Genomic DNA, 60,333 nt, shown 5'->3' on the forward strand with positions numbered 1-60,333 from the left:
GGTTTGATACCACTGGTACTATGGTTGGTTTACTGAGTTTAGACCTCTGTCAAGCTTTTGATAATGTGCGACATTCCTATTTATTTCATGTTATGCAACATATAGGGTTACCTCAGAAATTCATTCAACAAGTCCAAACCCTGTTTTTACATGCAGCTTCTAGACTTCAAATCAATGGTTTCTTGACACCAGAATTCCCAATTCGTAAGTCCATACGCTAAGGAGACCCCTTGTCGTCGGTTTTGTTTAGTATATATCTCCTGCCTCTTATTACGGAACTCGATCGCCAGCTTACTGGAATTCCAATGAACGGCACTAAACTTGCATTGCGATCTTATGCAGATGACATTAGTGTCATTATCCGTTCAAAAGAGGATTATCAGCAAGTTATGCAGGTTATGGCTCATTTTAGAACATCTGCTGCAGCTAGTGTAAATATGCATAAATGTAAATTTTTAAAGTTTGGTGTTACAACTCCGACTTATCTGCCGACTACTATATCTGTTGTGTCGCAAGTCTCTATATTAGGTATAGTCTACCAGCCAAATGTTTCCTCAATGATTATTTCTAATTGGAAGAGAGAGGTCACTAATATAAAGTTACTTTGTCAGGATATTCGTTTTCGACCATTTAATTTGGAACAACGAATCTGGATTTGTCATAGCTATATTTATGCAAAATTATGGCATGTTGCCCAAATTCTGCCTGCTCCGAAGGATAGTCTTCGTCAAATTCAATCTTTGAGTCTTTGGTATATTTGACAAGGGCAAATCTTTCGTGTGCCTTATTCAATATTATGTAAAAGGAAGGAGAGTGGAGGTCTTAATTTGATCAATATCCGTTTAAAGTGTTATGTTCTGTATTCCACAAATTGGTATTGCAAACTGTATCAGGAATCTCCTTCCTTCACTAACGAGTGGGCCTTATTCTGGTATGAAAGAGTCGGTATACTTGCACCGTTAAATATAGGTAACTTACTCCCATCGGTCTATTATTTAAAAGAACTCTTATTGGAGGGCAGTTAATTACAACGAGATCCGGCTCTTTCTTCTCGAGAGCTTGCAAAAAATTTGTACAATACAAGGTTACTTTCTGACCATACTACAGTCTCTCGTGTCGAAAGAATAAGTCCCACCTCTTGCTGGACGCAAATTTGGAAAAATATAAATAGTCCTGTCATACCACAATATATACGCATTGAGTGGTATAAAGTCGTACATGATCTTCTTGTTACACCTGCTCGGTTAGTACGCATTAACTTACTTGCAAACAACGTATGTCACTCTTGTGGACAAGAAGATGATTCTCAACATCGTCTCACGACGTGTTCTAAGGTTTTACCAATATGGCATTTATTATGGGCCATGTTAGGATATATGCCACTGTGGAATTCAAGCATTCCCAGATACTTTATTACGCCTTCCTGATTTTTGCTATATGCCGCAGCCTAAACAAAATTCGATTATCTGGTTGTGTGCTTATACGGTGTACTATCTGGTTACTCATGTAGATTATTCAGTATACCAATACAAATTGTTTATGTACGGTGCGCATGTCAAATGTCAAAATGTTCCTTCTTATTATGGATTTTTTGCTAATTATTTGAAGTTTTTGTTTCCCCCTCATAACTTGGGGCGGTTTTTTGATCAGTAGTTCTGTTGTATAATATGTAGTTTTTGTTAAATTGCATAAATGTATTGTTAAGCTGTCAATAAATCAGTAAAAAAAAAAGTGGGCTAGCGCTGTATGCTAGTAATAAAACTCACTTTTGGCGCGAGTTCAAACCCGGTCCGAGGGAAGTTTTTTTTACATTTTTATAACACTTATTAAATTAAAATAATATGAAAATAATACTTAAAAAGTGATTTATTTACTTTTTTGCAGATAAGTAGTTGTAGTACTTATGCCCTTGTACTCCACGATATAGGGCTCGTTTTGTTCCTTTTGTGCTTCATGATATAAACTTTGTGACCAACTTAAAACAACTGGCTAGGATAGCGCGTAAAACAGCTGGCTAGAGTAGCGCGCGGAAAAACGTACTTCCGGGAGTATTACTCTCCCGAGCGGGTCGTCCTTCTATGGGTGTTAGCGGCGTTTTAGCCCCTTGTTTGAAATTGCTCCAGGCGTTTCGGAGTTACGATGAAACATACGCATATTTTTATATATGTCGTTTGATGGAACACAGTTCACTTTTCCAACTGAGATTTTTTTATATACATTGTTTGCAACCTGTTACCTGAGCAACTACTGCATAAAAGTTAATTTTCACTGACACAAATTTGACTTATTAAATAAAATATGAAATGTATTACTACAAACTCTAATATTTTGCTTTTCCTATGTTTCTTCATGTTTTCCAATTAAAAAGACATTTACATATTAAATTACTTCAAGTCATGTGATGTTCTGTCAATTATTGTGACTGACAATTTCCTTTAAGTTTATACATTTGGTTAAATGAAATTTAGCCCGTGCATCAAGCCTCAATTGCAATAAAATGACTGGTAACTGGTTTAAGTTTATCAAACAGGGATGGAGGAAGTCCTTAGAGATTTACTGACTAATTACATAATCACCGATTAAAACAATGACTTCCTTATTAAAAGAAAGAAAACAATACGAAATATCAAATTTGTCAAATGAGTAGGATGTCAGATGGCGATACTGACAAGTTGGTGTCGACTATTTGATGGGGATGTCCATCAAAAACTTACTTTGTCGAGCATCGAACAAGGGACCCCACACAGCAGAGCTTACCTGATGGGAACAACATGGTTATGTATATTTCAGATCCTTCTTTCCTCTGTATCTCTTGTGTTTCTGGGTGTCGGCCCGTAAAACTTTGGATTTCTCATTTTTTTCACTCCTCGATTGCACATTGTTTCATTGGACAATGCTACTATCAATATAAGATGTTCCCTTGTGAGTCTCAAAGCAAATGTTTCATTAATAACTCTACCATATAGCATAAGACATCAGTAATGAAAAAGTCCACGAAGGGTAGTTTACTTTTGGGATTGAGTTTTCTTCGGAGAAAATTTCCAGAAAATATAATTTTACTCATCAATATTTTAGTAGTAACTGCAGCATACCATGATTTAGTTTCAGAAATTGTAGCGAGAAAACTTACTGTTGTGGACTGCACATTTTAATAAAATTTGTTTGCGAAGACTAGCTGAACCTGTGCTCTATACACAACGCATCATTCACATATGAGTACGAATCTCCTTGTCATTCCTCACAACATGTGTACATGTCCCTTTACAGACACAAGTGAAAGACATCTTGATAAAAATCGGCAAGGGTATCATAAAGGGGAGATTTTTTCAATATCTCTCACCGTTTGCAAGATTTGAACCTACTTCCGGTTGTAGTTTCTAACTCATGTATGATCAATGTTTTCTTTCTTCTTGCATGCAGTATGTAATAAGGAAATACATTACACATACAATTAATTATAATGTCAGTGACATATGATGTTCATTGGGCAAAACACTCCAAACACTAAAGATTCATCTTAGACTGGAGAAATGGTTATCCTTCGTTTTCCATTATCATTTGGACATCAAACAAACGCCGGAGAGATATAGTAACCCCATATACAAAAATGTGGTGTTGGAATTATAACTCGTAGGATATGATGTTTTAATTGAAGTGCTTAGAGGATAAAGGTGTTATGTAACAAATTGAAAATAACGGGAATATTAACTTTCACAACTTTGTCCGTTAACATACCGCCTTCATCGTTTCTAAATAACTGCACTCAGACGAAGACTCACTAAATTTTGTGTTACATAGAATGATTAGCATATAACACGAGCACAAACCACTAGAATTCAACGTTTTAAAAAATATGTAACATAACACCTCTACCTTCTAAGCGCTTCAATTTGAAAATTTCAATACTTCAATGTGCCCCTAAAAATGTAATAAATAAATAACGGGCATTTGTTAAATATTCAAATAGAACTGAACAATCTACATAAAATTTGCAATCGATTAGTGAAAACGGCATCATTTTAGAGCTTGCTGTTTCCCATATATCACATTGTCAAAGAATTGTCCACAAATATATAACCATTTCTTGACCACAAATATATAAACCTAGCAATTAATATGTACTGTAGATATCTCTCCGTGTGGTTATATTAAGAAATTTACAAGAATAAGAAACAGTCAAAAACAATACATTCACATTAGTGAAGATTTTGATGACATAATAATAATAATAATAATAATAATAATAATAATAATAATAATAATAATAATAATAATAATAATAATAATAATAATAATCGTTCTTCTCGCAAAGAGAATTCTAGATCGCAATATTATTTTTCAACACTACTTCATTAACAAGAAGGCATACAAGATATTTTACCCACCTGACTGCTTTACACAATCAGCTTCAGGCGCTCCCTGGGATTCTACGTCACCTGGAGATTTTTTCTGAAAGAACGTATTCAACGAATTATTTTTGGAAACTTTCACACATAAGAAAAATAATATTAGTTATTTCTCACACTTCATATTTCATAAAAAATACTTGTATTACGTCATTGATTTGATATCCTCTTCGATAGGAATCAAGAGAAAGCTTTAAACTAAAACCAGTGAGAAAGGCGAGAAGAATGGTTCGAATATTTCGGGTACAAAACCTCGCTGCCAAAGCCTCGAGGGCCACAGTCTCTCGTGGCCACAATCTAGTCTGGCCAAAATCTTGCATGACCAGATAGCCTCACGTGACCAAAACATCGTTGCCCAAAATCTCAAGGAACAAAATTACGCTTCACGAAAACCTCACTAACCAAGATCTTGTGGAGTGAAATTTCGCCATTCCGATTTCTTCGGTGCAAAATGTCCAAAATATTGCTGTATCTGGATACACTAAAATAGTATTCTAACATGTTACATGTATAGTATAAAATATATTACTAACGATATTTTACTACAGCTTCATAACGAACAGGAACTATTGTCAATTCAAGCATATTTAGCATACAAAACTTTGAATTTCTGCAACTAGAAATACATTTAAGTAAAGGGCAGTAAACTGAATGTCCATTTAAAATGGTTTAGCCATGACACGGGAAACGACACGTGGCCATGACACAGAATACGACAATTTAAATACGTAGAAAAATAACTATGGAAATTACTCCCTTCACCCATGAAAGCTGAATTCTCAAAAACGCTGGAGAACGTTTCCAGTTATTCCTAATGAGAAACTTATATACAGAGTTGAAATGTTCATGAACTTGGCAGGCCACCTATGGCAGATCACAATTTCGATTTCATATATTGTTAGTGCTTCGGTAGTGCTTGTTAGTGCCGCAAACCCCATCGTTAGTGCTACAAAAATAACGTCTCAATTTTTAAGAGTCACCATTGGCCTGCTAACTTCATGCCTACATATCTAAATCAATCTATATAAATGAAATTTCCGGTTCGAGCAGCGTTAGTAATTGTTAGTGCCATAAACAATAAAGTTAGTTCTTCTATATATACAGTTTTTAGGATAATAAAATGGGTCTGTTTTATGAAGCTGGCAGGCCATCTATACCAGACTACGATTTCGACCTCATATGTCGTTAGTGCCTCGTTAGTGCTCGTTAGTACCGCATATCACATCGTTAGTGCTCTAAAGACAACGAATATATATTTTTAAAAAATCATTTTCCCCACCTAATTTCATGTCAACACACCGCACAGAAATTACAGCAGACCACAATCTCGATTTCACCCATCGTTATTACATCGTTAGTGCGCATATTCCATCGTTAGTGCTCCATAAATAACGCCTACATTTTGAAGAAACCCTTATTGGCCTGCTAACTCATGCCAGCAGACCAGAGACAAAACTCACTCCAGACCATAATTTCGATTACTCCAGTCATTAGTGTTTCGTTAATGCTCATTAGTGAAACATATCCCATCGCTAGTACTCTACAGATAACGGAGACATCTTTTTAAAGAAAGCCTTTATTGGCTTGCTAACATTGTGATCGCAGGCCACGGACGAAATCTACGAGATACATTAGTCGGTAATACTTGTTACTGTCGAATATCATATGTTTAGTGTTCCATAGATAATGGCTAGATAATGGCTAATGACTTATACGGGGTGTTTAAAAACAACACCGACAACGTTTGGGAGGTGATTCCTGACAACAAAATAAGAGAAAAAGTATAGACCAATCTGGGTGCACAAATGCTTCCTTTCGGAGTTATAGGCTGCCGAAAACATGAAGAAATGAATTTTAAAGGTCCATAGCTCCATAACTATGGGACCTACCGTAGTCGGGTCAAGACTTCACTTAGGAACTAGTATGTGCCCTATCCAAATATTAAAGTTTCAGAATCCTGCGGTACCTCCACAACAATTTTTATGGAGGTAGTTGGAGAGTACTTCATATTATATGTCCGTAGCCGAACTTCCTCTGTAAAAAAATGTTGTGGAAGCATCTCAGGATTGTAAAACACGCATTTTTGGATAGGCCTTATAATAAGTAAAGTCTTGACCCAGATTATATGCCCATGGCCAAACTCCCTCTAAAAAATTGTTACATGAGTACCTTCAGATTTTGAAATACGGATTTTTGGATAGCGTTCATATTAGTTGCTAAGTAAAGTCGACCCGACTACGGTAGGCCCCATAGTTTTGGAGCTATGGACCTTTAAAATTCATTTTTTCATGTTTTCGGCAGCCTATAACTCCGAAAGGAAGCATTTGTGCACCCACGATGGTCTATACTTTTTGTCTTACCTTGGTGTCAGGAATCACCTCCCAAGCGTTGTCGGTGTTGTTTGTGAAACACCCTGTATATCTTTAAACATTGATAATGCTCTATTGTTCATACAATAACTTTAAAAGGTGTATTGCTTTAAATCTTAGACTTGGGTGAACTATTGTTGCCAACAAGATTCCTAGAAATTTCTCGTCTCGTCTCCATTATCTTCTAGAAAAAGAGACAAGAGTTCTTATGGTTTCTGTCTCGTCTCGACCTGAAATTTAACGTGTATTTCTCGTCTCGAGTGAGACGAGATGAGAAAGATGTCAATTCTGGATTTTAAATATTTAGTTCTAGTTTCGTTTTCGAGACGATATGAGAGAATTTGTCCTTTCGTGCGCAACATTATTCGCTAACGAACTCGCTGACTCTATGTTCTGCGGAACCCGGAGGTTCAGTGCCGCGTTTACGAAAATCTCCATTGATTTCTGTTCTTAGCCAACTGAAGCCAGTTGCTACTTCATATTCCAATTTCTGCGAGATTCATCTTAATACTGTCCTCCCATCTGCACTTAGGTCTTCCTAATGGTCGTTTTCTGATTGGATTTCCACTTAAAATTTTGAAAGCATTGCTACTTTCTTCCATTCTGGCTACATGACCTGTCTATATGAGCCTCCTAGACGTGATGACCTTAACAATATTTGGTAAAGCATATAAATTATGTGATTCCTCGTTATGAAGTTTCCGCCATTCCCCATTCCCGTTAGTCTTGGGTTCGAATATTCGTCCCAGGATTTTATTCTCAAATACTTTCAGTCTATGTTCTACCCTCAGAGTAAGCGACCATGTTTCGCAACCAGGAGCTCCTTCGTGGCTAAGCGGTTAGCGTACGCGCCTTTGGCGTGGGAGACCCGGGTTCGATTCCCGGTGGGAGCTCATGTGGTTCGGATTCCACGTTAATCAGTAGGTCCACGTCTCATATAGCCTCGGTGTTCAACGGGATGTTAAACTCAAAATCAACTCAACTCATGTTTCGCAACCATATAGCCCAACAGTCATGATTATCGTTTTACACATTTTAAGATTCACATTCGTGGACAGAATTCGCGATGATATTAATTAAAATACTTAATTTAAATTTAAATCTAACGTAACTGAGAATGTTTAAATCAAATCTGTTTTGATCATTCTAGTATCATGCGTTTCAAAGTTTAGTATTATCTCAGTTATTTCGACAACGGTGTAAAGTAATTTAGATATAAGGCAACTTTAGAACAGTAACTATCACGGTTAGTATTATATTTAATTGGCTGTTTCATTATGCGTCTCTACGTTGGGGTGTGTTTATATCAGTCGGTAAATAACCTAACTTTTAGAACACTATGAACAGGTTAAATGATAATGTAGTCAGTGGCGGGTCTAAAAGGTAAAAACTGGGGGAGGGGCAGATAGAACTGAGAATATGATAGGTATATCAAGGGTTTACTATAAACCTGCAAAAATATATAAATAATAGCTTAAATTATTTACTTTTCCGTGGGCACAGGCTAGACCTGCCACTAAATGTAGTACATTATTGAAGAATAATCTTTAATTATTATTTACCGCGTCATTTTCCGACTCTTGAGGGTCGTTTTGACGTTCCATAGATGTAGGCTCATCCATTTCTACAGATTTTCTACCTTCCTTAATAGGTGGCGCTTCCCCTCCTTCTTCCTTCACTGTGCGACTCCGCTTCATCTATTTTTTAAAATAACCAAGGATATTTTGCTATCACAAATTATGCCTTTCATTAATACAAGTATAGAGGTAGCCATATTTTACTTCCACACAAGGTTCTGAGTTCAATTCAAGGTGAGGAAGAATCGAATATACTATTGTGGTTTAGTTTCTATTTTAAACTGTAGGTTTTCTACCATTTAGCCTAGTTGCTGCTAGTTTGTAAATACAAAACAAACAAAGAAAGAAAATTTTCAGTAAGTATCGTGCCTTTTAGTTGGGACACAGGTATTTTCCCCATAAAAACCCAATATTTTTACTTTCTAGAATTTACTTGTTTAAGTATCACGTTTCCGCTCCTGTATTGGATTCTACAATTTTAAAAATGTATTTACAATATTCATTATTTGGAAATAGTATGTTCAGTTCCGGGCTAGCTATCTTTATTGATTTTCGAACTGTCATTTTGTTCATTGCAAGTAATGATTATTGATTATTCAACAGGAAAGGAAATGTGCAAATTGTTGGACATAACGGGTTTTCTTGTTCGAACAAATCTTTGAAATCAAATCTTTAAGTTAAACGTTCTAAACGGCGTGCCAAACATCTTGGCGTTTGAAGGCGGGGCTCCAAGTTCCCTTTAAATGCTGCTAGCAAATGAGAGGCCAACGGTATTGCCACGTTTATTTTGTACTCATCCTCTGCCACCTGATCGCGCTATAGTTCGTCTGCCGAGCCATAGCCACAGCCCTTAGCACTCGGCAACGTCGCGTCAGAGCTTGAATTTTATTCGCTTAGCTGAAATGCCAAGATGTTTGTCACAGGCTTTAGTTATGCCTGTTAGGCTAATGGAGACGGATTATTAATGCAAGCGAGTGATGATGGAAGAATTTGTGGAATGAAAATGCGGGAGGGAACAGGAGTACCCTGAGAAACGCCATGAACACGATGTTGTCCGCCACAAGCTTGTTTGGCCGAGGATGAACCAGGGACCCCATGAGATACCGTACCTCCCTCTAGTTCGAACAAATTGTCTATAGATCTATTAGAGTAAATGTTTTAGAGAGACTACGACGAAAATGTTTTACTGAAAATTCAATAGTGTTAGCAATACTGTTCTAAAAACATAGCAGACAGACGTAGTGAAAAAATATCATTTAGAATCACTAAACTAAAAGTGCAGGTTAAAAACTTCACATCTTTTGGTCCTAAAGACACACTTATGGTGTTCAGAACACACAGACCCCAAATGTGTATGTTTGCAACACTGCTTAAAATTATTGTAATTACAACTACAAAATACTATCGCTGTAATGTTATACGTTGATGCAAAAGAAAACAACTATCATTTTAAAGATTTCTTACAAATTTGTCTCTTTGAGCAGTGTTGCAAACTCTGTCAATGATTATCGCATTTCCGAAACGGATTGAGATATTAAATTTCTGTAAACGGCATTATGATTATTTTGACTGTTGGAAACCAAATTACCTTCGCACTTTTTCGAAATAAAGCCTTAAAAATAAATCAATTTTTTTTCAATTTCTTGTTACTTTCTTCCTATTTATCCCAAGTGCATCATATCATGATCATAGTATCCAACACTAAATCACTTTATATATGCGCCGCCTCGTTCACCTCAGTTGTTTTATTACTGATGTAGAGCCCTGCGATATTTGGTTAGCTGTGATACTGTAGCATCCTTAGTTGGCAACACTGAATAAAAACTGATATTTTAAGGTTTAGCTTTAGAAAAAAAAGAAAAAGAAAAAAGAAAAAGAAAAAAGAAACTTTATATTCAGCTGCCAACATTGTTAATCTGGTGTATATTGTCGAGCGACTTTAAGTGATTCACCCTGTATAGTGTGCCTGATTTGCTTTTTAAATCAAGAAACAAGTACAACAGCACACTTCTAATTACCTCAAACTACATTATTTAAGAAACACACATGATATAGTATATTTGAAAATTTACTCTTAACATTGACGTAACTGAGGGGAGCCGGTCGCCGGATTGGTTGCGCAAAATTGGGCAAATATTTATTTTCACTGTTTCTAGTTCACTAATTTGTAGAAATTTTAGCAAACTAAACATCATAAAAGTAATGCCTCAGAAATTTAGGACAACAACGACTCACCAACCTTAGAATCATATCCATAGAGCATAAGTTAGCTTTAAAGCTATCTTTAGAGGACATTGTAATAAAAAACCTTTGCAGCCAAAAGAGCTTTTTGTGTTTTTATTTAGCTTACATCGATTTAAGAGATTTGCAAAATGTCCGAGTATAATAATCGAGACAACAGTTTGACTGTCATAATTAAATATTCTATTATAAAACAATAGGCTGTTGATTCATTCTACGCATATGCACAACCCGATATAATTCCAGCAGTTATTATGATAAGACTATGAGAATATGTCAAGCATGCTACTCTCAGATTATTTGGCAATCAAATACTAATTAGTTTGGTGTTTTATCTTGCACTAAAAATTAAATTATATACTGCAATTTTGAAATCAAGCGTTACTACTTAAAAAAATGGTATAGACGAACTACTGTGTGATGCCAATATCAGGTGTAGTGGGGGAGCGTTTTTGGTTTGATTGGTCAAGGGGGGCTAAGGCGAGTTCTTGCCCCAGGCGACAACTAGCCTAGTTGTGTCTCTGACTCTTGATAGGTTCGTACTCCCACACATTTTTATAATTAGGCCCACATGCTGCAAAGTTATTAAATATAAAAATACTGCTTACCTTAGGAGCATTTTCATCTCGTTGTTCTTTGAGAGTGCTGGTTGAATCAAGTTTATCTCCAAGTCTCTTTTGAATCCCTGGGGAGGAGATAGTAGGCATCGGATTTGTCTCCATTTTGCATTCCTGCGATTCAGAAAGGGGCTGCGGTTCTTGAGTATCAGCGGTAGGGCTTCCCGACGCCACTGGCTCCTTCTCCTGCCCTTCTGCTGACTCTTCATGAGTATCAATTTCCTACAATAAGAATATATTGTCAAATACCAATCTTAAATTCATATTCTTAAATAGTAAAACAAAGAGATTCTAGGTCTATCCAAATCGTTATTGGTACCTCAATAATTTCATAAAACTACCATTTGAATTCGGAATAAAACAATAAAGCTTTAAATTCGTTCGGTAAACAGTAACTTCGCTGTTCTGCAGATATGCTCAGCAGTAAGAAGTCTTCGTTACAACTGACAGGAATAAATCACACGAATTTTAATAAATGAGGAAGGAAACCTGAAAGAAAATAAATACAAACCTATTACTCTTTTTAATTGTGTTTTGGTGTTCCACGTTCATAAAATTGCACTTCATCTTCCTTGAAATTTGAGAGGAGAAAGGGTATAGCTGGATAAGGGGATGAAAAGTGCCCTTACACGTTTTGCTGTGATACTTATACTAAAGGTACTTCATATCCAAAGTCAACTTTGGCCGGAGAGTCAACTTCAAATTTCTTCGAATTTCGAAGTTATTGTTGCAAATTTGAAAATCAACTTTCTTTTTCATATTTCGGGAACGACATGAGTTACGAGGATGAATCAAAACATGAATATACTTTGCTTGAAGAGTCTTACAGAAAACATGGAACAATGTATTTAGCCCTTTCGTGGAAAATATTCGAATTCAAATCTTTTTGTTTTATGTTTGAGTGACCACTTTCTATTTTCCACCATAGTAGCACCACTAATCCATCTATAATATATTTTGACAATGGTTTGATACTCACGGTGCAATTTGGTGTAAAATGCGGAAAACCAAACTGAGACATGCCTGAAAGATATGTAATCCGTATTACGCCATTTTATTTTATTTGGCTGGCACGAATATTCTCAGAAGTCAAAAATAAGAGTTATATTACCATGCAGAGCCACCCATGACGAGTCAGAAACTCAAAATCGACGATCTTTCACTTCTGACAATATTCGTATCGGGTAAAACATTTATGACATAATGTGGGTTGCCTATTTTGCAAGGCAAAACAAAACGTCCCGACTTTGGTTTCCCTCTTTTCACCGAGTTACACCTAGGGTATCAAACCATGGTCACAATCAGAGCCGGATTTAGGGTGGGTGCAAAGGTGCACGTACCCCCCCCTCTTCGTTGTAAGTATACACTAGCTAAAGCGAGAAGTTAGCAGTGAATGTTGCATAATCAATAGTTTAAGTCAATTTTCTGAAGGTTGAAGGAAAAGAATTCATCGAGAGCACACACTTAGCATTTCCAAAGGAATTCCTCATTCACATCACAGATCCCTAAAGGCATTTTAAAAAATGAAATTTAGTTCAAATGTACTGGTAGTTATTGGTGCACCCCTCCCAGAGAATCCTGGATCCGGCCCTGGTCACAATATACGTATTATAGGTGGGTTGGTACTGCTTCTATGGTGGAAAATAGAAAGTGGTCACTCAAACATAAAACAAGAATATTTGAGTTAATAATTTCGACATGTTTTTCAATAGAAATTTGAAGAGCAAAATACTGTAGAGATATTGGATTTCCCTCATATTATCAATACTAAGTATATAAACAAATCAAGATTTAAAAACGATTTTATTTTTTATTTTTTTTACTTTTTTTCTCTATTTTCTGTGGATGATGAGAGACAGACACAACTTGGAATAATAAGACAGTCAGCAAACATTTCAAAATTCTCTTTAGTAGACGATTCCTCATTCTTCATTCTTGGTAAATTTATGTAACTTATGTAATCTGATGTAACCAAAGCGTTCTGTAACTGTTGACAAATTATTAAATAAGTCGAGAATTCCATTTACCTTGCACTTTCCTGAATCCTTACACGTGCGTACTTTGAATGATTTTCCGTAATTTCGACGGTCATCTTCCTACTTTGGTTGATATAAAAACGTCCCAGGACCCGGAAGATGGGAGTAGCACTCGAGAAGCGGTGAAGTAAACGAGGAGCGGTAAAGTTCACTTGGAGCGAGTGTGAGCAACGGCAGGAGAGACCTATACCAAGTTCCACGCCAATTCGACACAGAAGCCGAGACATGGAGACCACCCGTCGACGACCAGGAACGGAGGTACGAAATACACATCCAAGGTCCTAAACGCCCAAACAACCTTCCTTTTCTTTCTTCCTAAACATACTCTCGACTCTCTCCTTTTTTTAAATATTTGTTTTTATTTATTTCTACCCACATGCCCTACAAACCAAATACGCTCGTCGTCTTCTCAAATACCTCTCAATTCTACCAGTGAGCTATATTTCCCAAGTTAACGATTATAATTTCTTTTCTTTTTCTTCAAAACGACGAGGAAAGCATTCCTACCGATTGCACAAGCGTAAGAATACATTATTTCCTCTTTCTTGTAAGATCCTTCGAGCAAAGTATATGACTATTTTCTTTCATCCACATAACTCAAGTCACTTCAGAGATATCAACAATTTTTGATTTTCCAAATTTTCAACAATAACTTCGAAATTCGAAACGATTTGAAGTTGATTTTCTGGCCAAAGTTATCTTTCAATCTGAGGTACCTTTGGTATAAATATCACAACAACTCATGTAAGGACACTTTTCTCTTCCTGATACCCTTTTGTTGAGTGATATAAACATTACCATCTTACCAGTATCACTAATTGATACACATTTTGAAATAATTACGTAAAAATTTGCGTTAAAGAGTTTTTCAGTCTCCTTGTAAATTGCGAAGGTAACGTTTTAGCGCAAAATCTTTTTTTTATGTTCTCTAATACTAGAACACCAGTCTTGCCAATTGCTGATCTTAATTTCTGTGGATTAAGTGTTTCGAAAAATATATGAAGGAATTACTGTTCACGGCCAGTACGGTGTAAAATTTCCATCTCAACTTTCAAACCGCTGTGTTTCCTTACCCTCTGTGACCTAATGTTCCCCGAAGATTAGGTGTTGATAACAGCTGTAATCCTTATTCAAGTGCCATTTACATTATTATTGCTGCTAACACGGTTATAAATCTTGGAAAAGTGTTAAAATTGATTTCCAAACTATTGTAATGTTCATACTCTAAAAGTCAACTTTGGAATTAAAAAAATAACAGTTGAGAATGCTCCAAGACCATTGCCAGAAAAAAAAACTTAAAAAGAATGGAGAAATGAAGCGGGAAGGATAACTGTGATTGTTCCTACATGTCAAAGCAAATCGTTTTATCTGTACTTTCTTCTGTTTCTCGCAAAAAAATAAGCAAAATATCACCTCTCTATGACTTACAGCTCCTTAAATCTCCCGAAATTCGAACTTTTACGCTAATATCTGGGGAACGGTGGCCAGTAGGCCAGTGGCCACAGGTTAATATTTGACACTAAAATTATCGCCATCCTCAGGTATTGATCAACACCAATATAATCTCTCTATAACTTACGTTCCCGAAATATGGGTTCTTAAATCTCCCGAAATCGAGACTATTTTTTTGGCCAATATGTCGGGAACGGTAAGTCGTAGAGAGATGATGTTGGTGGTGATCAATACCTAAGAAGATGGTAAACATCTTGGTACAGATATTAACTGGTGGCCAGTGGCCACCGGTTACTATTTGGCACCACAATGTTCACCATCCTCTTAGGCATTGTTCAACACCAATGTCATCTCTCAATAACATATGGTTCCTGAGATATGGCTCTTTAAATCTCCGGAAATCGGCTATTTTTTGGCCAATATCTCGAGAACGGCAAGAGTGACGCAAAAAATTCCATCACTTTCTTAGATAGTTTTTGATGCTCAATCAAATGGAGGGTTTAAAATTGAAAAAAATCACAAATAACAGACAGACAGACATAGATAATTCAGTAACGAACATTTTAAGTTCGTTGAAAATGACATAATAAAACATTTCAAGCAGATAAAGTAAACAAATGTTTAGAATGACACCATACTTCCACGACGCATAAATCGTTCGGACAACACTTAAGTGTATTTCAGAGTTAGTGTGGTCCACACTAAATATCCACAATTTAAGGACCTTCACTACAGCGAAATTAAATTACAGCTAATTTTACACATTTTTCTTTAATATCTTCAAAACAAATAAAAATATTTGAAAAAAAAACTTAGTGCTTTAGACAATATTATTTTGCATGTTATTTCGTTATCATAACTCATCTATCTGCTTTCGATTTGCAACTGTCGATAAATATAGCATCTTTTGCGGGTTCTGTAAATAGTGACACCAAAAGAAGATAGGTGAGTTGTGGTATCACATGCAAAGTTGTCTAGTGCACTACGTTTCTGCTTTTCGAATATTTTTATTTGTTTTGAAGATATTACAGAAAAACTGTAATTTTAGTGGTAGTTTAATTTCGCTGTAGTGAGACCCTTAACACAGAATTTTCACCCTGTAGAGAAAAAGCACAAACCATGATTAGTGGTAATAGAATAGTACATCTGTTATATTTTTGTCTCTACATTCAGTTTCTTATTAAAAATTACCAGAAGTCCAAATATCCAATATGTAAGATACAAGATTGAACACCGTAAATTCGCAATTCTTTCATAAATTGTCGAACGAACTGAAATATTTGTTTGTAAATATAAAATTCCCAATTCAATAAAAAAAGAGCCATCCTTCATTTGCTTTTGAAGCAAAACTTTATTAAAATTGTTTTGCGAAATTCTCACCAAGTCCAAAACCAAAATTTGATTATCCATCACTCGGGAATCAAAAACCTGTAGTACAGTAATTCACAAGATTGCAAAGCAGGTGAAGATCCATCGCCATTCCAAGTTTGACCGAGATTAGATGAGTGCGGTTATTTTAGTTGAATGTCCAAACCGTAAATTTGATGGCCCATATCTCAGAAACCTTACGCCTACACACAATATTTCACGAGATTGTATAACAAATCAAGGTCTCAATTATGCCAAGTTTGATCCAGATTGGATGAGTTAATTGAACTCCTGTCTTTCTTTCTTTAATTTGTTCTGGGCGAAAGTAACTAACTAACTAACTCTATGGCCTATGGAACCCGGAGGTTCAATGCCGCGTTCACAAAAGCTCTCCACTGACTTCTATCCTTAGCTAATTGGATCCAGTTTCTACTTTGTATTCCTATCTCTGCGAAATCCATTTTAATATTGTCCTCCCATCTGCGCCTAGGTCTTCCTAATGGTCGTTTTCCGATTGGTCTTCCAGTCAAGACTTTGAAAGCGTTTCTACTTTCTTCCTTCCATTCTAGCTACATGACCCGCCCACCTAAGCCTCCTAGACTTGACGACCCTAACAATGTTGGGTGAACCATATAAATTATGTGTTTCCTCGTTATGATGTTTCCGTCATTCCCCATTCCCGTTCCTTTTGCGTCCGAATATTCGTCTCAGGATCTTGTTCTCAAATATAAGTTCCAAATTTGATTTCTCATAACCTGTGAACCAAAACCCTGCCAACCATAAGATATTCCACTCTTATATAACAAATCACGGTCTACACCCGCAGCAACTACTATTCTGACCAAACGAGTCCAGCTGAAGTTGTACAGTCTCAATAAAAGTTATTTCCGTTTGGTGAAATTTATTTTTTTAAATAACGCTATTATGACTGGAACTTACAGAAAATTATTCTTTTTAATTTACTGAAAACTCAAATTGTCCTTGCATTCTGAAGTTATTTATACGAAACTAATTTCATCAAACAAACAAAAAAAAGTTTTGGTGCTGACGGTACGTCATGCATTGTCATGAAAAATCACTGAAGAACGAAAATAAATAAGGAATTTCTAATATTCTCAAACTAATTCCTTTAGGACACAATATGATATATCAGAAAGCTGCATCTTAAAAACTACTTGTGCTTCCACACATTTTTATAATTCCAGGCTGTAAATTTTTAAAATGCAAAACTAGTGCTTACCTTAGGAGCATTTTTATCTACTTGTTCTGTTGTAGGAGTGCCAGCAATATCAATCTCCTCCATAACATCCTTCTGAGACCCTGAGGCAGATATTTCTGGCACTGAATTTGTCTCCATTTCGCACTGCTGAGATTCAGGTAAGGCCTGCGTCTCTTGAGCACCGCTGATAGGGCTCGCCAACGCCACTGTCTCCTTCTTCTTCTGCTCTATTGGTGACTCTTCACGAGTATCCATTTCCTACAACAAGGAAATATTGTCAAATTCCAATTTTACTTGCATATTTTTAAGTACTAAAACAAAAAAAAAAAAAAAAAAAAAGATTCTAGATCTAACCAAAACCATCATTATAATCCTCAAAATCCTCTCGGTAAACAGTAACTGCTGTTCTGTGTGATGAAATCACGAACTATGAATGAAAAAAAAAAATAATCATTTATTTTAGTCATGAAAAATAAAATGTCAATTCTGTGGGTGAAGCTGAACTAAGATTTTTGTAATATTTTAATTTTAGTACACATCCATAACATTATTTCGAAAATTGCAAGGACGGGACTTGTAATATTTCTTAAATTGTTGGAAGTAGACGAAAGATGTTTGTAAATAGCGAAAAAAGCATCGGTGATGGTAAAACATTGTGTTTGTCAGTAGAAAAAGCTAATTAACATTTCAGATAAAACCAGCTGAGAATGCTCCAAGAGGAATGGCAGAACGAACTTAAATGCAATAGAGAGATGGAGGGGAAGGATAGCTGTGATTGTTCCTACATGTAAAACCTTTTCTCCGCAAAATATAATCTCTTTATGACTTACGGTTCCCGAGAGATGGCTCCTTAAATCTCCCAAAATTCTAACTTTTTTGGTCAACATTTGGAGAACGGTGGCCAATTGACCAGTGGACACCGGTTACTATTTGGAACCAAAATATTCATCATCCTCTTAGGTATTGATCAACACCAATATCATTTCTCTACAGCTCATGGTTCCCGAGATATGGCTTCTTAAATCTCCGGAATTCGGACATTTTTTTGCCAATATCTCGGGAACGGTTGATTCTCTACCAAATGGAGGGTTCAAAATTTTAAACAATCGTAAATAACAGGCAGACAAACAGACATAGAGAACTTAATAACAAACTTTTTTAAGTTCGTTGATCAGTAAACATTGAAAGCAAATACCTTGTAGTAAATTAGACTTCAAAAATAGTTTTTTGTTTCATTGTTAGGATAATAACAATATTTTTCAGAAAATGTCATTTGGGTTTTTCTAAGATTTGGTAAACTTTAAAATATAATATAATGGCCTTCAGAAAATTAGAAAAAAAAATAGTTGATACAAAGAAGGACAATAACTCATATAAATTTCGGGTTCAAACCCTGCTCCCACCAAGTGAACTTTGTGGTGGACAAACACCGTGTGCGTGGGGTTTTCTCGGGGTTCTCCCGTTTCCTCCCACTTTCTTCATTCCACCATTTCATTCATTACTCATTATCACCGTCTCCTTTAGCCTAACCGGCATAAACGTGGGACGTAGAACTCAAAATTTCATTTCATTTCCACTCATATAAAAAGACCAGGTTTTCAACGGAAAGATCATCCTACACCTAACCTTCAAGATCGAGTCGCAATGGAGAAGTTTCTAAAAAGTTACCACGAATACAAAAAATTCAAATACAGAAAGAGAGACCAGTGTCCGGTAGAAGCTAAACAACATCTGCAATATGACAATAGAAAGCTTAAATTATCTATTTGTATATCACATGCATTTGGGGAGTCTCTAAGTGACAGGCAAATTGAATTCTTAAATATTTAGCCTACTTCTGTTGTAATTGGCCTAGCATTAAGCGAGTTTATAAATTATCTGCATGCAGTTAAGCTTACATACTGTGTCAGGTGTCAACTCAACACTAGTAAATGTTTACAGTTGAATGATTACATTGTTACAAAAAGGTTACTTACTATAGTACCGTACTACCTTTCTATACGTACCAATTTCTCTGTAAACCATTTGGTTCATCAACATTCATGACAATAAGAGATTGTAACCACCATTAATTTCATTTAATAATTACTGTTCATTTTTAGTTATTCAAATGACTGAATTAGATCTTTATTTCTTTAATATTTTAATTTCTTTTGCGGTATGCAACATCTGCAGCCGTCCTTAGCTGTAAGTTTACGTTAAAACTAAGCGGAAGTTAAATAACACGGGAATTAAATAAATGAGGAAAGAAACCTTAAAGGAAAAAAAATACAAACTTGTTTGCAGACAATATTTTTAAAGAAATAGTGGCCATTTACTAAAGTGCCCAACATAAAAAAGTTTTTCCCGAACAGTTGTTGATTTTCCATGATCGTTTGAATGTTGTATGAAATTGTATACTTCGCTGTCTCAAATTCCAGTTTCCCCTCTGTGCCTCTTGATAGGGGACTCTGTAGAGCAACCAAAATCTTCCATTGCTAATATTTTCCTATCTAATTTTTGGCATTTTCCCTTTATCTCGAGATATTTGTGATTTATAACCATTTGACACTTCATCTCAGTGCAGAGGACCCAACAATTAGATTGTAATTATTTTGTAAACGATAACTCACCCGAAATTTTCCCCTACAAATGTTGTTTGCTTTTGCTTAGTCTTTTCAACAATCTTTAAAAAAATATATGCCGTGATATTTAAAATTTTCGGGTGATCCCACAGTATGATAAACAGTCATTTGGGGCAAGTGAAGCACTCCATTCGATGCTCCATTGGTCATTTTTCTCGCTTCCTATTTCATACATTTAACTCCAACTATCCGTAGAGGGTACCGTGGCTCAGTGGTAGAGTCCTTTTCTATTATGCCGGGGTTCCTGGTTCGATCTCGGCCAAGGAAGTTTGGGATAGACAACATTGTGTTCGTGGGTTTTCTCTGAGCACTTTCGTTTCCTCCAACTTCCCATTTCACCAATTCTTTCATCATCATTCACTTGCCTAAAGGGCATAACCATGGTACGTTAAACTTACAGATTTCTAACCGTCTGTATTACTACTGGATGTTTGGTCTGACGCCTGGTATAATTTTACCAAGTTCTGTAGCAAATCAAAGTCTACCACCATGCCAAATTTCATCCAGATCGAATGAGTTTGGCTGAAGCTCGTTTTCGAGAAATAAAAACCGAAACCTCAAATTTCATCAACCATTAGTGGGAAGTATAAACCTACACAGCAAAATAGTGTAGAAGATTGTAGAGCACGTCATGGTATATCACCAAGTCAAATTTGATGTAGTTCAGATTAGTACGGTTGATTCTCAACGAGGGGGGCGCGGTGGCTCAGTGGTAGAGCGTTCACCTCTGGTGCTTGTGGTCCCGGGTTCGATCCCAGCCCCCGCCAAGTGAACTTTGTAGTGGACAAACATCGTGCTCGTGGGTTTTCTCGGGGTACTCCCGTTTCCTCCCACTTTCTTCATTCCACCATTTCACTCATCTCTCATTATCACCGTCTCCTTTAGCCTAACCGGCATAAAGTGGGACGTAAAACTCAAAGATTTCATTTCATTTTTTTGATTCTCAACGTTATATATATAAATAATAATAATAATAATGAGTTTCTCAAGAAAAATGAAAGAAAGTAACTAATTTGTAAACTTCAAATTGGATGTTGTACGAGGACCATGCAGCTTATTGAATTTCTTTTGCTAACTGGGGGCTCCGCCCCCAGATCCCCACGTTTGCTAGGTCAACGACCTTGCATGTCTTACGTATTAGTCTTTGGATCAACAGTGAATTTCGTGCATTTGCTCTTCATATTTCCCGAATTTGCCCAGCTTGGGATTCGCCCCTACACAACCGGTTTGGGTACAAAACCTCGCAGCCAGAACCTCGCGGCGACAACCTCGCGGACCAAAACCTCGCCTGGCCAAAACCTCGTCTTCCAAAACCTCGCGCCCCAAAATATCGCCATACCCTAAATCTCGCCTGACCAAAATGTAAATGTTCCAAAAGATGATAAGGATGACGGTATAAAAGACGCTGTTTCAGAAGAAGTATCACGGGTATTTGACCAAGTCCCGCGATACCATATGAAAATTCTATTTCTGTATTAGAGGATTTCAATGTGAAGGTAGGGCGACAGGATGTTTTTAAACTGGTTATAGGGAAAGAAAGTCTGCATAAGGAAAGTAATGACAACTAACGGGGTTAGTTTCGTGAACTTTGGAACATCCAAAAACTTAAAATTTTAACAAAAATCTAATAATATTTATGAAAGTATGAATAATATATGAGTTTTTAGGACGTCCCTAGATTATGTCCTATAGGTTAAAGGAGACGTAGATGACCAGGATGAAGGAAATGATCGAATACAGAAAGTAGGAGGAAACTGGAATAACCCGAGAAAGCCCACACACACAATGTTTTGTATCTTCTTCTTCTTCTTCTTCTTCCTCTTCTTCTTCTTCTTCTTCTTATTATTATTATTTGTAATGTGGAATTGCATATTAAGAAACTCGTTGGATAAATTTTAAAGAAAAGTTTCATTCGCGGCGAAGTATTGGCCACGCGATGTTTTGGGTGGCGAGGTTTTGGCCAGGCGAGATTTTGGGCGGCGAGATTTTGTCCCGCGAGGTTTTGGGCGGCGAGGTTTTGGCCGGCGAGATTTTGGACGGCGATGTTTCGGCCGCGAGATTTCTTCCGTATCCCTACACAACCACCTTTGCTCGGTCTTGCACCTCTTAAACCCACAATTCTACCGAATTTCAAGTTTCTTTTGCTATTTCAACTACCTAAAAGATAAGATTTTGTATCCAAAGAAAACGCCCATTTAAATAACATGGGAATTTCTTCATCTCCCTTTAGAACCCTTAAAAATTAAAAATTTTCACTTTTGGCACTTTTTCCTGTAGATTAGTCCCGGAAGGCTACAATCATGCCAAATTTCGTCATTCTAATGCTGCCATGCCCAAACACTTTGGGACGTAGGAGACGTCCTATATGAATAGCATGGGAGTGATTTTTGTTCCCCATACAACTACTCTAAATTTGGAAATTTTTATTTCTATTGATTTGCTTAGGTAATGCTAATAAAAACGTACAAGCATACATAATTTTAAGTTTTTATTCTAATTCCAAGTACCTAAAACATGAGATTATATGTCCAAAAAGACCCTTTTAAATAACATGGGGAAATTCTTCATCCTCTCTTTAGGCCCCTAAAAATCAAAAATATTTACTTTTGGCAGTTTTTCTGTCTGTTAGTCCCGGAAAGCTACAATCATGCCAAATATCAACTTTGCACGTCTACCGGAGATACCCCTTTAATTTATGTTAGTTCATGTAATTTTATATATAGTTAGGATATGACCTCCGTAAGTTTTTCATTACTACAATATCACGACAGTAGCATGGTTAATAAGGTATAGCATAAAAGTATAACTTGACTGTTAACTTTTGATTTATTTTTAGCTAAAATAATGTTCATGTATGATATAAGACCTATATCGGCCGATAAATGCTATGTGGTTGCGAAATATGGTCGCTTACTCTGAGAAAAGAACACAGACTGAAAGTATTTAAGAATAAAATCCTGAGATGATTATTCGAACCCAAGAGAAACGGGAATGGGGTATAGCGGAAGCTTCATAACGAGGAACTACATAATTCGTACCTTTTACCAAACATTGTTACGATCATCAAGTCTAGGTACCATATGCATTGGATGGATCATAGAGTTGATCGCTTTTCTGTGCTTACAGGAGTATTATCCTTTAGCAGTCGCGCATCCAGTCATTCTTGTTGGGGAGGTCGAAACGTTGGAAGGAAGTGTCAAATACTACAAGCTGTTACGTCTATGTAGTATTGAACGGATAATATTCTGCACCCGAAAAGATTATAACTAATTGTAAAATACTTCCACCTATATTTTCAGAAAAATAAATATAGAAATAGATTGTTTTTATAAGAGAAAGAGTACAGATGAAGTACAAGATCAAATTTTCTTGCTACATCAATAATTTCCCTTTCAAGCAAGTATAGTTTTAATCAGAAAGTGTACAAATGTCTGTTGAGTTAAGAAGTTTCGGGGGACCTAGATCCGGTGTACCCCCGTGGGTGCCTCTCTCTCCTATAGCAGCTGATTTACTTATATTATTTCTCGTCCTAACAAAATATGACACATTCGAAGAAGTTTACGAACCAGATTATTATTTAAAAAAGAAAAAAATCCCCTTTTTGTGGGGCCCGGATCCGTTGTACCCACCCTCGTGGCTGCGCCCGTGTTTCCTTATGTCTATATGGTTAATGATCCCCTTTGCAAGTAAACTAAATGAAACATGGCCATCTACATGAAAAACGATGTTCCCTCACAGGTGCACACCCAGAATATTTTGTTGCGAGGGGTTCAAAGATGGTGGTTCCAACACTACAAGACACTACGCTTATGTAGTATTGAATTAGTCAAAAGACGATAAGTAATTATTAAGTACTGCTAACTATATTTTCGGGTAAAAATAGAGAACCAGACTGTTCTCTACGACAATAAAAAATACAAATTAAGTGTAGGATCAATTCTTTATGCTACATGAAGATTTTTTCTGCTAAACAAGTAAAATATTATATTATTGAGGAAGGGTATAAATGTATTAAATTAACGAAGTACTTTTTGTGGGGTCCGGATCCGGTGTACCCACCCTCGTGTCTGCGCCCGTGTTCTCTTATGTCTATATGGTTAATGAGCTGAAGACCCGATCTCAATATCCAGTGTGAACTAATGCGGTTTATATCCTTATGTCTCACAGTGTACGTTTGAGTTCACGTCATACAGCATGAGTGCTCGAAATGGACGAGAACTGTTTTGTGGCTAAGAGATTAGCGCGCGCGTCTCTGCCGTGGGAGATCTGGTTTCGATTCCTGTAGGTCTTCACGTGATTCGGATCCCATGTTTAGCTGTAGGCCCACGTATCACATAAGTCTCGTTGCTGATTGGAACGTTAACTCAACAAAATCAAATCAAAATGGACGAACTCCAAGTCAACTAACCAAAATATTAGAGTATCTGCTTGATTATAGTCCGGTAAGCTTAGAACTAAAGTGAAAACTTTATTTTTAAATCTTGTGGTCATTCATTAATTATACTGAATTAAAACAAATTATTAGGTAACCTTTCTCTTTCAACATATTTTAAAAGTGGAACATCCTATTGGCTAAGTGATTAGCGTACGCGCCTTTGGCGTGCGATACCCCCGTTCGATTCCCAGCGGGAGTTCATGTGGTTCGGATTCCATGTTAATCAGTAATTCCCATCTCATATAGCCTTACTGCTGAAAGGGATATTAAACTCAAAATCAACTCAATTCATATTTTAAAAGTAACAGAAATACAGTGTAAATTAGGTTGTACAGATTTCACAACGGACCCAAGAGGAACGGGAATGGGGAATGGCGGAAACTTCATAACGAGGAACTACATAATTTATACGGTTTACCGAACATTGTTAGGGTCGTCAAGTCTAGGAGGCTGAGGTGGGCAGGTCATGTAGCAAGAATGGAAGAAAGTAGGAACGCTTTCAAAGTCTTGACTGGAAGACCAATCTGAAAACGACCATTAGGAAGACCTAGGCGCAGATGGGAGGACAATATTAAGATGGATCTCGCAGAGATAGGAATACAAAGTAGAAACTGGATCCAATTGGCTAAGGATAGAAGTCAGTGGAGAGCTTTTGTGAACGCGGCACTGAACCTCCGGGTTCCATAGGCCATAGAGTTAGTTAGTTAATTAGTTAGTTAGATTTCACAACTAAAATATATAGAAATATCGACAGTGAAAGTGCAGAAGCTCGTAACTCATCAAAACTAAACTTTTCAGGAGAGAAATAAAACCGTTCTGGTTTTAAACGCAACTTATATACGATACGAGGTTTCAAAAGTGATTTTTTTTTTTTACGTTTTTTGTTGGGTTTTTGTTTACGAACTTCTGCACACATGTAGATTCAGACGTGGAAAATTGAATGCAAACAAAATCTAAAATTCCATAAAAAGTGAAGATACGCGGTTTTTCACTTTAAACAGAATCAACCCTAGAAATACCATTGCGGAGGGTGGGGGGTTTGCCTGTCCATTCAAATTTTCAAGTTTTTAAACGATAAAATGTTTTCTAAGCGCTCTTGATTTTTTACGTTGTCCATTTGAATGTAGTGTTCACTTTTGTTCGTTTCATATTATATGTTTTATTTTTATTAAAAAAAAAATATTAATTGACTGTGGGAGTTTTCACCTCCCCCGCATTCTAGACGTAATACATTTTTGTTTTCGTCAAAATTTCTTTCATTCCAACACCTACATTTTTTAAAGTGTGATTTCTGTCTCTTGTTTGAATACCCAAGCTTAAAAGAGAATTATAAAATTTTATCCTAAAAGTGGACGTAAATACATACTTACTCCGCCAAGATAAAAGCGACGTTCAGATTGTAAGATAATACATGCCCATGCCTTAATAATGTAAGCAATGTCTTATATGTAACCATTTACGATCAGGGTCGGCCCTAGGCAATTTATCGCCCCGTGCAATGGCATTATTTGCCGCCCCCTTTCCCCAGAAAGAACAAATCTTGAAAGCTACGATTTTAAGTATGCTACACCATCATGAACAACGAAGGAGATGGAAAGTGCGCTCGCACTCAGAAAGGCCTATACACTACAAGTACAGTTTCGTTGGGTTTGCTTTTTCTTTAAATAATAATTAATTATGATAGTGAAAGGTGGAGTAAACATATCTGCAGAGAAAAGACAGCAATCCTTTTCAAAGAATTCAATATCGATCTTCAGTCTCAATGTATCAGTTTGCAATTTGAGAGCAACTAGTTCTTTTATCTTTATTTCTTAATTTTTCTTCCACATCTGTTAAAAAGTTTTTTTTTAAACTTGTTTCCATCTTCAATGATATGGAACTTGTTTGTGACAAAGACAAGACTAGTTTTCATATCAAAACTATAATAACTAAATGGAACAGGTGTTCGTTACTGTTGGAGAGTTGAGTTCTTTTATTTAACAACAATCAAGAAATTCATGCTGGGATTTATTTGACCATTTGCTTTAGCAATGTTCATGTGACCTTAAACTAATGCGACCTAAACATGATTTATGAATGTTGTATTCAAATAGAATGTCAGCCTGTTAAATTTAACTACCATCATCATGAAGCATGTTTTCAGCAGGAAATATTTATTTTAAATAATATAGATACGAGAGGTTTTCCCGCCTCCTGAAACTTGCCGCTCAGTGCAAATGAACGTGTTACACGTATCGTAGAGCCGGCCTGTTTACGGTAAATGTAAAAGTACTTCAAAAGTTTCTGTTATTAGTTTAGCTTTAAAATATTAACTTAAAATCAACAGATAAAGTATACGATAACTTGAAACAAGCTCAGGTAAAATTGACTCCCCTTGGTGCCTCACATACCAGATAAGGATTTTGTTAATCCCGTACAAAAAGGAGAACAAAGGAGTAAATAACTTATCCTTGTATAACTTCTCCTTAATCATAGCATATACAGTATTCTTTTGCATTCTTTATAACATATGTTATTGGTATGATTATATCTGAAATTGCCAGCTTCATTATGCTCCTCCGGAAACGCAAAACCTACCACAATTTGAAACTATTTATATTGTTATGTGCAAAAATAAAGGATTGTACGGGTATATAATGTACCATAACTACACTGAATTAGTTTAAGAAATGGGATGTATTTTAAATGAATTCCGATTTTTCGAGACATCAAAATTTGAATCGAAGGGAATTACTATTCCTCATGGCATCACATCAAGATTCATTTTTTATTATTATTTTTAATTCAGGTGAATTTACTCCTTGATATTTCATTTTCAGATACAATTTTAGTATTATACCGTGTGAGTAATTCTTGTTTTCGTGTGGAAAGCGTTTACTGTCAATTGCGTAAACGTTCAGGAATGCAATTTTAGATGGCAAACATGGCTGTGGCGCCACGTGGAAAAGATGAGCTTATTTTTGCACTTTACTTTCAAAGAATCAACATTTTTCTTTACATGTCCCGCAGTCTGTTGCAAGATTTCCTAAACTATTGTAAAGAAATGATTTTCTTAAATTTTAGTGGTAGCTAATGATAGTTACTTAATGAAATACACTTACACAATGGTTTCATGAAAGAAAGAACTTGAACACCTACACAAAGCAAAATTACTGTTACTTATTTTACACTGTATGCGTGAAAGTAAAGCAAACCTTGTAGGAAAATTACAGGATAAGCTTAAAACATGGCTTGTTTCTTTGCTATGACACCGAAAATGTTTTTATAACCAGTAAAGTTGTTGCAAAATGGCGCGGTTCTCTCATTATGCACTAACAGACCCTTCAGCATGCTTCGCACCAAAATGTATAACAAATATTGGTTATGCAACGTGAAATATATACAACTCGAGTTAAGGCGACGCTGTTGATTGCAGATTAGCAAATTATTATTTAGAATTTTTAAAAAATACCTGAAATTTCTTTGACAGAACTTCCAGCCCGTCACCTTGATCCTTAAACGCCAAGATGGATGCCGCAAGAAGAGGGGCGTGGTAATGGTACATGGAACAGCGACGTCTAGCGTCGCTCAGCGTCGTCTGCGTCCGTTTCCTTTGCTGTTAAACAGTTTTTTTTTTTACACAGAAAGTGTACATATCTTTAAATTCAGGTGAAAAGTACAATCTAAATTAATAATTAATAATTAGAATTACCTTTGCGTCGTAAATAGTTATCGAAATCAATACTCATTTATCTATAAAAAAAGATTTAAAAAATTAACATATTGCAACCTGTCGACGTCTTCAGTTAGAAAACGCTATAGCTGAGGGGGAAAGGGGGAATAAGCGCCAAACTGAAGGTTAACTTCAAGTGTCCGTTATACGACGCTTACAAGCAGTGATGCCAACTCGTGGGAAAATCCCATTTTGAGGGCTATTTTAGATCATTTCTCGAATAGGGTCAAAGGGAATTTTCGCAGAAATTGGTAGCAAATATGGGATTTTCTATAAATTTACTTCATTCACGCCAAGAAAATGCTCCGTGGGCAAGAAGTAGATTAATAAGTTCTCAATAAACGTTAAATTAGTGTGTTTTTTTTTTTTTTTTTACTGTAACATGCATGCTAGAGCCTTCCTATTTCAAGTGTGACCTCGAAAAATATGCGAAACATTCTTCGGCCCCAGCCCCGAAGCCCTCTTCCGGAGGAAACCTTTCCTTTGCTTTCGGGAAATAAGTGAATAAACTTGGCTGTGTTGCCCATTTGCCATTCAGTCATCTGGTCTTGGCGAGTGAAGATCGTAGTATACTTAGAATAGCTAACAAGACAGTACACAGCGAAGCCTGTCAATGCGGGAACCCTGTCTACATTCAACTATTGATGGATCACAGCCAAAGCAACGTGTCCCTCCTCTTTCGAGGGAGGTACGGAAAAACACACAGCGACAGCAACTTCAGCAAGGACACACTTGAAACAGAAAGACTATAGTATGCAAGTGATACATGCAGTCACTTGAAAAACAAAAATAAGTGGCAAGAAACTTGTTAACAACTCTGTTAAAAAAATCGAAACGAGAAACAATCAAATTCCAAAACTTTCCACACAAAATTATTGGATAATGATGCTTGTTTTGTCTAGTTTCTTTATGTTCTATCGAAGATTACGACAGAAAAGCGTGATGGAAATAACGCAAGTTCTAACAACGAAATGCACTTATTGTCAACATTTGCAATTCTCTCCTTTAATTACTTATTCATAAACTATTTGTTTAACGCAGATTTGATTTCAATCTCACATTAAAGAGGGTGACTGACATATGGTAATTTCACTTTTCATATTTTATAAATTTTGAAAAGTTTGTACAGCGTGGGATATTCAAGAACAAACGGAATTTCTGTCTCTCAACATGGGATTTTATAACGTTTCAAGCTGGCATCACTGCTTAAAACGATTCTCTAGATTACACTATCATCATTCTCCTATCCACTCCTTAGTAATTTTATCATATTTATTTATTAGCAATTACAGAACTTATGATCCAATTACAATACGCTTGCATATAAAAAATGAAATTTTTAAGTTTAACGTCCCACGATTATACCGCTTAGGCTAAAGGAGACGGTGGTGATGAGAAATGAATGAAATGGTGGAATGAAGAAAGTGGGAGGAAACGGGAGAACCCCGAGAAGACCCACGAGCACGGTGTTTGTCCACCACAAAGTCCACACGACGCGAGCTGGGTTCGAACCAGGGACACCAAGCACCGGAGGTGAACGCTCTACCACTGAGCCACCGCGCCCCCCTAATACGCTTGCATATAGTATAGCAAGTGTATAGATTATTTCATAAAGTGAAAAAATACATAGGTAAAAATGAAGCAAAAATAAGTAAAAGTTACAATAAGGAAAAAGGAAAGAAAATAAATGTACCAAGAAACAACAAATAACAAAAAACATCACAAAATTACCGCTTTTATTTTGAAATTATCTCCATTAAAATAGGATTACATAATCTGAAACAGTAAATATCTGATTTGATTTGATTTTGAGTGTAGCGTTCCGTTCAGCAGTGAGACCATATGAGACGTGGACCTACAGTTTAACGTGGAATCCGAACCATATGAGCTCTAACCAGGAATCGAACCCAAATCGAACATGAATCCAAAGGCGCTCACGTCAACCGTTTAGCTACGAGGGAACTCAAAAAAGTATTCGTCGTCTGATTGGAAAGTTTTAGGACTTTGCTAGAAATTTTAAAATGGCAGCACTTAAAGGCAATTGCGTGCTGCATCAACACACAGATTTCTGGAGGCATTACTGAAAATTATCTTTTGTAAGAGTGTAAAGAACTCTCTTCGTATTTGCCTGGATGTCTTCAATTGAGTAAAATCTGACCCGTATCGGCGACAATTTTAATTTAGGAAACTGGTAGAAATTGGTAGGAGCCAAATCAGAGGAATAGGGGGTTGCGGAAGCAAAGGAATGTTGAATTTTGCCAAAAATTTCTGGCCGGTGCGTTGTCGTGGCGGAGGACACAATTCTTGTCTTTCCAGGGACAGGCATTTTCCTCCGCAAATTTTCCCGCAAACGCTGAAGGACACTTTCAAGGTTGACTGTCTGCCCCTAGGGACAAATTCATGATGCACGATACTCGTAGAATAAAAAATTTCTCTTCACATTCGACCGACTTTGTCGCGCTTTCTTCAGTCGTAGTGAATTTGGGCTTTTCCACTGAGAAGATTGGGCCTTTGTTTTTGGGTCATACCCACAAACCCATGTTTCATCGCCTTGGGCTCGCACTCGTTAATCTTAGTTGGGCTACCACTCATTTCTCTCAACTCGCCTTGCATTCATTAATCTTAGCTGGGCTGCCACTCATTTCTCTCAACCTCGCTCGCGCTCATTATTCGTAGCTGGTCTGCCACTCACTTCTCTCAACTGGGCTCGCGCTCATTAATCTTAACTGGACTGCCACTCACTTCTCAGAACTGGGCTCGCGCTCATTAATCTTAGCTGGACTGCCACTCACTTCTCTCATCTGAGCTCGAATTCATTAAACTTAGCTGGGCTGCCACTCACTTCTCTCAACTTCCATCGCGGTCATTAATCTTAGTTTGTATGGGACTCGCTTCTCTCAACTGGGATCGCGCTCAACAATCTGAGTTTGGCTGAGACTCGCTTCTCTCACCTGGTCTCCCGGTCATTAATCTTAGTTGGGCTGGCACTCTCTTTTCTCAAGTGGGCTCGCGCTCATTTATCTTAGCCACTCTGTCACTCGCTTCTCTCAAATGGGCTCGCTCTCGTTAATCTTAGCTGGCTGACACTCACGTCTCTCAACTCTACTCGAGATCATTAATCTTAGCTGGGCTTGTACTCAGTTCTCTCAACTGAGCTCGTATTCATTAATCTTAGCTGGGCTGCCGCTCAGTTCTCTCAATTGGCCCCACATTCATTAATTTTAGCTGGTCTGACACTCATTTCCCTCAAGTGGGGCTCGTGGGCATTAATCTTAGCTGAGCTGCTACTCTCTTCTCTCCACTGGGCTCGCACTCGTTAATCTTAGTGGGGCTACCACTCACTTCTCTCAACTCGCCTCGCATTCATTAATCTTAGCTTGGCTGCCACTCATTTCTCTCAACCTGGCTCGCGCTCAATATTCTTAGCTGGGCGGCCACTCACTTCTCTCAACTGGGCTCGTGCTCATTAATCTTAGCTGGACTGCCACTCACTTCTCACAACTCGGCTCGCGCTCATTAATCTTAGCTGGGCTGCCACTCACTTCTCTCAACTGGGCTCGCATTCATTAATCTTAGCTGGGCTACCACTCACTTCTCTCATCTGAGCTCAAATTCATTAAATTTATCTGGGCTGCCACTCACTTCTCTCAACTGCCCTCATGGTCATTGATCTTAGTTTGTATGGGACTCACTTCTCTCAACTGGGCTCGCGCTCATCAATCTGAATTTGGCTGAGACTCACTTCTCTCAACTGGTCTCGCGGTCATTAATCTTAGTCGGGCGGGCACTTACTTCTCTCAACTGGACTTGCGCTAATTAGTCTTAGCTTGGCTGCCACCCCTTCTCCCAACAGGGCTCGCATTCATTAATTTTAGCTGGTCTGTAACTCATTTCTCTCAACTAGGCTCGCATTCATTAATGTTATCTGGACTGCCACTCACTTCTCTGAACTGGGCTCGCACTCATTAATCTTAGCTGGGCTGCCACTTTCTTCTCTCAACTGGGCTCGGGCTCCTTAATTTTAGCTGGGCTACCACTCACTTCTCTGAACTGGGCTCGCATTCATTAATTTAAGCTGGTATGGCACTCATTTCTCTAATCTGAACTCGATATCATTAATCTTAACTGGGCTGCCACTCACTTCTCTCAACTGGGCTCGTGGTCGTTAGTCTTAGCTGGTCTGCCACTTTGTTCTCTCAACTGCGCTTGCGGTCATTAATCTTTGCTGGTCTGTCACTTTCTTCTCTCAACTGGGCTCGAGCTCCTTAATTTTAGCTTGACTACCTTTCACTTCTCTGAACTGGGCTCGAATTCATTAATTTAAGCTGGTATGGCGCTCATTTCTCTAATCTGGGCTCGATATCATTAATCCCAACTGGGCTGCCACTCACTTCTCTCAATTGCCTTCGTGGTCATTAATCTTAGTTTGGATTGGATGGGACTCACTTCTCTCAACTGGGCTAACGTTCATGATTCTGAGTTTGGCTGAGACCCACTTCCCTCAACTGGACTTGCGCTAATTAATCTTAGCTGGACTGCCACCACTTCCCTCAACAGGGCTCGCATTCATTAATTTTAGCTGGTCTGGTACTATTTCTCTAAACTGGGTTCGCATTCAGTAGTAATCGCGTTACTTTGCCTAACTTTTTGGCCCCTGGGTCCCTGCCTCAGGACCCATGGTCCCTGGCCGGGGTCAATGACCTAGGGGTACCTAGGACCACCCCCTAAAATGTGGCAGGGGTACATAGGACCACCCCCCCAGGACCCATGGTCCCTGGCCCTTGTCAATGACCTAGGGGTACTTAGGACCTCCCATCTAGATTTTGGCAGGGGTACATAGGACCACCCCTTAAATTTTGGAAATTGCCAAATCTAAAAATTTGGTATGGTAGCCTAGGACCATAGTATGTACCTCTATCAGTATTGGGTGTCTATGTCGTTCCCTTTCATGAGTAAAAAATTGCCAAAAATTCAAATTTCGGGGTGTTTTTTGACCTAATTTATCCCCTTTGATGAGGTATTATTACCCTATATGGTTATATGTGCATATACAGGGATTCATTACCTTTCATAAGACATGGGTATATTGCTGCACCCCTTGAAATTTTTGGGAGGTGTACCTTGGCCCACCCCTTCAATTTTGGAAATTGCCCAATTTAAACATTTTGGTACAATAGTATGTATTACTATAAATTTGGGTGGTCCACTTCGTTCCCTTTTAGGGGTACAAAATTGCCAAATTTTTAGTACAACCACATGTTTGGTTTTTTTTTGGCTCATTTTATTCCCTTGGATGAGGTCCTATTACCTTATATAGTTATATGGGTGTATACAGGTGTTTATTTCCTATTGTAAGACATAGGTACATTTGTGCACCCCGGCAGGAGTGCCTTGGCCCACCCCTTAAATTTTGGAAATTGCCCAATTTAAACATTTGGTATAATAGTATAGAACCCTAATATAGATCACTATAAATTTCGGTGGTCTATCTCGTTCCCTTTTAGGGGTACAAAATTGCCAAAATATAAACGTAAGCATTACGTTGTACCACGTGTTTGGTTTTTGACCTAATTCATTTCCTTGGATGAGATCCTATTACCTTATATGGTTATATGGCCATGTATAGGAGTCCATTCCCTATTATGAAACATAAGTACATATGTGCACCCCCGGGAATGGTACCTTGGCCCGCCCCTTAAGTTTTAGAAATTGCCAAATGTAAACATTTGGTATCATAGTACTGGACCCTAATATATATTACTACAAAATTTGGGTGGTCCACCTCGTTCCCTTTTAGGGGGCATTTTGTTCCGCTTTAGGAGTGAACATGGATACCTTGGAATCGTCCCGAGTTTGATTCTTGGAAATGTTGAGTTTAACGTCCCCGCGAAAACGGTGAGAAATGATAGGACGAAACAGGAACTTACTTGACTGAGGATTGAAGCAGGGACCTCATACAGTAGAGACAAGCACTGAGCCATCGTACACGTGTGTTGATTACTATGCAATGGTCCCGAGTTTGATTCTAGGTGTTAGTTTCAGGAAATGTTAACGTTCCCTTGAAACGATGATGAGAAATGAGAAAACATCATAAACTTACTTGCTTGCGGATTGAAGCAGAGACCTCACACATCAAAAAAAAACGCTGAGGCACCATGCCAACTTCAGTGCAAGCAATTTTTGCGTATGAAAAAAGAACATGAACAGATTATGTTACATTACTACATATTTCTGCTCGTTGTTACGCATAGAAGCTTGTTATTGTGAAATTGCAGAATCTGCTTATACTACATCAGCATTTTTTCTCAGCTGACGGACTTTTAAAGCTCAACTTTACATTTATGTCAAAGACAGTTTCGTAACATATCGATGAGTGTTACATTTTTCAATCAAGTTTAAGAAAATGAATCACATTTTAGATGTGGTAATTTGAATGTCGTAAGAAACTAACGAGTCAACGGTATGATGTCATTATCAAAATTGCGATACTAGATGTCGTAACGATTGATGCGTAAGGAGAAAAAACGTGAATAATGTCACAACCAATCAGATTGCTTCTTACATCACGTTTCGGCTCATGATACATGAAGAAAGCTGTGTTTTCATTGGTTCTCCGTGATGTCATTGATTCATTTTCCTCGTTTCTGATTGGCTGATAGTGTTGTCACTTTATAGTTGAACCGTTTCAGACCTAAATAAATTTCTTAATTTCATTTTCAAATCCTACTTCCACGAAGATCTTGAATGAACGTAGATGTACCTCTAGTGACAGCGTGACTTTACTCCGTTCCTTGAATTTGAGGTAAGTATCGACTGCGTTTTCTTAACATCAATGGAGTGCTTTTGCATGAGGATAACATTGTTATCATTGTTTTATTTTAACACGAAATATTTAGCAAATGGAAGAATAACTTGACCGGGGATCGAATTAGGAATCCCGCACATTAGAAGTAAGCGCGAGAAAATTGTTGATTTTGGTTTAGCGTCCCTTCAGTAGTGGGGTGCTAGGAATACAGCTTAATGTTGAATTTGAGCGCATACTGGGTGTTGAACCCGGGCCAGAGTTGCGTAACGCTAACCATTTAGCTCAGTTTCTGAAAGTAAACAAAGAAACTACGCACGAATTTGTTCCCTACAACGTGAGACGTGGACCTACAGTTTAATGTGGGATCTGATCTCCCGCCGAGAAACGAATTCGAGTCTTTCTTGTCTTAGCTCGAGAAAAGCAAGCGCATGAGATTTTGTTTTCGTTTCATGTTCGTCATATGTTTTAAAGTTCAGTGTCAGAGGAAAAAATGCTTACTACAATGATTCTTTCAGCACAGTTAGAAAAACAATTTCATTCATTCTTTTTATCACTACAGAAACTTAGGTGATTTACATGTTGATGTTGGTCCGGGTTTGATTTCCAGTATGACGACAATAAAAATTTTAACAGTAAAACTATTTGAGATATGATCATTCTTTTAGGATTAATCGTGTAGTCATTTGATAATGTAGTGATCTCTGAATTCAATTTTAATTCGTGCTTTTTTTCTCTTTTCGTTTTAGATATTTGTTTTCTTTGCCTATTCCTTTTTTGCTTACCTTACCTTTTTCCCTATTTGAATATGGCTACTTCTGGCTTTACTGTCTTGCGAGAAATCAATAGACATTATCGGCGTTTTAATCTCGAAGGACGAATGCTGGAAATTCAAATTAATGCTCCGACCAGTGGCACCGATATTGTGGAGTGGGTTCAGGCCTCCTTTCAACAGATGTTGGATTACTTATTGGAAAACGTCGACGAATCATCGATGGTTGGATTATCGATTTTATCCCACGATGAGAAGAACAAACCGTTTTATTTATCTTTCCGGCATGCAAGTAATTTGACACTGGAGACTTTATGGGCATCCTTTGATCGCATCCTTCAAAGTAACGATAGTTTTCTCATGAACGAACCGTTCATTGTCCATTTTCATCATGTGGATGTGCCCCGTGGATTTGGATTGGTGCGTCGAGGTCTCTTATCAAACGACGAATTATTAAAACGCAAGAAAGGCATTCTACGAGTAAAAAACACCGACAAGAAATGTTTAGCGTATGCAATTGTGATTGCTATTGGCCTAAAGAAATATAAGGATACGAACAAGAAACTGTACAGACAATATCACAACCAGAGCAAGTGTGTTGTTATTCCAGCCGTACATGAACTTTTGTCCAGATCATCAGTGAATTTAGACCATGGGGGATCCGTGGAAGAATTACGACAATTGCAACGCTACTTGACAAATTATAAACTTACCGTATACACTAGCTTTTCCGGAGAAGATATTCTGTATGAAGGGCCTGGTGGCGAAGACAAAATTCCAATCAATTTAATGTGCATCAATTCACATTATGACATCATCACGTCATTAACGGCCGTTTTCTCTACTGTGTATTATTGTGCTGCATGCCACAAAAAATATGATCATCGTAATGCACACGTCAAGAACTGTTCGGCCATGTGTGAAAAATGTTTGCAGAAACCGCCATGTAGTAAGACCAATACGGAGAAGCAGTGCCCAGAGTGCAATCGTGAATTTTATGGTGAAACATGTTATACAAATCATCTGACTGTACCATATCATAAGGGCCAACCAATATGAAAGATGGTGAAACAGTGTGCCAAATGTCTACGCATTTATTCGTTTGTCCATACAGGGGAAAGAAAACATGATTGTACTGATTATTTTTGTAATGTGTGCCATAAACACGTTACGTCTACCCACCAATGCTACATGAAGCCTGATACGACTCAATTAAAACCTGGAGTTCCATCAGTGTTACAACTGTGGCCCAACAAGTATGTTACAACTGTGTTCAAGATGAAGATATACATCATCCGTGTGAAGTTTGTGGACAGCGAGAACATATTTTTCAAGATGATCCGATCAATGCCTTTCTTGCGTATTTACGTCAACCACGACCCAACATCAAACTTATTGTATCTTTGGCACATAACTGTAAGGGATATGATGGTCATTTTATTCTTAAATCTTTAGTGGAAGAACATGAATTGAAACCTACTTTGATCTTGAACGGAGCAAAAATTTTAAGCATGAAAGTGAATCACTTATCGTTTATTGACTCCTTAAATTTCATGCCAATGGCTTTAAGTAAATTATCCAAGGCATTTCATTTACCCGCGACCAAAGGATATTTTCCACACTTTTTTAATACTGCTGCAAATCAAACGTATGTGGGAAAATTACCGGACATCCATTATTATGGTGCAGATGAAATGAAAGTGGATGAACGAGAGAAATTCATGACATGGTACAACGAACACCAGAACGATACGTTTATTTTCCAAGAAGAATTGGTAAACTATTGTGTCCAGGACGTCAACGTACTTCGAATGGCTTGTATATCTTTCATGACCACTTTTGAACAAGAAACTCACGTCAATCCTTTCCTGGAGGCTATCACTTTGGCGAGTGCGTGCAATTTAGTATTTCGACGAAATTTCTTAAAACCCAATACTATTAGCATTCTTCCTGCACGAGGATACCGTCACAGAAACAATCAGTCACGGATTGCTTTGCAGTGGCTTGCCTACATGGAAGAAAAAGAGGGTCATTCAATTCAACATGCTGCGAGAGGAAAAGAAGTTTATGTTGCTGGTTTTCATCTGGACGGCTACTACCAAGATCCCGACACTAAAGAGGAACACGTGTATGAATTTGAAGGGTGCAGATTCCATGGATGTCCTCTATGTGTCCCTACAGGCCGTGATCAACCCATTTATGAGAACTCCGAAGAAACAATGAACTATCGCTACGATTATTACGATCCATGGGATATAAAGTACATGAAATGTGGGAATGTGAATTTCGTCAAGTGTTAAAATCCAATCCAGCATTGGCCTCTTCTTTAAGCACACATCCTTATACTAATAAGACACCATTAAATCCAAGAGACAGCTTCTATGGTGGCCGTGTTAATGCCATTAAATTGTATCACGTCGCAAATGAAAATGAAGGCGAAGAAATAAAATTTTTGGATATCGTTTCCCTGTATCCTTATGTGAATAAATGTGGACGGTATCCAATAGGGCATCCACGAATATATCTACAGGGAGATCCAGAAATGCCCGACATTCAAGATGTCAACGGATTGGTCAAGTTGAAGATTTTGCCTAGCAGAAATGTGTTTCATCCAGTGCTGCCATTTCGCTCAAATAAGAAGTTGTTGTTTCCACTTTGTGCTGCCTGTGCCACAGCATTAAATCAAGATTCTGAATGTACACATTCGGACAGTGAACGAAGTCTAACGGGAACATGGGTGTCCTATGAAATTCAAAAAGCCATTGAACTTGGGTATCAAGTCATTGAAATTTACGAAATTTGGGATTACGACATCACCGTATATGATCCAGAAACCAAGACTGGCGGATTATTCAGCGAATACATTAACACATTTTTGAAATCGAAGCTGGAAGCTTCTGGTTGGCCTGCCAATTGCGTCACCGAAGAAGAAAAGCAGCAGTATATCCAAGTGGTACAACAACGGGAAGGCATAACTTTGAATGCAGCAAATATAATGACAAATTCAGCACGTCGTAGTCTTGCAAAGCTCTGTTTGAATGCCTTCTGGGGACGACTCGCTATAAGAGACAATTTCAGCCAAACGACCATCATTAACGACCCCAAAGAACTGTATCAGAAATTAACTGCTCCAGACATAAAAGTCAATCAAATTTTACCTGTTAACGATTCGATGTTATACCTTTATTGGCAGTATGAAGATGATGTTCCAGTACAAAATCACAATGCTAATGTTGTCCTTGGAGCATTTACAACGTGTCAAGCTCGTCTGGAACTCTACAAATATTTAGAACTGCTGCAAGAAAGAGTACTATATTTCGATACAGATTCCGTAATATTCACGCAGCGACCATCACAGCCCACAATAGAACCAGAAGTAATTCTTGGTTCAATGTCAAATGAACTGGAATCAATTGGACCAAAAGCATACATTAAAAAATTCGTGTCTGGTGGCCCAAAACAGTACGCCTTGGAAATCTACAGCCCCGACACGAAATCAACCAGTTATGTATGCAAAATTCGTGGATTCACACTCAATTATACTGCAAGTCAAAAGTTAAATTTTAACAGTCTGGAGCAAATGATCATAAATCAATCGAGTGAAAAAATCTCCATTAGCACGCCGCACAAAATTTACAGAACCCACGATCATCATCTTGTCACAAAACCTGAAGAAAAGAAGTACAGTTTCAACTATAAAAAACGCCGATTAATACCAGACACATACGAGACATTGCCCTATGGGTATAAAAAAGCCAGAACAGAATAACAGCCATATTTTTCCCTAATCCCACCAACATCACCTCCCAAAGACGGGGCAAAGAATCAACGCAACACGGGACATGCTTCAACGATGCACGAGCGAAGACAAAAACTCAGATGACATCACCTTGCAGAAACCCGTGGAGAAAAAAAAAAGGAATTCAGGTACGTCACATTTGCGTTTCTTTTCTCACCTCACTCTCTCTTGATCAGTTAGTTCGATGTTAATAATCTGTTTTTCTTCTTTCACAGGAAACAAAATAAATATTACCATGTATATTCATATGTTTTATTTTCTCTTTACAGAATTTGCACCCGTCACGGACACGTCTTCCTTTGAAGAAAAAAGAAATTCTGTATTCATTTTCACATGCTAAAAATAAATGTACAAAAACATGATTCTGTGTTTTTATTTCACATCCTAAAATCAAATTCTTTTTCCTGTACTGCGATTTCAATTTCTTTTTCTGAATCAGTTTACCGGTAAAATAAATAAATGTTTTGCGGAAAAAAAAATCAAACTAAATTTTTGTTTCAGAAAATTTTTTGTGTATGAAAAAAAAACTGATTCAGAAAATTTTTGTGTACGAAAAAAAAATGTTTTCAGAAAAATTTTTTGTGTACGAAAACAAAATTCTGTTTCAGAAATTTTTTTGTGTGTACAAAACAAAAACTGTTTCAGAAATTTTTTTATGTACAAACAAAATTCTGTTTCAGAAAAATTTTTATGTACAAACAAAATTCTGTTTCAGAAAAATTTTTGTGTGCAAAACAAAAATCAGTTTTCGTCACGAAACTGCTCCGACTAAATGAATCGATTCATTCTGATAGTGTTGGCAACACTGGAAAAATTTCGGTAAGTATCGCTCAGACCCTGAGTTACAGCGAACACAACTAGATTCGAACCAGCAACCTTACATGTCTGATTCATCTCTAAATACAGCCAACTAAACAATAAGATTATGTGTATACGTCAATGCTTTGCACTGAGTCAACAAGGTTTTCTTCAAGGTCAAAGTTGCACACGAAGTAAAAAAGATGACAACGCAGATCTTCTATCTTTCTATATGAAACATAAACCTAGTATAAACTGCTCGCACTGAAATGTGTAATGTAACATAATCTGCTCGTCTTCTTTTCATACGCGAAACTGTTCGCACTGAATGGAGTACGGCGGCTCAGCGCTTCAATCCACAACGAAGCAAGTTCATGTTTCCTCCTATCATTTTTTCATCATCGTTTCAAGGGGACGTTAAACTCAACATTTCTTAAACTAACACAAAAAAAAATCGAACTCGGGACCATGACAAACTGAACTTCTCAATGGGCCATGGTGACTCAGCTCTTATTTCTGATGTGTGAGATCTCTGCTTCAATCCGCAAGCAAGTAAGTTTATGATGTTTTCTCATTTCTCATCATCGTTTCAAGTGGGACGTTAAATTTTTCTAACACTAGCACCAAGAATCAAACTCGGGACCATTGCATAGTAATCAACACACGTGTACGATGGCTCAGTGCTTGTCTCTACTGTATGAGGTCCCTGCTTCAATCCTCAGTCAAGTAAGTTCCTGTTTCGTCCTATCATTTCTCACCGTTTTCGCGGGGACGTTAAACTCAACATTTCCAAGAATCAAACTCGGGACGATTCCAAGGTATCCATGTTCACTCCTAAAGCGGAACAAAATGCCCCCTAAAAGGGAACGAGGTGGACCACCCAAATTTTGTAGTAATATATATTAGGGTCCAGTACTATGATACCAAATGTTTACATTTGGCAATTTCTAAAACTTAAGGGGCGGGCCAAGGTACCATTCCCGGGGGTGCACATATGTACTTATGTTTCATAATAGGGAATGGACTCCTATACATGGCCATATAACCATATAAGGTAATAGGATCTCATCCAAGGAAATGAATTAGGTCAAAAACCAAACACGTGGTACAACGTAATGCTTACGTTTATATTTTGGCAATTTTGTACCCCTAAAAGGGAACGAGATAGACCACCGAAATTTATAGTGATCTATAGTAGGGTTCTATACTATTATACCAAATGTTTAAATTGGGCAATTTCCAAAATTTAAGGGGTGGGCCAAGGCACTCCTGCCGGGGTGCACAAATGTACCTATGTCTTACAATAGGAAATAAACACCTGTATACACCCATATAACTATATAAGGTAATAGGACCTCATCCAAGGGAATAAAATGAGCCAAAAAAAAACCAAACATGTGGTTGTACTAAAAATTTGGCAATTTTGTACCCCTAAAAGGGAACGAAGTGGACCACCCAAATTTATAGTAATACATACTATTGTACCAAAATGTTTAAATTGGGCAATTTCCAAAATTGAAGGGGTGGGCCAAGGTACACCTCCCAAAAATTTCAAGGGGTGCAGCAATATACCCATGTCTTATGAAAGGTAGTGAATCCCTGTATATGCACATATAACCATATAGGGTAATAATACCTCATCAAAGGGGATAAATTAGGTCAAAAAACACCCCGAAATTTGAATTTTTGGCAATTTTTTACTCATGAAAGGGAACGACATAGACACCCAATACTGATAGAGGTACATACTATGGTCCTAGGCTACCATACCAAATTTTTAGATTTGGCAATTTCCAAAATTTAAGGGGTGGTCCTATGTACCCCTGCCAAAATCTAGATGGGAGGTCCTAAGTACCCCTAGGTCATTGACACGGGCCAGGGACCATGGGTCCTGGGGGGTGGTCCTATGTACCCCTGCCAAATTTTAGGGGGTGGTCCTAGGTACCCCTAGGTCATTGACCCCGGCCAGGGACCATGGGTCCTGAGGCAGGGACCCAGGGGCCAAAAAGTTAGGCAAAGTAACGCGATTACTACTCATTCTTTAATGTTATCTGGACTGCCACTCACTTCTCTCAACTGCGCTCGCACTCATTAATCTTAGCTGGGATGCCACTTTCTTCTCTCAACTGGGCTCGAGCTCCTTAATTTTAGCTGGGCTACCTTTCACTTCTCTGAACTGGGCTCGAATTCATTAATTTAAGCTGGTCTGGCACTCATTTCTCTCATCTGGGCTCGATTTCATTAATCTTAACTGGGCTGCCACTCACTTCTCTCAACTGGGCTCGCGGTCATTAACCTTAGCTGGTCTGCCACTCTCTTCTCTCAACTGCGCTTGCGCTCATTAATCTTAGCTGGTCTGCCACTCACTTCTCTCAACTGGGCTCGCATTCATTAATCTTAGTTGAGCTGGAACTCACTTGTCTCAACTGGGCTCGCGCTCATTAATCTTAGCTGGTCTGCCACTCACTTCTCTCAACTCTGATCGCATTCATTAATCTTATGTGTTCTGCAACTCACTTCTCTCAACTGGGGGGCGCGGTCAATAATCTTACAAGTAAACTTTACGTTTGGGTGAATCGAGTTGCTGACTGAGACATATATGAGAAAGTAGTACTAAATGTGTTCAGTATTTCAGTGAAGTTGTAGGTGCGAAGCTCCAGGGGTTTAGGAGATACAGCTACCAGAACATCACAGAATAGTCTTCATACAGTTGGAGGTAAAAGCTCTGTAAGACCTCTTGTAACGACAAAAGGTGAATAACAAATATATGGGTACATATTAGGACTAGGGGGAAGTCATATAGTAAGGGTATACCTGACGGCGGCCATCTTGAAATCCGCCATTTTGAATTAAGGTTAAATTTTTAAAATAGAAATAGGGTCATGTAATATATGATTTAAGGCGCAAATTTAATCAGAAGAACAATGGTGATGTTAATTTTGATTTACGCGTAATTGGTAAAAAGTTACAGGGAAATTAAATATTGTTGCAGCATATGTATTAGTCCTTTACCCCACCTTGTAAATTTTATGTTAATGATAATAATTAAATAAAAAGCAGATAGATAAATATTAGGTCTATGGTAAGAGTTATCTTGATGGCGGCCATGTTCAAATCCGCCATTTTTTATCAGACAAAAGTTTTAAACAAAACGCATAACAGTGACACCTTATTAATAGGAAATTTTACCATAATTCCAACGGTATAACCATTTTTGCTTTATCATTAACCAGCACAAAATTAAATGGATCGCTCCTTACGACTACTGCTTTGACGGAATTCTTAACGACAAATGTGTCAAGTGTAACTCGATTGCCTTTGTCATGTGTGCTGATTGTGAGCAGAGCATTTGTGCAAGTCATGCATTCTTTTCTGAACTACATATTGATTGTACTAATTGAGGACTTTTCTGGAAGAAAGGCCCAAGTTAATTATGACTCAATTGTCCTTTGCTCATTTTTCCTTACATTAGCCACTTGCTTATGCGATAACAAATGCTGGTTAATGATAAAGCAAAAATGGTTATACCGTTGGATTTATGGTAAAATTTCCTATTAATAAGGTGTCAATGTTATGCGTTTAGTTTAAAACTTTTGTCTGATTCAAAATGGCGGATTTGAAAATGGCCGCCATCAAGGTAACTCTTACCATAGACCTAATATTTATCCACCTGCTTTTTATTTAATCATTATCATTAACATAAAATTTAGAAGGTGGGGTAAAGGACAAATACATATGCTGCAACAATATTTAATTTCCCTGCAACTTTTTACCAATTGCGCGTAAATCAAAATTAATGTCACCATTGTTCTTCTGATTAAATTTGCGCCTTAAATCATGTATCACATGTTCCTATTCCTATTTTAAAACTTTAACCTTAATTCAAAATAGCGGATTTCAAGATGGCCGCCGTCAGGTATACCCTTACTATATGACTTCCCCCTAGTCCTAACATGTACCCATATATTTGTTATTCACCTTTTGTCGTTACAAGATGTCTTACAGAGCTTTTACCTCCAACTGTTTGAAGACTATTCTGTACTTCCATGTGATGTTCTGGTAGCTGTATCTCCTAAACCCCTGGAGCTTCGCACCTACAACTTCACTGAAATACTGACCACATTTAGTACTACTTTCTCATATGTGTCTCCGTCAGCAACTCGATTCACCCAAACGTAAGATTTACTTGTTAGTTAGACTGTCACTCACTTCTCTCAACTGGGCTCTCGCTCATTAATCTTAGCTAGTCTGCTACTCACTTCTCTCGCCACTCACTTCTCTCATGTGAGCTTGCGTTCATTTTTCTTCGCTGGGCTGCCACTCACTTCTCTCAACTGGGCTCGAACTCATTAATCTTAGCTGGTCTGCCACTCACTTCTCTCGACTGGGCTCGGACTCATTAATCTTGGCTGGTCTAGCACTCACTTCTCCCAACTAGGCTCGCGCTTATTAATCTTAGCTGGGCTGCCACTCACTTCTCTTAACTGGGCTCGAACTCATTAATCTTGGCTGGTGTAGCACTCAGTTCTCTCAACTGGGCTCGTTCTCCTTATTCTTATTCACTGCATTTATACATTGGCACTTAAACGAAAAGAAACACTTATGAAGCTTGCCTCTTGTGCGATGTGGGTAGCGTGTCACGTGCCAAGTTCCAGCAGAAATTTGCGAGCATTGACACACCAGATTTTCCTTTGTACCGTTGCTCCAGGATCTGAATGAATTGATGAAACCTCTCACCGTGCTCATCAGACACAGCTCCTAGATTTCGGGAAAGAAAGACAGGTGACTGTGTAGAAAATGCACATTCAGTGACATGTTGCATTCCATAGTGTGCAGGTTTGAGAACAACTCCACTAGCTGCACATAGTTCGTACTTTTGCTATTTCCCAGAAAGTCAGTCAGTTTTGATTCGAATATAAAGGGTAAGGGGAAAAAACAAGGAATGTCCATGTATGTGCTTTTTCGGGTGCTATCTGTTGGTGTCTCTTGCTACTATTTGACTGTATATGCCATGTATACGTAGATGTTAAAAGGGGCAAAATATATAACTAACCCCATTCTTCTTACGCGGTTTTCAATATTAATTCGCAGTTTTCTCGAAAATTCAGTTTTGTGACATTCCTTCTTTTTTTCCCTTACCCTTCATATGTCATCTTTCATCAATTGGCGTATCTGGGGTCCAATGAATACACCTTCTTTTAGTTTAGCATCTGATATTTTTGGGAGCTTTTCCTGGAAATACTTAAATCATTGTCCTTCCCTTTCCAACCCTTTCACGAACACCTTCATAAGGCCTAATTTAATGTGAAGGGGACGCAGAAAAAATTTCTTGGGATCAACAAGGGGTTTTTCTTTCACATTCTTAATTCCAGTGCTGAGGGATGTACGAGTAGGCCATTCTCTTTGTGTCGGATCCCTTGCTCTACTGTCCCGTTCACACAGAAAACAACAATACTTTGTATAGTCCAACTATAACCCTAACACCAAATCAATCACCTTCAAGTCGCCATGTATGTTCCACTGATGCTCAGTATACTTCACTTTGTCGAAAAAGAGTTTCACATTTTGATACGTCTCCTTCAAATTAACGGAATATCCAATTGGAATGGAAGGGTACGTATTACCGTTGTGGAGGAGATCACACTTCATACTTGCTTTTCACGAGTCCAAGAATAAACGCCACTCATCGACTTTATACTTTATTTGTAATGCCTGTATCAGTCCTTCCACGTCAGTACAATATATGCAATCATCACTGCAGCTGTAAAATTTGATGAAGTCATGTTGTCTGTCACGGTAAAATGTCACTTTCGTTTCCTTTTCAAGAATGTTCAAACCTTGAAGTCTTGAAGCAAAGAGTTAAGCTTGTTGTTTGGGTATGTTCAAGTCTCTAATAAGGTCGTTCAGTTCCTCTTGCGTTATCAAATGTGGTTCTTTGGTACGTGCACTGTATGTAGGGTCTTCACTCTCAGTATCCATAACATCTTCACTTTCATCAACATCACTATGTCTACTGTCCATACGTCTGGCGGCACTGGCACAGGAAAAAATTCACCATGTGGGATGGGTCTTCTAGCTGATTATAGATCTGGGCATTGTACTGATCGTTTACCCTTGGAGGTTATTCCCTTTACATTTGACAGACAAAAGTAACATTCGTGTACATGATCACGTGATTCAAACCATAACATTGGTGTAGCAAATGGCCTACACTTGTGAGAACCACGTAACCAGCCCCTTAGATTTACTGCACAGGATTTACAACAGTATTTCGGTGCCCAGGGTTTGTTTACGTTGCCTTTCGATGAAAAACACAATTCATACGCTATTTTTCACAACAGGCTTTATCTTATTGAGCTTCGGCTTTGGAGATATCCGTCCACATACATAACAAAAGTTGTCAGGATCATTTTTACACTTCCTAAGCATTTCCAAAATTTTACCACTATAAAACACAAAACACAACAACGTTTTCAAATGTTACCCATTTCACAACAAAACCTCCAAAAGTTATGAGTCACAAGAACACGTTTCAATGTTGTGTATCTTCTATTAGCACAGTATATCAAGAGAAAATGCAGCTTACCACACCAACAAGCAAGGAAGTACACATACAATATTGATGTTCAGTTTTTTCACCGCTGTCCAATGTTGCCAGGTGTAGGTGGGACAAATTAGTTCCGACGGTAAAGTTTCCATTTTTTCCAGCAACACTTTTTCAACTTTCTTCTACGGTGGGGACTGGAAGTAATGTATTGTCCACTAATTATCGTTTGTATTTTATATATTGCAATGTATGAATAACACATGCTGTGTGCAGTATATATATTAATTATATGTATGTATAATTTGGATTTGTTATTAAACATATCCTTTTGTAATAATGATTATATATATATATATATATATATATATATATATATATATATATATATATATATAATCATTATTATAAAAAGGATATGTTTAATAACAAATCCAAATTAGTCCCAGAATATAGAAACTTATAATTACATTTTCCAGGTTTTCCAATAATTGAGACCTGATATACGCAAAAACTATTATTATTTTCGAGTTCAGTTTGACAAAACCTTTCAGAATCGCCTATTAGTTTTCAGGAAACAAATTTGGTGTTGAACAGTGTAACCTAAACTATGAATCACTTCTTGCACTGCACTATGTCCAACACCAAGTTTTGCAGCGACTTCATTCACAGTGATACACCTTTCTCCCCTAATCAGCTCATGAACCCTTACCTTGTTGCGTTCCGTGGAGGCAGTTCGAGGGGGCCTGCTGCGAGGCTCATCTTCGATACTCATGTTTCCATTCTTAAAATGTTTTCACCCACCTCGTTACAGTGCTGGTACTCATCCACGCATCTCCATAGGCACGCTGCAGTCTGCGGTGAATTTCAGAAGCAGATTGGTCCTCTTTAACAAGGAATTCAATCACAGCACGCTGTCGAAACGAAACATAGCTGCCCGCCATTTTGGAAATTGTGCCTGGGTCACGTGCTGGCAACAAATGGCGTCAATGTCTGGAAAGAAAGAAAGAAAGGTCTGTAGATTATGATGATATACTTCGTTTCACTTACAACTAAAGATTACGGTTTTGAAAACATGTTGCTCACGACTTTCAGTATGGCCCTCGTTATTCTCCTTATAAGAAAAACCATCATTTCAGCTCGTCTCTATAAAGCTGATAGAGAGTCACTCTTGTTTGCTCGTCTCTTAAATTAAAATTTATTTTTAGGTTCCTCAGTTTTATTTTGAACTGAGTTATGATACATTAGATTGCAATAGGAATGTTTGCACTCACGAGGGAACATTTCGATTTGGTGAATTCAATTGCTGAAAGTGATTGCTAGCACTGGATTCAGCACAAAAAGAAATAGAGAAAAAGAGGGAGTTTAGTGTAGATTTTGTACAGGGTGGAAGATAAATGAGGGCGAAGTGGGAAGATAGAACATAGAAAAAGTCTAAAAATGCCATGTTAATTTTGGAACGAAGAGAGGGATTGAGGTCAAATCTTGGATATGAGAAACACATGTACACTTCCACTGGGAGACATCTGAAAAGCCGCCATGTTGGAATTAACGCAAAAAGAATATACGGGAAAGAGATGATGTGGCATATGGCTCTAGACGCACACCGTCTATTGAAATCAATAATGGCCAATACAGTTTGAGACTTCTGCAACAGGAGGCGTTCCACGCTATGGCAAAGTAGCAATACTGTCGTATAAGTGACGTGAATGAGGAACAACCACAAACGTGAATGAGGCCACTTTGCTGCCAACAAGCGTTCCAATTCACCCAATATTCGTTCATATGCTGGTAAAAGTGCAAATATGACCAAGGACAACATGAAAGAGTTTATGACAGACGTTTTCTGAACTTCTATAGAGCAGATAAAACAGCTGCTCCTCGTCGATTCATGGAGAACCAATAAAGATGAAGAGTTGGTGCAGAAACTGGACAATGTTTAAGTTACCCCTTATCTCTGATTCCGTTTACGAATTTCGTAAAATATATAACGGTCACCGTTTTTCTGTCATCTAACTTCAAAATATGACAACGGGACTTCATTAACTTGCAATTGTTCACCCACTTCCAGTATATAGCACGAAGATTCTAAGCTATGATTAGATATACTTTCTACAAAACTGGATATTTGCAAACAATACCTGGCGCATTCATGACACCTGTCGACTACTGCTTCAATTTCAATACTGGAGACAGCTGTGACGAGCCCGATTGACCATCTTTATCGTTTTTCAAATATGCACACTGTTGTCTCCATTTTTGTATCAACTTCACAATTATTCTTAAGTTTCATAACAGTTGCAATTAAACAGAGTTCTCAAACTGTATTGGTCACCATTGATTTCAATAGACAATGTGCGTCCAGAGCCATATGTTACATGATTCCTTTCCCGTATATTCTTGTGCTAATTCCAACATGGCGGCTTTTCAGATGTCCCCGTGCTTCACATTGCGTCTATTCTTTGGAACTCTACATGCATTTCTCATATCCAACATTTGACCTCAATCCCTCTACTCGTTCCAAAATTATCATGGCATTTCTAGACATTTTCTACGTTCTAATTTAGCACTTTGCCCTCACTTATGTTCCACCCTGTATACGGTCACGGTCTGCCACTAAAGACCCTTACGCTAAGGGAGACGGATGAGTAAGGCAATTAAAGGCTGATGAGATAATTTGTGGAATTAGAATGCGGGAGGAAACGGAAGAATACCGAGAAAACATATTGACAAGATGTTGTCCACCACAAACATACTTGGCCGAGGATAGAAGCAGAGTCCTCACGCACCAGAAGTAAGCAGTGTTCCACTGAAGTACCGTGTCTCCCTTAAAGTGTACTCCTGTTATGGGTATAGCATAGTTTTTCACTTCTACGTCGGTCTTGCAACCAAATTAACCTGTAAACATATTTTCACTTCTCTCGTTTCTAATATTGTATCTTTGATATAGTGTAATATTCACTTTGCTAGCATCATGTCTTGCTTAAATGTATTAACTACATAAGACTAGTTACAATTGTAAACAGACAAAAAACCATTGAAACTCTTATCACATCACACTTTCTAGCAGGGTGGATTGATTTAAATCAGTCTGATTTAAATCACGATTTTAATCAAGATTTAAATCACTTGATTTTTTAAATAAAAATCATTGATTTAAATCAAATTTCGAAATAAATTAATTTAAAGTGAAAATAAGTGAAATCCCGTTTCTGTTCTGTTATTTCGATTATGGAAGATAATAATCATAATACAATGAAACTCAAATGTATGTACAGCCCAGTATGAAAACGAGTATCATGCAGAGGATGATTAGGGAAAATCCCGTTTTGAACGGGTAACGGGAGAATCCTGCTTTCTTCTCTTCGTAACATAGGGTTTTTAAATCATTAACTATTCCAACGGAGAAATCACCATCGACATTTAAGACGAAAATTCTTTTATGTCCACGTCTACTTGTTTGTTTCCAGATAATAGGGGTATATTTAGAGGGGCCCGATCCCCTTTCCGAAACAAAAAAAAAAATAAAACTTTAGGTGAAATTTATGTACTAAATACATACCATAGAAGTTCCTCGGGATCGTAATAGGGCAAATTTTGGATGCGTTAAAATATCGCATAATACTTTTGATAAAGTGGGTTCTTTCAAATATCTAGGATCAATATTAACAGACCAAAACGATATTTACGAAGAAATTAAATGTCGACTAAAAGCAGAGAATTCGTGTTATTCAGTTCAAAATCTCTTGTCGTCACGAATTCTGTCCAGGAATTTGAAGATGAAAATATATATGCGTGTTGTTCTGAGGGTGTCTAGCAAGCAAGCATCATAAAAAATTCCCTGACAAAATTATAATTTTCTCTGACTCTGTCATTCTTTTTTTCTTAGTAACTCATGAAAAGTAACTTATATTTAAATCATGAACATGAAATCATTGAGTTTTACGTCCCACAGTTATGCCGGTTAGGCTAAAGGAGACGGTGATGATGAGTGATGAATAAAATGAAGAAGTGGGAGCAAACGGGAGAACCCCGAGAAAACCCACGACCACGGTGTTTGTCCACCACAAAGTCACACGGCGCGAGCTGGGATCGAACCAGGGAACCCAAGCCCCGGAGGTGAACGCTCTACCAGTGAGCCACCACGCCCCCAACTTACATTTAAAGTGAACTGTAAGTTTTCACCATTGTTTATGTGCTTATACAATATTCTACAAACGTACAGACGAACCAATTCATTCATTTACCTGTAATTTATGACTATTTTAGTGGCATCCCTTCACCCGTCACAGCCTGGGAAAGATTTTTCCCTGACACACAATGAAATTCCCTGACCTTGCAATTTCCTGACTTTCCCTGCCTGGTAGACACCCTGCTTCTATATGGTTGCGAAACATGGTCGCTTACTATGAGGGAAGAACGTAGACTGAAAGTATTTGAGAACAAGATCCTGAGACGAATATTCAGACCCAAGAGGAGCGGGAATGGGGGAAATTTCATAACGAGGAAGTACATAATTTATACGGTTTACCAAACATTGCTGGGTCATCAAGTCTAGAAGACTCAGGTGGGCAGGTCATGTAGCCAGGATGGAAGAAATTAGGAACATTTTCAAATTTTTAACTGGAAGACCAATCGGAAAACGACCATTAGGAAGATCTAGGCGCAGATGGGATGACAATATTAAGATGAATCTCGCAAAATAGAAACACACAGGAATACAAAATAGAAACTGGATCCAGTTGGCTAAGGTTAGAAGTCAATGGAGAGTTTCCGTGAACGCGGCATTGAACCTCCGGGTTCCATAGGCCATAGAGTTAATTAGTTAATTTTGGGCGAAATTTATGTATTTTACATGTATTTCGTGCTGCTGGCTAGTTTCGATTTTTTTTAAATATACTCCCGCCAAATATCAGGAACTTTCGTGCAAAGAAAAGTGTCATGTTGATAAACGTTGCTGTACGTTTTATCCTTAATGCTTAAGAAATATTGTTTCGGATTGAAATAGGTTAACGATTAAACATTAGTTCGAAATTAAACCAAAATACTTTCACTTAAATGGCATAATTGTCATTTAATATTAATTCCTAATGTTTTTTCTCCAGTTCGCAACTTGTATTATACGAGGAGAAAGATTTGATTTAAATAAAAAAAATCGATTTAAATCAAAATAATCAACAAAAATGATTTTTATTTAAAAAATCACGATTTTTTCCACCTTGCTTTCTAGGGTGTAAGGAACGTTTGATAAATTTTCTTCAAAACACAAAGTGGCGTAAACCACACAACACACTTTGATCCCAATTTATAATATGAATATTTATTTTTGCCCTAAAACACTGAAGACATTAACATTTACACTATGTAAGGCTAAACTGACTACTGATAACAAAAATACATTTCTACACATGCACTGAAATAAATATACGAACAGGTAACCTGCTAATTTTGTTCTGATCTACTGAAAAAGTGGGGAAAGTGGCTTACGCACCTTTGTATTTTTACTGGCGATATGTATATAAACTTGACACTTCTTATATGCCGAATACTCAATTGTCGACATCGATCACATATTTCCCGAAAAAAAAATTCTGTAAAAAATTAGGAAATAAAGAAGTTATAATTAATAAAACAAATCTCCGAAACTAATCGCCAAATTTTAAGATCCATTTTCGTAAGCGTGGCAAACGCGCGGGGTATTAGAAATATAACATAAATCTTTCATAATGTTAGTTACTATACATATTACCCAGCTCTAATAATAATAGATATTAAACATTTTATACGTAAACAAACAAAGAAAAGGAAATAAGCCACAAACTATGCGAAGCGATCTGGCAGTTTATTTTAGTGATTTTATAATATGCGTTTACTAAGAGAATGAACCTTAACATACCTTCGTAGAGTAGACGGTTATCGCACGCTCCCCGAATATTTTGTTTTTATCCACGATCATCAGTTCGAATCCCATACCCTACGCGCTTTTTTTTAAAGAAAAGCTTGATTCTCACAATTTCTTAAACAACAATGTTTTGTTCTAATAATGTTGCTTAGTATTATCGTCTTCATTCTAGTTTATTTGAATATTTTCAAATAGTCCAGAATTACGTCCTTTAAATAAAGAATTACAATTATGAAAAATTTTAAAAGAGAAAACTTCATTCCTAATCATTATCCTAGCCGGAAGAGGAAACTTATAAATATTTGAAATAGTAATTAACATATGATTAAACTTTAATGAAACATTACTAAAATAAAATATTTACTCCGAATAATCTCTGCAAGTAATTTGTAGAAAACGGACAGAAATAGTGAACATAAACTTTTAGTTGTTACTTAAAAATATAGTAGCCATAGCTCTAAAACCAAGTAGAATATTCATTCTTTGCTTCATGAAAATAATAAACATTTTACAAAAATAATTATCTTTTGGCTGTATCGTAAATCTTTTAGTAAATAAACAAATAAAATACATATTATGAATAATTTAATCATCGTAACTCGATAGCTGACTGCGAGGGTGAAGATAATGAATATTACTACAAACTGTTGCAAAGCTAGGGGCCGCAGTGGCCCAGTGGAAGCCGTTGGGTGTAGCTGAAAAGCCTGAGGTGTTAGACTGTAGTGTTTCCAACGGCTTGAGCGGCTCGGCTTACGGCTCAGTCACCACCGAGCCGAACCGAGAAGTAAGACGAGCCCACACCTCACCCTACCGAGCTGGCTCGAGTCCTCGGCTCGGTTTGGTTCAACTGGCTCACCCCAGCGGAGCCGCCTCGAGCCTAACCGAGCCGGTCGCTCATCGCAACTGAGCCGCTTGAAGCCAATGGCTCACTTAAGCCGAGCCGAAGGTAGCCGGCTGGAGCTGTTGGCTCAGTTAAACCGAGCCGAGCCGGATCTCGAGCCGAGCGGGTTGACATCATCATTAGACTGATGATCGTGAGGTTTTCGAGTCCCTCTGTAGTAGGAAGGGAAGAATTTTACTTGTCCTCGATGTTTCTGAATTCAAATCCCTGTCGATTCTAGGAGTCCTGAAGTGTGATTGAAATAGAGAATGTCAGAAAGTTGTAACAAATGTATAGCGGTCACCTCCGGCTCATAGAGCCTCTGGTTTGATTCCAGCTCGCGCCAAGTGAACTTTTTGGTGGACACAGCGTGTGTGGGAGTTTTCTCGGGTTCTGCTGTCTTTCCCCACTTTCTTTATTCCACTATTTCATTTATTTCTCATAACCACCGCCTCCTTTATCCTAGTCGGCATAACTATGGGACGTAAAACTTAGGTTGCTTTTTCTTTTTGTTGTTAGGGGTAAATGACTGTAAGTAAAGTACTGTAAATAAATGAGAATAGAATTTTGTATCCTCAGATAAAATATTAGCTTTCAACCCTTCCCGTTGGTCTAGCAAGTTGCACATGCGCCTTTGGTGTATGCGGTTCCGGGTTCTATTCCCACTAGAACACAAAAATAATTACCGGTACCTTTTCATTTACTCTTATCTAATTGTCTATCATTTTTAACCTGAAGAGCATAAATGTGAAACATTAAACTAAATAATTTCGTTTTAGTATCGTCCAGTGATTTCGTTGTGTCAATAATCAGTTGTTGTGGTTTGCTATATACTACCATATGTATACAATTGGCTTGTTGCAGCTGATCCGAATTTGAATGTGGTCTTTTCGTTGTTGTTCAAAGATTCAATACTTGTTCGTGTGAATTCTTCACTACTGCTGTGGCAAGCTGTCTTTCCTTTAGGCAGTTACCTGCGTGAAATCATCCTACCACTAGCTTTAGCTCGTGCCTATGTGCCCTGTGTTGTGCTTAGCACAGTAGTCTTAATACTAATAAAGCAATATTTTCCTTTCTACATGAACTCTATCACACAAATCAAATATAGGTGAATGTATTTAGGAACGACAAAGTTTTCACACGTCATTCACTACAGACGAACTTCTATTATCCACTTTGATTGCTGGCAGAAGCTAGTGTTTTCTACTGAAAATTGGCATTATATTCACTTTCGGTATGAGACTTCTAAACTGTGCTATGCAGAGGTATCTAAAGACTTATAGAACAGCTATGTCCGTTCGTCCATCCGTCTGTCGACAGGTATCATACGAAAAACGGTAAAAGATAAAGAGATAACGGATCTTGCAATCGATTCACCGTCCCAAAGATAGGTTTCGTCTCCTCTGTTTACTCTCTGTTGAAATCAGAATTTGTTCAAGTTAATCATTTCCGGTTTCAACGTTTATCTATATAGAACAAATAACAAGAAGCGGTTTTCTGCATACGATTCAGCGTTTCAAAGCAACACATCATAACAATGGCGAAAACTCTACCAAAACCGGGAATGGTTTAAAATTACTATTATTTCCGGTTTCAATACCTATTTCCGTAGAGCAAGACGGTGAGACATATCGAGATATAGCATTATCTAATGGATTCAGCTTCCCAATAGTACGTTCTATCTGCCCTTTAACCATCTATTCAAGCTGGACTCTATTAAAATTCCATCCGATTTCAATCTTTAGCGTCATAGAACAAAAACAGTAAGGGATAGCGAGTATTGGCTTTCTCATATGGATTCAGTGACCAAAGAACAGATTCTATCTCTCATCTTATTAATCTGTTGTAAAAAATATTTATACCTAGGTAAATATCCCCATGCCGTGAGCGTAGTGGACCACCGATGGGCAACTAACGACATTTTGCCAACAATTGGCGGCCCCGCAGCGACGATCCGTACTGACACCACTTCCATTTTGAAAATTATACCATTAGCGACCCACCAGCGGCAGAGACGCGACGAAACACCAATCAATCACAAGATTATTTCGTGAAAATATGTTGAATCGCCTGTATGCGTGATTTTGTTATATTAAGCTGAGTCTAAAAACACTATAGGAGAAACAAACACTATCCTTGTGTGGGGGCGAACATCGAACTTTATGATTACTAGTTGTGAGTTCTTCCGATTTGGCACGGAGGCGATGCAGAAAACCTGACTTGTAGAGGGATAAATTATTGATGTCGTTTTAATTTTGCTAACAAGTGTGTTTCTTTTACCTTGTATATTCGACGATTATTGTTTGGGATCATATAAAATGCGCTCGCCATGTAATTTTATACAAAATGACGCTCGTATATTTACTTTATTTCAGAGTTCTCCCGTATGCACTTTCTAATGATCGGGAAGAGGTTTATTTGATAAATATTTGGAAAACACATTTAAACCTCATTCCTCTCCGTAGAATGGGTATTTCAATTCAAGTGAACTGATGAAAACTGATAAGGGGAAAGCAGATTTTGGTGAACCAAATTCCGGACCATCTTTCGCGATGTAGTAGTGCACATTTAAAGCGTTAATATTACAAACTAGAAACGCGCAATAGCCAATGATAGTAGATGAAAAGCGTCTTAAAGTTTTGACTCGCAGCATATATGATACAACGCGTTACGTTATCAAGTGACCCCGAATACCCAGAGAAAACCCACACACACACGACGTGTCCACTACAAACTTCACTTGGCGCGAGCTGGGATCGAACCAGGAACCCTATGCACCAGAGGAGACAGCTATACATTTTTTTAACTTCCTGACTTATTCTCTATTTCAATCACATTTCAGGACTACTAGAATTGACAGGGACATGAATTCAGAAACATCGAGAACAATTAAAATTCTTCCCTTCCTACTACAGAGGGACTCGGAAACCTCACGATCGTCAACCTAATAATGACGTCAACCGGCTCGGCTCTGTTCAACTGAGCCAACATCTCAAGCCGGCTCGGGGCGGCTCAGCTTAAGTGAGCCACCGGCTCGAGCCGGTTCGGTTAGGATGAGCCATAGGCTCGAGCCGGCTCGGTTGGAATAAGCTATCGGCTCGGTTCGGTTCGGCTCAGGAGAGCCGTTGGCTCGAGGCGGCTACGTGTGGGTGAGTCATTGGCCCGGCTCGTTTTGGTTTAACTGAGCCGAGGACTAGAGCCAGCTCAGTAGGGTGAGGTGTGAGCTCGACTCACTTCTCGCTTCGGCTCGGTGGTGACCGAGCTGTGAGCCGAGCCGCTCGAGATATTAACAACACTACAGACTGACACCTCAGGCTGCTTAGCTACACCCACCGGCTTCCACTGGGCCACTGCGGCCCCTACCTTTGTAACAGTTTGTAGTAATATTCATTATCTTCACCCTCGCAGTCAGCTATCCAGTTGCAGAGATTAAATTATACATATGTATTTTATTTATTTATTTACTAAAAGATTTACGATCAGCCAAAAGATCATTATTTTTGTAAAATGTTTATTATTTTCATGAAGCAAAGAGTGAATATTTTACTTGCCTTTAGAGCTATCAATACTACACTTTTAATTAACAACTATCAGTTTATGATCACTATTTCTGTCCATTTTCTACAAATTACTTGCAGAGACTATTCGGAGTAAAAGTTTTATTCAAGTAATGTTTCATTGAAGTTTAATCATATGTTAATTACTATTTCAAATATTTATAAGTTTCCCCTTCCGGCTAGGATAATGATTAGAAATGAAGTTTCCTCTTTTTTATAAAATTCTGCATAATCGTATTACTTTATTTGAAGACGTAGTTCTGGACTATTTGAAAATATTCAAATAAACTAGAATGAAGACGATAATACTAAGCAACATTATTAGAACAAAACATTATTGTTTAAGAAATTGTCAGAATCAAGCTTTTCTTTTAAAAAAGGCAGCGTAGGGTATGAGATTCGAACTAATGATCATGGATAAAAATAAAATATTCGGGGAGCGTGCTATAACCGTCTACTCTACGAAGGCATACTAAGGTTCATTCTCTTAGTAAACGCATATTAGAAAATCACTACCACAACCTGCCGGATCGCTTAGCATATTTTGTGGCTTGTTTCCTTTTCTTTGTTTGTTTATGTATAAAATGTTTAATATCTATTATTATTAGAGCTGGGTAATATGTATAGTAACTAACATTATGAAAGATTTACGTTGTATTTCTAATAAAGCATAAAATTCCCCCCCCCCTCTCTCTCTCTCTCTCTCTCTCTCTCTCTCTCTCTCTGTGTGTAAATTTCACCGCGCGTTCCTTACGAAAATGGAACTTAAAATTTAGCGATGAGTTTCGGAGATTTCTTTTATTAATTATAACTCCTTTATTTCTTAATTTTTACAGAACAATTTTTTAGAATATGTGGTTTCCTTCTTCTGGATATTTCTAAGAAAACATTTAACATTTTCTATCATAAGAAAGAGAGTTATTGCTATTTATATAATTTCGAAAGACATGCGAAAGAAATTCTGGACAGAAGTGTAGTTTTTTTCTTTTATTTTTACGCCACTCCTAGACACAGACAAAACAACTTTCTTCCATTTTATTGTTCTTAAACAAATCACGTGATGACCCATACCTTTGGTTCGGTCTTACTTGTTAGCTCTAAATTTCATGCGTCTCGATTCGTTTGTTTTTTCTTTTTTGACTTTTCTACTTGTGCTCAAGAATTAAAAATGGTTCTGCGCGGGAATCTATTCGTGGACTACAGGCTCTTCAGACCACCTTGCTATCGAATACTCTACGAGGGAGGATGGTTTAGCTCAAATGTCGTCTGCACAATATTGGTTCCTTACAGTACCAGTCACTTGTACACCCAAGTGTTTCAGACAAACCATACCTATTGCAAGTAAAAGCTGGGTTCTCATTTGAGATTTTACCATTCATTTCCGCTTCACCCACTTACGGAGGGAGATCGGAAAGATAATTTTCTAAGAATTAGATTTCCTCTTTAGCATTGTCACTTATACTTTAATAATCTTTTTCTCGGTTGGATTATTCTCGAGGCATGGAATGATAAATACCCTCTGTGATTTCCTATACGAGTTTTATCCTGTTCATTTATCTCCAACCGTTTTCATATTAGTGGTACTGGACCAGGGCCGGACTGGCTACTAGTTGGCCGCGGCGGCTGATATATTGTGTCGGCCCCGAATTCTCAATGCCCTGAAACACCACTACAATAATTGTCCGCTGTTTTCCCGCAGTGAAAGCACACTGTTGTCTGAGATAAAGTCTACATTTCTTTAGTAGCCACACCGTAGATGATACCATAAAGACCATAATATAGAATCAGGATTAAGTCTGATACATTAAACATAAATGTATAAATTTACCAAACGCTACCGTACAGGATAAAATAATATTTGTGTGTAATTTTAATGGAGTTTTCCATTTGATAGAATAAGTGTGGCATTTACTATTTTGTTTCGAGGGGCTTTGATTATTGTGGGAGGGGCTTTGTTAACTTCATTCCTGGATATGTGAAAATTCTGCACTATATATGTAAAACAAAAAATGCAATAGAATTTCGGTGAGTGTTTAAGCCCTGAAGCCACTCCTCTAAATGTACCACTGCATAGAGTACAATATTAAATATCTTGCGTTGATTCAAATTAAGTCCCTTCTGAGCACTAACATTTCTACTGAAGTCATTATAACGTGATACGTTAATTAAATGCAGTATTGTTCTTACTTTAAAGTGGGAGATGCAAGTAACAAATGCTTATCCAAGAAATTTGACAGCTAACTGTAAGAATGTACTTACTGTTTCTCTCTCTCTCTCTCAATTTTCAAATATGCAGGAAATGAAAACAGCAAGTAAGGAGAAAATTCCCTTCATTCCTCTGCAAATCCCAGATAGAAGAAAATATGATCTGCATTTCAAAATATTTGTAGTGCAGCTAAATGGGAATATTAGTTTATTGGGCCTACCTTACTTGTGAGATTACGCTTCACCACTGCTTACCTATATATCATCTCGCCTTAGGATGACTGAGATTTGTAATTTGTTAATAAAGAACTACGGACAAATTAATTAAAAGTCAGCACTGGCGGTTTCAGTATTAGTGAACAAGCGGTACGATGAGCTGAAAAATAAAGCCGCCTGTACGTAGCCCGAAATATTTTTCGGGGGGATATAACCTAGGGAACAAGCACGACAAAATCTTCTCGTAAAAACAGCATATCAGCAAATCTTAATATTGATACCAAGAAATGGTGTAATGAATTTTCATTTCGATTTACGTAATTTTATTCCAAATTTATGTGTATATTTAGTTCTTACTGCAATAGCAATTGTATATACTGTACATAGCAAAAAATGAGGTGTTGAAACAACACAAAATGACTACCACTTTAGCGTGTTACTTGTGTGTCAATTCGACACCAAGTTTTTTTTTTTTTTTTTTTTTTTGCTAGCTGCGCACGACTAGTCCCGCCCAAAGGGTCATGCCCTTTATTAGGGGATGAGGAATAAAGGAAATATCTCGAGAGGAGAAAGATAGATGGGGCAAGTTAGGTTTAATGTATTTATTATATATTTATTTTTATTTCAAAATCATAACAACATTAGGGGGAAGCATCAATTTGTAGCTCTGGTATTGACTGGAAGATCTGCAGGGCATCATGGCCTTTAACCATGATCATACTATTAGAGGGTGATGAGATGAGGATGAAGTGCAGTAGACCTCACAACACAAGGTATTTGGTTTGGTCGACAAATGCTGATT

The 60,333-nt window shown here is 37.7% G+C and overlaps 1 protein-coding gene across 1 annotated transcript; it reads right to left on the reverse strand.

Annotated features, from left to right (window-relative positions):
• Positions 1-4,377: 4,377 nt before the first annotated feature.
• LOC145673941 (uncharacterized) lies at positions 4,378-47,546 on the reverse strand. Its single transcript, XM_081743756.1, has 6 exons — positions 47,484-47,546; positions 27,796-27,939; positions 17,307-17,543; positions 11,202-11,432; positions 8,338-8,472; positions 4,378-4,449 (listed from the first exon to the last, which is right to left on the reverse strand). Exons 1-6 carry the CDS (start codon positions 47,544-47,546, stop codon positions 4,378-4,380), a joined length of 882 nt encoding a protein of 293 aa, XP_081599882.1.
• Positions 47,547-60,333: the final 12,787 nt, after the last annotated feature.

This window comes from Thermobia domestica, chromosome 17 (genome assembly GCF_964235325.1).
Source record: "Thermobia domestica chromosome 17, izTheDome1.hap1.1, whole genome shotgun sequence".
NCBI lineage: Eukaryota > Metazoa > Arthropoda > Insecta > Zygentoma > Lepismatidae > Thermobia > Thermobia domestica.

Bases quoted from the DNA above. Each gene is read 5' to 3' on its own strand.
- LOC145673941 (XM_081743756.1), bottom strand. From the start codon at position 47,546: ATGAGTATCGAAGATGAGCCTCGCAGCAGGCCCCCTCGAACTGCCTCC. The intron at 11,433-17,306 runs GTAAGCACTAGT...TTCTTATTGTAG, and splicing joins TAGATAAAAATGCTCCTAAG to GAAATTGATACTCATGAAGA. The intron at 8,473-11,201 runs GTAAGCAGTATT...TTTAAAAAATAG, and splicing joins GAGATGAAAATGCTCCTAAG to ATGAAGCGGAGTCGCACAGT.